This window comes from Pinus tabuliformis, chromosome 9, assembly GCF_031772625.1.
Source record: "Pinus tabuliformis cultivar Carrire ecotype Pingquan chromosome 9, CPIR1, whole genome shotgun sequence".
Classification (NCBI taxonomy): Eukaryota; Viridiplantae; Streptophyta; class Pinopsida; order Pinales; family Pinaceae; genus Pinus; species Pinus tabuliformis.
Genome location: NC_142307.1, coordinates 1,435,585,785 through 1,435,657,873, shown reverse-complemented (window position 1 = coordinate 1,435,657,873; position 72,089 = coordinate 1,435,585,785).

Below are 72,089 nucleotides of genomic sequence, written 5' to 3'. Positions count from 1 at the left end.
CTTGTATATTTAGGGTGCAGAGTCCTAAATATTTAAAAAGATCAATTTGTGGAAGCTTGGATCTTTGGAGTAGATCAAGGCGTGGAATCCTCAATCTACTAAGGCACGGAGATGCATGAAATAGGGGTGCGGAATCCCTATTCTCTAGAATAAAAATACCACTCATGGATGAATTTCCTTAAATAAAACTTCATTCTCACAATTCTAGAATGACTTTCTAAAAATAGAAAGTCATGTCCAGCATCTCAAGCACGACTTTCCAAAAACAATAAATCACTTAACATAAATTGGTGATCAAGTGGAGTCGAAGAAAAACAAATTAACGTATCATTAATCAATCCTAATAGTTCAATCTTGATTGAATCCTTAATATTATTAATATTATTATTAGCTTTTACGAAACTATGATATTATTATTAAAACTGAATTACAAGTCAATTTTATCTCCTCAATCAATTCACACATCTCCTTCATGACTCTCATGGCTCTATGTAACTCTCTCTCTCTCTCTCTCTCTCTCTCTCTCTCTCTTAAATAATTCATTATACTCTATTTTATGCACTCATCAAAGAATGGCATATTCCTTTTCACTCATTAAAAATATGTCATAAAATATTCCTCTTACGCTCTCTTTAATGCATATGTTACACTCTCCTTAACTAAGGCATGCATACCTCTCCTTAATGGCATAAGTTACACTCCTCTAAATGGAATCCAATGCATGCACATTACTCCTCCTTTATGACAAGAATTGGTTGCTCCTCCTATATATGAGTCTCATGTATTCTCACTTGGGGATTATGAGGCCAAGAGTGGAAGAGACTTGAGGAAAATAGTGAGAGGGAGAGATATGGAGAGTAGCCAATTGCTTCCATAATAAATCTGAAATTATTGTTAAAATCCTAAGATCTCTAGCTATTGAGGTTGGCCATGAGTGGTATTGAGAGGAAGTGAAAATTTGCTTCCTTAGTTTTCCTTGAAAATCTCTCTACTGTTGTCTTTTGGTACTGCTTGTGAGCTTTTGTAGCTCGGGGATTCCAGGGGGAGAAGTTCTTCCTGGATATGGTTGGGAGGAAAATCGGGTGGTTCACAATGAGTTGGTAAGGATATTGGAGTTGGAGCATACTCTCATTGGAGCTGGAGCATACTCCCATTTTTTCTAGCATATGCAGTGTCCTATTTTTCTAGTATAGTTTTGTCACTCCTATCAAGGGTTATATATATATGATAGGTTGATCACTTGACTGAGGAATAACGTTTTACATACATAGTTATATTTCATTTTATGTTTATGTATGAGAGATTTATCACTGGATTGGGGAACAATGTTTTATATAGTTATATTTCCTCTTATATGTGGCATCATTGATTATCTGTATTAGATGGTTTTGATAAAGTAAAATGTTATACATATGCTTTTTGGTTTGTATCTTATTTATGAAGCAGGTGTATGACATGGATGGTGATCCAAGATTGAGAAACATATACCCATGGATTCTCATGGTTATGCGGAATAGATGGTTAATTATGATTTATGGATGATACATGATTTGTGTGATTATATATGTATAATATTGTACTAAGCAGGATGTGGTAGGGTACCTGGTCATTTTCCAACAAGGATGTTCAATTATGAATGACTGTGGAAGTCATTTCTTCAAAACCAAAATGATTGTGGAAGCCATGCACCATTCTGGGTAAAATGTGATTAAGTTAATTTCATTATGAAATTCATTTGATTCCTTTAATCTATGAGATTGTAATGTGTGCAGGTCTTTGAACAAGGCCTTACCAGTGAACCATTAGATGGGTAAAAGCTCACAATCAGTACCATAAGGAGAAACACAAAGTTTCAAAGCACAGTAGATGAGAGGGCATGGAAATTAGGGTGTGGAGTCCTAAATCCAAGAAAGATAAAGACGTGTAGTGTTATAGACATATTTGGGCACTGCAACCCCAATCACATATGTCCATAAACAGAGGGCTTCTAAGTTCCTAAAAGTGTTGTTTCATACCCTAAAGGAGCAAGGTTAGCTGATTACTTCATCTCCCAAAAGTTCTCCATGAAAAACCACTCAAAACTGGTCAAAGCAGGACCATACAGACTACCCAGTGCTAAGGGTACGATGCATCTCACCTGCCACATGCAAAAAGTGCAATGCATACTGGAAATCCCTTCTGTAAGGTGCGATGAGCGAGAGCAGACAAATGGCACAAGCAGTTTCCTGGGTGGAAACCCTGAGAATCTTCTAGAAGTTGCTCATTTGAGACTTGCCTCCCTGGATTCGCCCAAGGATGAGTAAGAGATCATGAAATCTCCAAGTGGAACCAGGAACTATCAAAGAGATGACACTAATCAAAATCCTAGAAGCTGACTCACCCCCTGCAAATATCTATATATGGATCCCTCATCCCAGAGATCCAAAGGTTGGAATTTGGTAATTTGCAAAGAAGTGTTGTTGGTTTCTCTTTGAAGACATTGTTGGGTGATCTTGCTTTGTATGAGGTGAAGAGGGTTTTCAAGATGGGAGGATGGCATTGGGTCAGACTAAGTGGTTGTAATCCTCTCTTCTACTACTTTTATCAATAAAGTTATTTGAGTTTTCCTCCATATTCTTGTGTATCTCTGAATATCGTGTTGATATATGCATTTGTATGGTCAATATATATCTGATCCTATATTGTTTACAGTGATAGATCTCTATGCTTTGATGGTATTATGTTGTTGTGATTCTACAGGTGCTCTTTGAAGCGGGACAAGTAAGGAAGCAGTGGCAAGATTCTGTCAAAGGGAAAAGGAAACAAGCAAGGAGCCAAGCGAAACACTGAGGTTGGTACTCTCTGCTTCTTTCTCATCTATCTCTCGTAAAGGAAAATACAAGTAACTTTAGTTTGTTTGTTTCTAAGATAACTACCCGTCTTAGTGGGAAACAATGTAAACTTTGAAACAGGAACTGATACTGTTACCCGTTTTGTAGAGATAGCAAAAAAGTGACCCGATTTTGAAAAGCGGTGATGCAAAACACACATGTTTTTTTAGAACATAGTTTTTGGCACTATAAATTTTTTTATGTACATTGCATTTTAGAATTGTAGTGATTTTGATGTTGATTTTAAAAAGTAGTCATTCTACACTATGCCCTTTTTTTAAAAGGTTTTTTTGTTTTTTGTTTTTTGTTTTTTTTTTTTCACTTTTAATTTTATAATGTATGAAATGTAAATAATTATTTTGTAAATTTAATAACTTTGGAAGTGGTCTTCTTCTTCATATTTTCTTGTTTTTATTTTTATTTTTATTTTTTTGTAGTGAGGTTTTTATTGTTTTACATATTTAAAGAAGAAGGTCGATATTTGCATTTTTGATATTTTACATATTTATACATCATTAATTAAATTTTCAATCCACATGAAATAATTGTCTCTAAAAAGCATATATAAAAATATATATAAAAAAGACAGAAATGAAAAATAAAAAATGTTAAAAAAAATTTATCTCATACACCATAAAAGAATTTGGGAAATATATATATATATATATGAAATTAAGTAAGTAAAAAAAAAAAAAAACAAACAAACAAAAAACATTAGCAAAAACTAGGAAAAAAAAAATTAAACATTAAAAACAAGCTAGTTTAAGAAAAAAATAAAAAAATAAAAATAAATAAATAAAAAAATTAACGAAAAATTTAAAAACTAGTAAAATTAATATTAAAAAAAACAAAAATTAACTCAAATTATTAAAACAAAACCCAAAAAAATATGAAAATTATTTAAAAAAAAAAAAACCCAAAAAAAATTTAACATTTAATTTATTTATTTTTTAAACAATTTTTTTTAATAAAAAAAACATTATTATTAACCTTTTTTAAAAACAATTATTTTTCCTTATTTAAAAATAAATTAATTAATTAATTAAAAAAAATCATTAAAAAATTTTAATTTTTTTTTAAACGAATTAAAATTTTTTCACTTAAAATTCAAAAAATTTTGAAAAATTATTTTAAAAAAAAATTATAAAATAAATAAACAAATAAATTATGGATTTTTTTAAAAACAATTTTTTTTTTTAATAATTATTATACTAATTTGTTTTAAAAACATTTTTATTTTCTTATTTAAAAAAAATATATCATTAAAAAAAATTATACCTATAAAAATTTTTAATTTAAAATTATATTATATTAAAAAAATTATAGTATATTAAAAAAAAATTATACATATAAAAAATTTTAATTTAAAATTTATAATTATTATTAAAAAATAAAAAGTAAAAAATAAAAATAAAAATTGGATTTTGCCCATGGTTGCGCGGCCTTGGGCGAAGGGTCCTGCACGCAGGCCCTCCGCCCACAGCCGAGCCACCACGGGCAGCCAGGGGGAGGGAGTCCGATTCCGGAATCGGACTCCCTCCCTCTGGTCGCCCGTGGTGGCTCGGTAGTGGGCGAAGGGTCCTGCGCGCCCACAACCGTGCCACCATGGGCAAAAACCAATTTTTTTTTAAATAATAATTATAAATTATAAAATTTAAAATTTTTATATGTATAATTTTTTTTAAATAATAATTATAAATTTTAAAATTCTAAATTAAAATTTTTGATACGTGTATATATATATATATATATATATATATATATATATATATATATTTAATTTAATATAATAATTATTTAAAAAAAACAAAAAACAAAAAACAAAACAAAACAAAACAGAAAACAATAAACAATAAACAATAAACAAAACAAAAAACAAAATAACAAAAACAAAATAACAACAAAAAAAAAACAAAACAAAAAACAAAAAACAAAAAAATTGCTTTCAAAAAACTATATATATATATACATATTTTAATAATTTTTGAATTTTAAATTAAATTATAATTTTAAAAATTTTAATTCATTTAAAAAAAAATTAAATTTTTTTTAATGATTTTTTTTTTAAAGAAGAAAAAAAATTGTTTAAAAATAATAATAATAACTTTTTTTTAATAAAAAGAAAATGTGAAAAATAATAATAGTAATAATAATAATAATAAATAAATTTGGTTTTTTTCTTTTTTATATTTTAATATTATTTTTTGGTTTTTTAAAATTATTTTCATTTTTTTTTGAGTTAATTTTTTTTTTTAATATTAATTTTACTAGTTTTCTAATTTTTTTCGTTTTGTTTTGTTTTGTTTTTTTTATTTAATGTTTTTTTTCAATTTCTAATTTTTGGGGTTTTTTTTTTATATTTTAATATTTTTTTTGGTTTCTTAAAATTATTATTATTTTATTTTTTTTGAGTTAATTTTTGTTTTTTTTAATATTAATTTTACTAGTTTTTTAATTTTTTTCGTTTATTTTCTTTTCTTTTCTTCTTTCCTTTTTTTTTTTTAATGTTTTTTTTTCAATTTCTGTATTTTTACCTATATATATATATAGATATATATATATATATATATATATATATATATAGATAGATATATATATATATATATATATATACCTACTTAATTTTTAGTTTATTTTAAATGTTATTTTTTCTTTTCCATATTTTGTTTTTTTTTTTTTCTTTTTGCCATTTTTTTTTATGGTTTAGAAGATACTTTTTTTTTCCATTTTTTTTTAATATTTTTTTTACTATTTATTTGTTTATAATGTTTTTGGTTTTTTTTTTTTTTTTAATTCTTATCATTAATTTTGTTTTTTTTTTTACATTTTTATGATTGAATTTTTTTTAATATTTGAATTTTTTTTTCGTTTTTTATTTTTATTTTATGTTTTGTTTTTAGTATATATTTTAATTTATGTTTTGTTATTTTTTTTTTAACTTTTTTTTTTGTTTTGTGTTTTTTCATTGTTTTAATTTATTTTATTTTATGTTTTCATTATTTCTTTTAAATTTTAATGTTTTTCAGGGTCATGATAAAATATTTTACGCCATTATTTCGAAATGTTCAAATTTTACTTTTAAAAAAAAATGTGTTTTCCCGACGTTTAACACTTTTCGTTTTGAGGGTGTTTTTTGGACAATTTTTGCGCAAAAATTTGGTTTTCACTGCCATTTTTAAAACATGTTGAAAATTTACCCAAGAAAAAAAAAGTTGTTATTCCAGCGTCGAAACTTTTCATTTTTAACACTGTTTTTGATGTTTTTTGAGGTTTTTTGGCCAGAGTTCCCGTTTTGAGTTTATAGTTCCCGTTTCAAAGTTTACATTGTTGGGACTAGCAGTTCTAAATAGACACTAGTTTTCCTGGTAACAAGATGGCGACTCCACTGGGGACGAATTAGTTTGATTGCTTGTCTCTATTTATTTGATTCATAAACCACAGACAGAGCCTGAAGTTAAGCTAGCTAGCCTTCGAACTACATTTGCTATGCAAGTGCAAAGTAGATCAACGCTGCTTCAATCAATCTTCAGGTTTGTTTATGAACTGAACAATTGACTTGCAAACATCCTAAGTTCCCTAGAGGTAGCTCAAGTAACCTCATTAGATCAGCCCCTATACTTTGTATTTACTGACTATCATTAGCTCGGCCTAAATCCCTGAACTAAGCTACAAACTATGACCAAAAACCAAGTTAAAGTCTCGTCCCTGGACCATCGCACCTTCTCTTCTTGGCAATCTGGATGCATCGCACCTCCCGTGTGCAGTAGGTGAGATGCATCCCTGTTTCCCTGTGTTACAGGTGCGATGATCAGATAAGACTGTTTCTGCCTCCAGATTTTGGTTTTTTCTTCATTGTCTTCAGCTTTATTCAGGAGTTTTGTTGTCTGTGATCAGTAGACCACTGTTGAAACCCCCTTCCTTTACATCATCCAGCCTCCATTGTACAAAGATTTGTGAATGTTTTTATGTATTTTTCGCCATTCACAGTTCTCATTTACAAAATGGTAGCTTAATCGGACTGTCGTCTTTTGATTTGAAAGTGTCGCAAGTGTTGTTTTCAGTCAAGGAAAAGAATCCTTCTCTTTTTTATAGTCGATTACACTGTTACTCTTGTATTTGATTTGAATTAATAGTATTTCAAGTGTCGAAAGTAGTTTTCAATTCAAAATTACAAAGTGTCATCTTGTCTCCTTTTCATTTTTTGAACAGAAAATCATTAGTACTGTTGCTTTGAAAGAAGATATAATTCAGATTTGTACATAGCATTTTTTTTGTCATTCACACATTAAGAAAGCGGAAAACAAATACATGCATGTGCATTTGCATTTAGATTGCTTGTTGATTTTGATTTAGGACAATGCATCTAATGTGTGCTCTCTGCTCTATGTTGAAAGGATTTCGTTTCTCTTTCCTTAGTAGCTAGTATTTTCATTGCAAAAAGAAGAGTAAAAGACTGTTTATCATCTTAGATTGCATATTTAGGAATTGTATATCTACATCACGCAGTGAACCTTAAAGGAAAACTTCTTAAGAAAGATCAACTGTAAAATAAATTCAATGAACCTAAAAACACTTTGGAACCTAACACACAACATCTAGAAGTCTAGGCTAGAGACGTATTCCAACATCGTAAAGCCTGGTAACTATCGCTTTCATCGTAGGTTGGGTGATTCCTCCTCTTTGAGATGACAAGTGCCAGTACGGACTTGTGTTCCCACGTACCGTCGAGTATATATTGGGAGACCACAATAGGCTTTATCCTTTATCCTTAGGAAGCCGTGTCTGCCGCCCTATCAATCGCAATGCACTGAACACAGCATTCGAGAAGATTGACTGCTATACCGTAAAAAGTATTCTGCAGTTTTGCGATTAGTTTGGTAATCCCTCTGTCTAGATTTCCAAAGTAGACTCTTTCGTTCCTTGTCAGACTCCTTAAAGGAAAAGGTCCATCTGAGCACTTGTCACTTCAGGCTCATTAAAAATTGAAGGTGACTAGAGTCATCTTTAGCTTTTTCTCGACTCTTAAAAATTGAAAAAGCAAGTTGTGTCAAAGCATCTAAAATTTATTTTAATTGGAATAATGTCACTGTTCCCTCATTGATCTTAGGTTGAGAAAATGGAGTCCACCAACCAAGGATTTCCCCTTGGAGGGAATCCTAGTCCTTTCTCCTCTTGGGGAGATGTTGATGCACCTCATATGGCCACATTGTCCCTTCCAGCACTGACAATTGGCCTGCCGGTATGGCTTTTCTCAACCTCTGTCATTCAAAGCACCGTGATTCCTGAGCAATCAAATCAGCAACTGGATGATATGAGAGTTACCCCCCAACCTTCTACTTCATTTGTTTCTCCCTCTCCTTCTTCCTCTTTGCTTGGTGAAGATAGTAAAACTAAAAACCAAGTAACTGAGAAGAATAAGAAAGGGAAGGAGAAGAAGAAGAAGGAGCCAATGGCAAAAAGGGGCAACCGTGCATCGTCTAGCGAAAATCCACACACTGCACCATCCAAACCTAAATCTCCATGTGTCATCTGCAAAGGAGACCATTATCATCGAGATTGTCCTTGCATCCCACGGATCTTAAGGGACTGGTCTCCCCACTTGCACAATCCAGTGTCGTCAACCTCTGATGATCATGTTGAGAGTACACCGTCAACTAGTGAAAACGAAGTCACCAGGCAGAAAGGAAAATCTAAATTTCCTTGCAGACTGTGTGAAGGCGATCATGCCCTCCACCGTTGTCCCTTCCTGGATGAAGCTAAAAGAGTCTTGGATAATCATCCTGCATCATCTCAACGACTCCCTCTTGGATACAAGAAACTCTTGCCAAGTCCATTGCTAGTTGAAAATCCGACTAACGCACCTTTGTTGTCGGTCGAAGCACCTATCATTGAAGATAAACCCTCTGAGTCCACATCAGACCAAAGTCAACAGGTCGAGACGGCAGTCGACCCCATCTTGTCTTCAGAGGATTTACCTTCAGATGATACAATCACCAAAGAGAATGAGAACGACACCGTTCAAATTCTTTTCATAAACACAAACTCCGATGAACATGGGGGCAATTTACCCTTTCCTTTACTGCAGGAAGGAAATTCGTCAAAGATGTATCCGGCCATTTATTCGGTCCCACCTCTAAGCAACCTAGTTGTCTCCTTTGATTGGAATCTACTAGGCAGACCCCGTTTACCATCTAATGTACCATTCCAAATCATAGTGCAAACTTATAGAATGGTCATGGTTGGTACCGTCATAGATGAAGGGGCTTTTGTGAGTATCCTTTCCTCAACTTCTTGGAAAGCGCTTGGTTCGCCATCGCTTTTGCCTGAGATGCGAAATCTGACAGGCTTCGACAAAGGAACCAGTCGACCATTAGGGATGCTTCCAAATGTGCCTATAACTTTGAGAAGGAAAACTATTTATCTGAACGTAATGGTAGTCCAAGGACCTTTAGATTACAATCTACTCCTTGGACGTGACTACATTTATAGCATGGGAGCTATTGTTTCCTCACTCTTTTGAGTGATGTGTTTTCTGCATGAAGGAAGAGTCATCCAGCTCGTAGACCAGATTTCATTCCGCGGTTCACACATAGCTAATAGTAAAATGCCATCCCTAACAGGTATTTTTGTGCAAGGAATGTCTCATCAATCTCCAGTCCATCTACCTGATGAACGCGAGTGATTCGGTGGTTGTGATTGAAACCTAGGGGGCATGCACCCTGGTCTGCTTCGGCAGAAAAACTTCAAGTATAGGGTAGGTTTCCGCGGAGGATATATGACTGGTCTGACACACCCATCCATTTAGGAAAATGGGATTAGGCTAGAATAAGATACCTCTGTAAGAAGGTATGCCTTTCCCGACAAAAAAAATGTTTTGTCTGCAAATTGAAGGGTAACCTAGGAAACTCTACTTCACTATACCTAGAGGCATGCAAACCTTTTTGTGTGAAAGTGAAAAGTGACCATTTATTTTCCTAGTTTGTAGATTCTTAACCCTTTAAACTCGTAGGATTGGTCGTTCCTAGCTTACATAATAAAAGGAGTTGGAGCATAATTTCGAATGGTGAAAGCTCCCTAAAAAATGAACCTATCGATGAGACATCCTTATTATATGACTGGCATGAGCAGTTTTACACAAAGTTCAAGCTCGTTAAAAATTAAACCTAGCAATGAGCATATGTTCCACCAGAGTTTAAGCTCATTAAAAAATAAACCCACCTCCGGTAAATAACCATTACAAATGCATTATCATCAGCTTTTGAGCCTTGGTCGTGTTCTTGCTATCACCTCCACTCTGTTTTAGCCGATCATACACCTCCATTTCATTGTTTACCGCTTTTGAGGAACAGCTGCGATGAGTGATTCTGTTAGCCATCTTCTTGACACTACCATGATTGGAAAGTTCCAACCCTCACCTAGAACCAGCTGCTACCCGAAATATCACTCGTTCCTCAAAAACAAATCTCCTTTAAGCTCTTTTCATCTGACTCGTAAAAGATGAAAATATTGCCAAGCAATTGGCCTCTCCAGCTCATTAAAGTGATTGGAAGTGCCATCCCTCCTCTAGATTTTAATCTTTTTGGACCTGAGGGATTATTGCACAAAAAGATCGAGCGTTTGTCTTGTCCAGCTCATTAAAAATATCAAAAAGTCATCCATTTCACATTGTTTTATACTTTTTCAGACTTAAGGGATTATACTACGAAAAAGGAATATTAAAGTTTCCTTTCCATCTCTTTTCAGACTTTCTAAAATTGAAAAGGACCGAGTTTTCCTTGTCGTTAAACTTGTTAAAACAATAGCGACAAACTTGTCCATTCAGACAAGAGCGAGTTTCACTGTCGCTAGGCTTGTCAAAACATAGCGAGAGGTTTGCCCGAAGGGAAAATTATAGAACAAGCATATGTTATCCTCCTCAAGCTTGACAAAAATAAAGAGGTACTGGTCAGAAATTACTGGGGAAAATTGGGAAGAAAACTTGAAGAAACTTTATTAGTAGCAAGTTGCACTTGAACATGACACTTTCACTCCATCACCATGATTGAGTCGGGTTGGGTTATTCCGTTCGCCAGTCATATCACCATTGGTCCACCGTACCATCCACTTTTGGGGTTAACGCTACCAATCCATTTCAGTGTCATCGATATGTTCAAGAGTATTCGCTCAGAGAATTCACCTACCCAGCTTGTGTCTCATCCGTTGTAATACCTTCACGCTTCATTCTTTCATGACCACCACCCTGAACCTTGTATCATCAGATCATTTTCACCTCTACAAAATCATTTGCTCCGTTCCGTGTCGTAGATGTGGGATCCATTAATGCCCTCCTACGACGGGTCACTTCTTGTCGACATCAGCTCATTATCCAAGAAGTCGACCTAGGGACAACCCTTTCAGTACTTTGAAGCTTGCATACCTCAATGGCAAGTTTCTCACTTCCGGCGACAGGTTTACATTAATGGCCTTCGACCGAAAGATTTTGCGTGGTGTTCGACATCGACTCATGTATTCACACCACGTGAATTGTACTGCAGTACCTTGAGGGTCATCATCATATTGGTGATTCCTCTCACGCTTGTTAACAGCTTACATCATTGGCCGGTAATCAGGCGATGTCCTTCCATGTTCGACATCAGAACATCTTTTCACATGGATCAACTTGTACTTTCGGGCGAAGATTGAACGAGTTTTGAAGACCCTGGATCTAGTTTCATCCATCCGGGCTGTGATATATTCAGGAAAATAAAGACATCAAATGTACATCATTGCTGCACAGATAATCATCCAAACTAAGGGATGATGGCTCTACTAGAATCATCAGTCTGCACACAAACGGTTGTCTGTCCTATGTACATGAAAATGAATTTATCAAGCTGAGCATGGGGATGCCCTACTCAGCTAGATCATGAAAATATTATGAAGATAATGTATTGTATTGTATCTTATTACAGGACACCTTCCAGTTCGAAAAACCTCAGATCCTCATTATAAATCATTTCACCCAACATCAAAAGATTTACGACCTCATGCTTTAGGGGGAAACTATTATAGACATATTTGGGCACTATAACCCCAATCACATATGTCCATAAACCAAGGGCTTCTAACCTCCCTAAAAGTGTTGTTTCATACCCTAAAGGAACAATGTCAGCTTATTACATCATCTCCCAGAAGTTCTCCATGAAAAACCACTCAGAACTGGTCAAAGAAAGACCATACAGACTGCCCAGTGCTAAGGGTGGGATGCATCTCACCTACCACATGCAAAAAGTGCGATGCATACTGGAAAGCCCTTCTGTAGGGTGCGATGAGTGAGAGTAGACAAATGACACAAGCAATTTGCTAGGTGGAAACCCTGAGAATCTTCTAGAAGCTTCTCATTTGACACTTGCCTCCCTAAATTCGCCCAAGGATGAGTAAGAGATCATGAAATCTCCAAGTGGAACAAAGAACTATCAGAGAGATGACACTAATCAAAATCCCAGAAGCTGACTCAACCCCCTACAAATATCTATATATGGATCTCTCATCCCAGAGATCCAAAGGTTGGAATTTGGTAATTTTCAAAGAAGTGTTGTTGGTTTCTCTTTGAAGACATTGTTGGGTGATCTTGCTTTGTATGAGGTGAATAGGGCTTTCAAGCTGGGAGGATGGCATTGGGTCAGACCAAGTGGTTGTAATCATCTCTTCTACTACTTTTATCAATAAAGCTATTTGAGTTTTCCTCCATATTCTTGTGTATCTCTGAATATCGTGTTGATATATGCATTTGTATGGTCAATATATATTTGATCCTATATTGTTTATAGTGGTAGATCTCTATGCTTTGATGGTATTATGTTGCTATGATTCTACAGGTGCTCTTTGAAGCGGGACAAGCAAGGAAGCAGTGGTGAGATTCTGTCAAAGGGGAAAGGAAACAAGCAAGGAGCCAAGCGAAATACTAAGGTTGGTACTCTCTGCTTCTTTCTCATCTATCTCTCGAAAAGGAAAATACAAGTAACTTTAGTTTGTTTGTTTCTAAGATAGCTACCCGTCTTAGTGGGACTAGCAGTTCTGAATAGACACTAGTTTTCCCGGTAACATGTAGTCTTGTATATTTATGGTATAGAGTCCCAAATATTTAAAAATATCAAGTTGTGGAAGCTTGGATCTTTGGAGTAGATTAGGGCGCGAAGTCCTCAATCTACTAAGGCATGGAGATGCATGAAATAGGGGTGCGGAATACCTATTCTCCAGAATAAAAATACCACTCATGGATGAATTTCCTTAAATAAAATTCCATTCTCACAATTCTGGAATGACAATCTAAAAATAGAAAGTCATGTCCAGCATCTCAAGCACGACTTTCCAAAAACAATAAATCACTTTACATAAATTGGTGATCAAGCAGAGTCAAAGAAAAACGAATTAACTTATCATTAATCAATCCTAATTGTTCAATCTGGATTGAATCCTCAATATTATTAATATTATTATTAGCTTTTACGAGACTATGATATTATTATTAAAAAGGAATTACAAGTCAATTTTATCTCCTTAGTCAATTCACACATCTCCTTCATGACTCTCATGGCTCTCTCTCTCTCTCTCTCTCTCTCTCTCTCTCTCTCTTTTAAATAATTCATTATACTCTATTTTATGCACTCATCAAAGAATGGCATATTCCTTTTCACTCATTAAAAATATATCATAAAATATTCCTCTTACACTCTCTTTAATGCATATGTTACACTCTCCTTAACTAAGGCATGTATACATTTCCTTAATGGCATAATTTACACTCCTATAAATGGAATCCAATGCATTCACATTACTCCTCCTTTATGACAAGAATTGGTTGCTCCTCCTATATATGAGTCTCATGTATTCTCACTTGGGGATTAGGAGGCCAAGAGTGGAAGAGACTTGAGGAAAATAGTGAGAGGGAGAGATATGGAGAGTAGCCAATTGCTTCCATAATAAATCTGAAATTATTGTTAAAATCATAAGATCTCTAGCTATTGAGGTTAGCCATGAGTGGTATTGAGAGGAAGTGAAAATTTGCTTCCTTAGTTTGCCTTGCAAATCTCTCTACTGTTGTCTTTTGGTACTTCTTGTGAGATTTTGTAGCTCGAGGATTCCAGGGGGAGAAGTTATTCCTGGATATGGTTGGGAGGAAAACCGGGTGGTTCATAATTAGTTGGTAAGGATATTGGAGCAGGAGCATACTTTCAATGGAGCTGGAGCATACTCCCATTTTTTGAGTTGTATAAATTCACTGCCAAGTATGTTGACAACATTATATTGTGTTTCTTTTTGTAGTTCATTACATGGTTTTGCATATTTGTTTGTTGACTGAAACTTAGATGCATATCAAATGCTGCACACTAAATGTTGAAGGAATTTTGCAATAACTGTAGTTTATTTTATGTAAGTTTTTTTTTGTACAGTTTCATTGCAAGTTGATTTACATCATGTCTTAATGGCTGAAGCATTCAGGCTATCATGAGTTTTATGAAAACATGTTAATAGCATAAATTTGGTTTTTCCTTCTCTTTTTACAGTTGTAGATAAGTTTTCAGATATATGTTTGACAAAAGAGATAAATGAGATAGTATGAATTTGTTTTTGGTTGTGGTTTTAAATAAGTGCATATCTGGGTGTTTCTGTTTCAATTTATTTTAACTTTAGGGGGTATCTATACCTTTTGACCATGTCACCCCAACTTTGATTTCAAAAAACAGAGTTTCAAAATCTGGTTCTGTAATCTTCTATATTTTACAGATTTGTTGTTGTTGCCTCGTGGTTTGTCTTGCTGCTTCTTTTTGTAGCTGTGATTTACCTGGTAATCTCTTTTTATGAAATCAGTCTATTATATAAACTTGGAATTATTATTTTAAAGTATCAATGGTTAATACATTGATAGTTTAATAAACTTGTGACTACTTGTTTGATAGTTTAATAGTTAGCAGCTTGTTTTGTGACTGCTAACCGTTGTTCAAAATTCCCAATGGCTATAGCTACATCGCTGCGAGCTATTTGTAAAAATTCTTAAATATTTATAGTCATTATGTGCCTAAATTTTTGTATATGAAACAATCAAGATGGATGACAGTTCTACTTATGTATTAGGTTCACTTCTTGGAATTACTGAGAAAGAAAAAGAAATTATGTAATCTTAGATTCATGTTAGTTAATTTTGGTGAAATCGCCTTAAGGGTTATGGTTGTAAGTGTTTGACAAAATGCCTCAATGGCTGTACATTTCATGCTTGAAAACTGTTTGACATAATGCTTCAATGGTTGTAGCTAATTACATCTATGAATTGTCTATAAAAATGACTAAGTAAATTTAGGATTTGCAACCAAGGTGTTTTTGGAAATATCTCAAAGAATAAGCATGATGATTCCATTGAAGTAAAAATCCATGGAAGGAAAATTGGTTAGGTGAAATGTTGTAATTGTTAGCTCACATATGAATTCATAATAATTGGAAACCACTCCTTTAGAAGTTGAATTATCTTGTTTTTCTTCCCTTTGTTTTACCAAATAATTCATAGGCATATTATATAAAACAAAATCAAATTAGTCACTCTTAAACACTCTTAATTGCAATAGAATGAACAATTAGCTTATTGGAAATTGTGGTTTGTAAATATTGATATTATTTATTCCACTAAAGATTCTATCATTTAAATGTGATTTTAAGACTTATGGTTGTAAGTTTTGGATCTTGAGGAACCATGACCATGTAGCCTTACTAAGAAGTTTAATATTACCATGGGTTATTTAGTTAGTAGAAATTAGTATGTATTGTAAAGAATACCAATAAAAATAAAAATAAAAATATAGATATATAACCTTGCATTAACTTTTACGTCTTAAAAACTTAAACTTAAATCGCATTTTGAGTCAGCCTTAGTATAATATTGATGGTTGGTAAGGTGGGACCTTACATATGGTATCAGAGCAGGTTAAAACTCTAGGACCTAGGGCTTGCCTGCTAATATTTATTTACTTACCTAAATTTTTCCTTGGCCAGGTTAAGTAATCATGGAGAGAACATCAAGGAGGAGGAAGGAAGTCTCATCTCCACCTCCCCAAGATAAATAATCTAAGCAAATATCCATCAGGGAAGTAAGGGATATGATGTTATCTTTCCAAAAGAAGAATGAAGTATTCATTAGTAGGGTTGGGGGAAATCCTTCAGTGCCTGGTTCTTCATCTCAATTAGAGAGGCAAGAAATACCATCTGATGGAGATGTACATAGAGAGTTGGAAAAAGTTAAGCTTCCTATCTTTAAGGGTACCACAAAAGGGGAGGTAGCAGAAGCTTGGTTGGAAAACATGCGCCTATGTTTTGAGTTGCGGAATTATTCTAGCAACCAAAAGGCAAAGTTGGCTATATACCAACTTAAGGAGAGTGCACTATTATGGTGGAGGAACTTAGAATCCCAATTGGGATACTCCATGTCTACCTTGACATGGGAACGATTTGAAGAGGAATTTCAAGCAAAGTACCTTTCTGCTAAATACTTGGAGAGGAAATTGAATGAGTTCCATGATCTTAAGCAAGGAAATAAGACAATTCTTGAATATGAAGCACGATTCATGGAGTTTCTTAGATATGCTACCCATCTAAATACTGAAGCCCTCAAGGTAAACAAGTTTTTGTATGGATTGAATCCTATTATAAAGGAAAAGGTGCACATTTTGAGGCCTACTACGTTGCATGAGGTAGTGCAACAAGCAATTATAGCCGAGGAAGAATTATTGGGGAACAAAGGGGGGGATAAAACCCCAAATCTATCATTCCATGGGAAACCTCCTCGAAGGGGAGGCCAATATGTAAGACATAAGTCAGGTGGTTCACATCATCAAGGATTTCAAAAGAATCATACTTTTAAGAACCAAAGAAATAACCCAAGGCAACATCTTCAACAAAGTAATGCTTACACTCAAGAATCACCTAATAAAAGGGTCAAATTTATGAAAACTACTCCCACTAATGGATGTTGGACTTGTGGAGGACCTCATTATGAGCGAGATTGCCCTGAAAAGAAGACTGAAGCACAATCAGAGCAAGAACAAGCCACTGTTAGAGATATGGGCAAAGCCCATAGGATTCATGCAGTTGTGCAAAATCGCCAGGTCGAGCATCAGTCTACAGTGCTTGAAGCATCAGGTAAGCTAAATGGTATGGTTGTTACTATTTTGATTGATCCTGGTGCAACTGAAAGTTTTATTTCTCCTAATGCTTTATTGAAATGTAAATTGGTGGCGATAGAGCAAAATGATTTTGATCAGGTTTAGATGGCCTCAGGGCGATCTCAAAAGGTTGAATGCTTAGTGCAAGAGTGCCCTTTAGACTTGGGAGTGTGTGTCACAAATGTGAATATTTATGTGACGCCACTTGGTCACTATGATGTGATAATTGGGATGGACTGGCTTGAAGCCCACTGGGCTATGCTTAGTTGTCGAAGAAAAACCCTTCATTTTTTGAGTGATGAGGGCCAATCTATGGTTATCCATGGGGAAAGGAGACTTGTTTCTTTAAGACTTATCTCATTCTTGTAGATGAAGAGAAGTCTTAGGAAAAGATGTCAAATGTATGCTGTAATGACTTTAAATGAGGGAGAGCTTTCATCCTTTGAACAATATCCTTTCCTTTCAGAATTCTCTGATGTCTTTCCAGAGGAGTTGCCTGGTTTACCTCTAAAGCAGGAGATTGACTTCTCCATAGAGCTAAAGCCTGGTACCGAACCTATATCCAAAGCTCCCTATCGAATGTCTATTGTTGAACTTCGTGAGTTGCAAGTGCAACTTCAAGAGTTATTAGATAGGGTATGATTAGACCTAGTGTTTCACCTTAGGGAGCTCCAATGATATCTGTAAAGAAGAAGGATGGATCCCTTCGGCTCTATGTTGACTACAAATAATTGAATCGAGTAACTCTTAGAAATCAGTATCCTTTTCCTCGCGTTGATGATCTATTTGATCAAATGAAGGAAGCCACCATATTCTCCAAGATCGATCTTTGATTTGGATATCATCAGCTCAGAGTTAAAGGAGATGATATTTCCAAAACCACTTTTAGAACTTGTTTTGGTCATTATGAGTTCGTGGTTGTTCCTTTTGGGTTATCTAATGCCCCAGGAGTGTTTATGAGTATGATGAATGGTGTATTTAGGAATTACTTGGACAAATTTGTACAAGTGTTACTCGATGACATCCTAATCTATTCAAAGTCCCCAAAAGAGCATGAGCAACACCTGATATTGGTGTTACAATGCTTAAGAGAAAATAAACTTTATGCAAAAATGTCCAAATGTTCCTTTTCCAATCAAAAATCCATTATCTTGGACACATTATCTCCAGTGAAGGCATTGCTATTGAGTTAGCAAAGATTGATGCAATTTCAGAATGGCCAACACCCTCTAATGTGCATGAAGTGCGTAGTTTCCATAGGGGCTTCACTTGGGGAGCAATACCATACCACGTGGGTTCATATTGGGGGATATTTATTGAGGAAAAAATGACATAATATATTGGGGGATATATAGGGGAAGAGGGTTTTTATATTAGTAGATATAAAAAATGGAGTCCAAAGTTAATGAAAAATATAAAGAAGTATAAAAAATTTAATGAAAATATGGATACCTACAATATCTAGTGAAAGTATGGCTCTTTAAATTGGGAAGGTGTATTGGGTTTGTATTGTTAGGGGGTTAAATATTTTGATTTTTAGAGGTATTTTCCAATATGTAGTCAATTTAAGGGTATTGTTTAATATGCCACGAACGCACGTGATATATCAGAGGTTCATGGAGTGAAGCCCCAGTGGTAGTTTCATGGGTATGGTAGGATACTATCAGAGATTTGTGGAGGGGTTTTCAAAAATAGCCAGCCCTATCACTTCATTGCTTAGGAAGGGAGTACGTTTATTTGGACAAATGAGTGTGAGCAAGCATTTTCTAAGCTCAAACAATGTTTGACTATAGCTCTGATACTTAAGGTTCCAGATATGGATATACCATTCATAGTATGTACCGATGTGTCAAAAGATGGATTGGGTGCAGTATTATCACAAGATGATAGGGTGATTGCATATGCCTCTAGGAAGTTAAGGACGCATGAGGAAAAATATGCAACCCGTGATCTAGAACTAGTAGCTATAGTTCATGCCTTACGACTTTGGCAACATTATCTGGTGGGAAAGAAATTTCAATTGAAAACAGATCACAGAGGTTTGCAACATATATTTACTCAAAGTGATCTAAATGTTAGGCAAAGAAGGTGGTTAGAACTCCTAAGTGAATATGATTTTGACATAACTTACATCAAGGGTACATTGAACAAAGTAGCCGATGCACTTAGTCGAAGACCATGAACATTTTCAGTAATGCCATTGAAGATTGATTTACGGGAGTGCATCTTGAGGGCACAAGATGTAGATGAATGGTGCAAGGAAGTTAAAGTTTCTCTTTCTGGGGAGGGGGCTAAGAAAAACAAGGTAGAAGGGTATTCTTGTGATGATGATGGTATGGTGAGATTCATGCAAAAGATTGTAGTTCCAGATCAAGATGGGCTTCATGAGTTCATTTTGAAAGAAGCTCACCGTGCAACATATATGGCTCACCCGGGAGTCCAGAAGATGTATGCTGATTTAAAGAAAATTTTCTTTTGGGTAGGCATGAAGAAGGATGTAGCAAATTTTGTGGCAAAATGTTTGGAATGTCAGCTAGTTAAAGCAGAACATGGTCATCCAGTAGGATTGTTGTAGCCGCATAACATTCTTGAGTCCAAATGGGAAGCAATATCTATGGACTTTATTGTTGAATTACCTGAAACAACCAAAAGGCATAACTCCATTTTGGTGGTGGTAGATAAACTTACTAAGAGTGCCCATTTTATACCCGTTAGAGATACTTACAAAGCATCTGAAATAGCACAAGTATTTATCAAGGAGGTGGTTAGAATTCATGGTTTTCCTAAGAAAATCATATCAGATAGGGCCTCTATATTTACAGGAAGATTTTGGACTAGTTTCCAGGGAGCCCTTCAGACACAATTAAATTTCAGTACAGCTTATCATCCAGAGACTGATGGCCAAACTGAAAGAGTAAATCAAGTGTTAGAGGACATGCTTAGAATGTACGTAATGGATCAACAATCTAAGTGGGAAGATTATCTTCCTCTAGTGGAGTTTGCTTACAATAACAGTTATCACCACTCCCTTGGTATGGCACCTTATGAGTTATTGTATGGAAGACCATGCAGAACACCTTTAAGTTGGGATAGATTAGAGGACAGAATCTTAGTAGGTCCTTAAATTCTTCAAGAAATGGAGAAACAAGTGTGTCACATAAGGCAAAGGATAGACAAAAGAGCTATGATAATATGAATAGAGTGGATTGTAGTTTTAAAGAAGGGGAAATTGCTTTTCTTCGAGTAAAACCTCATAAAAGCTCTATTAGGTTTGGGAAAGGATCTAAGCTCTCTCCTCAATTTGTTGGGCCTTTTGAGATCATCAAAAGGGTTGGACCTGTGGCATATCGTCTTGCTTTACCACCAGCCTTTCATCATATGCATGATGTATTTCATATTTCGGTACTACGTAAGTATGTTCATGATCCTTATCACATTTTAGATTGGCATCAATTATAGGTAACGGATAAAGGAACTCTTAAGGCAGAGCCAATTTTCATTTTGGACCATCGCACTCGATAGCTCAGACGTCGCATGGTGGACCAAGTAAAGGTCCAATGGGACCCATATAGTCCTAGTTCCACCACTTGGGAAGATGCATCTTCTATGCGTCTTGAGTTTCCTTTTTTGTTCAGTTAAACTTCGGGCCAAGTTTACTCCAAGAGGGGGAGTATGTAGTGTCCTATTTTTCTAGTATAGTTTTGTCACTCCTATCAAGGGTTATATATATATGATAGGTTGATCACTTGATTGAGGAATAATGTTTTACATACATAATTATATTTCCTTTTATGTTTATGTATGACAGATTGATCACTGGATTAGGGAACAATGTTTTATATAGTTATATTTCCTCTTATATGTGGCATCATTGATTATCTGTATTAGATGGTTTTGGTTAAGTAAAATGTTATACATATGTTTTTCTATTTGTATCTGATTTATGAAGTAGGTGTATGATAGGGATGGTGATCCAAGATTGAGACACATATACCCATGGATTCTCATGGTCATGTGGAATAGATGGTTAATTATGATTTATGGATGATACATGATTTGTGTGATTATATATGTCTAATATTGTACTAAGAAGGATGTGGTAGGGTACCTGATCATTTTCCAACAAGGATGTTCAATTATGAATGACTGTGGAAATCATTTATTCAAAACCAAAATGATTGTGGAAGCCATGCACCATTCTGGGTAAAATGTGATTAAGTTAATTTCATTATGAAATTCATTTGATTCCTTTGGTCTATGAGATTGTAATGTGTGAAAGTCTTTGAACAAGGCCTTACCAGCAAACCATCAGATGGGTAAAAGCTCACAATCAGTACCATAAGGAGAAACACAAAGTTTCAAAGCATAGTAGATGAGAGGGCATGGAAATTAGGGTGTGGAGTCCTAAATCCAAGAAAGATAAAGACGTGGAGTATTGTATATTTAGGGTGTGGAGTCCTGAATATTTAAAAGGATCAAGTTGTGGAAGCTTGGATCTTTGGAGTAGATCAGGGTGCGGAGTCCTCAATCTACTAAGGCATGGAGATGCATGAAATAGGGGTGTGGAATCCCTATTCTCCAGAATAAAAATACCACTCATGGATGAATTTCCTTAAATAAAATTTCATTCTCACAATTCTAGAATGAATTTCTAAAAATAGAAAGTCATGTCCAGCATCTCAAGCATGACTTTCCAAAAATAGTAAATCACTTTACATAAATTGGTAATCAAGCGGAGTTGAAGAAAAACGAATTAACTTATCATTAATCAATCCTAATAGTTCAATCTTGAGAATCCTTATTATTATTATTATTATTATTATTATTATTATTATTATTATTATTATTATGATTATGATTATTATCTTTTACGAGACTATGATATTATTATGAAAAAGGAATTACAAGTCAATTTTATCTCCTCAATCAATTCATACATCTCCTTCATGACTCTCTCTCTCTCTCTCTCTCTCTCTCTCTCTTTTAAATAATTCATTATACTCTATTTTATGCACTCATCAAAAAATGACATAATCCTTTTCACTCATTAAAAATATGTCATAAAATATTCCTCTTACGCTCTCTTTAATGCATATGTTACAATCTCCTTAACTAAGGTATGCATACCTCTCCTTAATGGCATAAGTTACACTCCTCTAAATGGAATCCAATGCATGCACATTACTCCTCCTTTGTGACAAGAATTTGTTGCTCCTCCTATATATGAGTCTCATGTATTCTCACTTGGGGATTTAGGAGGCCAAGAGTGGGAGATACTTGAGGAAAATAGTGAGAGGGAGAGATATGGAGAGTAGCCAATTGCTTCCATAATAAATATGAAATTATTGTTAAAATCCTAAGACCTCTAGCTATTGAGGTTGGCCATGAGTAGTATTGAGAGGAAGTGAAAATTTGCTTCCTTAGTTTTCCTTGCAAATCTCTCTACTGTTGTCTTTTGGTACTGCTTGTGAGATTTTGCAGCTTGGGGGTTCAAGGGGGAGAAGTTTGTCCTGGATATGGTTGGGAGGAAAACCTGGTGGTTCACAATGAGTTGGAAGGATATTGGAGCTGGAGCATACTCCCATTTTTTGAGTCGTATAAATTCACTGCCAGGTATGTTGACAACATTATATTGTGTTTCTTTTTGTAGTTCATTACATTGTTTTGCTTATTTGTTTGTTGGATGAAACTTAGATGTATATCAAATGTTTCACACTAAATGTTGAAGGAATTTTGCAATAATTGTAGTTTATTTTATGTAAGCTTTTTTTTTGTACAGTTTCATTGCAAGTTGATTTACATCATGTCTTAATGGCTGAAGCATTCAGGTTGCCATGAGTTTTATGAAAACATGTTAATAGCATAAATTTGGTTTTTCCTTCTCTTTTTACAGCTATAGATAAGTTTTCAGAGTATATGTTTGACAAAAGGGATAAATGAGATAGTATGAATTTGTTTTTGGTTGTGGTTTTAAATAAGCGAATTTCTAGGCATTTCTGTTTCAATTTATTTTAACTTCAGGGGGTATCTGTACCTTATGGTCATGTCGCCCCAACTTTGATTTCAAAAAACAGAGTTTCAAAATCTGGTTCTGTAATCTTCTATATTTTACATATTTGCAACTGCGTGGTGGTTTGTCTTGCTTCTTTTTTTGTAGCTATGATTTACCTGATAATCTCTTTTTATGAAATCAGTATGTTATATAAACTTGGAATTATTATTTTAAAGTATCAATGGTTAATACATTGATAGTTTAATAAACTTGTGACTGCTTGTTTGATAGTTTAATAGTTAGCAGCTTGTTTTGTGACTGCTAACTGTTGTTCAAAATTCCCAATGGTTGTAGCTACATCGCTACAAGCTATTTGTAAAAATTCTTAAATATTTATAGTCATTATGTGCCTAAATTTTTGTATATGCAACAATCAAGATGGATGACAGTTCTACTTATGTATTAAGTTCACTTCTTGGAATTACTGACAAAGAAAAATAAATTATGTAATCTTAGATTCATGTTAGTTAATTTTGGTGATATCACCTTAAGGGTTATGGCTGTAACTGTTTGGAAAAATGCCTCAATGGTTGTACATTTCATGCTTGCAAACTGTTTGACATAATGCTTCAATGGTTGTAGCTAATTACATCTATGAATTGTCTATAAAAATGACTAAGTAAATTTAGGATTTGCAACCAAGGTGTTTTTGGAAATATCTCAAAGAATAAGCATGATGATTCCATTGAAGTAAAAATCCATGGAAGGAAAATTGGTTAGGTGAAATTTTGTAATTGTTAGCTCACATATGAATTCATAATAATTGGAAACCACTCCTTTAAAAGTTGAATTATCTTGTTTTTCTTCCCTTTGTTTTACCAAATAATTCATAGGCATGTTGTCTAGAACAAAATCAAATCAGTCACTCTTAAACACTCTTAATTGCAATATAATGAACAATTAGATTATTGGAAATTGTGGTTTGTAAATATTGATATTATTTATCCCACTAAAGACTCTATCATTTAAATGTGGTTTTAAGACTTATGGTTGTAAGTTTTGGATCTTGAGGAACCATGACCATGTAGCCTTAGTGAGAAGTTTAATATTACCTTGGGTTAGTTAGTTAGTAGAAATTAGTATGTAGTGTAAAGAATACCAATTAAAATAAAAATAAAAATATAGATATATAACCTTGCATTAACTTTTATGTCTTAAAAACTTAAACTTAAATCGCATTTTGAATCAGCCTTAGTATAATACTAATGGTTGGTAAGGTGGGACCATACATTCAACCAAGTACATCACCATGCAGGTCACCCATTATTATTGTGCCAAAGAAGGATGGGAGTTAGCGAATGTGTATAGATTATAGGGAATTGGAAAAAATAATGGTCAATAACAAGTACCCCATGCCCCAGATAGAAGATATTTTGGATCAATTGCAACAAGAAAAATATTTCACCAAGGTAGAATTAAAGTCTAGAAATCACCATGTTCGAGTCAAAGAAGAATATACTTGGAAGGCTGCCTTCAAAACCATGCAATATTTGTGTGAGCGGTTAGTCATGCCATTCAACCTATGTAATGCACTGACTATGTTTATGAGATGGATTAATGATGTACCTCGCCCTTTTATAGATTGATTTGTTATTTCTTATTTGGATGATATACTGGTATACATTTCTACTTGGGACGAGCACATCTCATATTTGATGTAAGAGCTGGAGACATTAAAGATTCACCAATTGCTAGAAAATCTCAAGAAGTGTGAGTTTACACAATAGTTTTTGGTGTATCTAGGATATGTGATAGGTGGAGGAGAGCTAAAGATAGATCTTGCTAATATGGAGGCCATCATGAAATGGTCGATGCCTAATTATTTTCTGAGTTCAGGAGTTTTATTGGGGCAACACAATACCTAAGGAAATTCATAACCTCATTTTTAGCATTAACGACACCACTCCATGCCATAACAGTAAGTGGAAAGATTTTCTAGTGGAGAAAGGGTAAACAAAGGGGTTTCGAGGAGCTAAAGAAGAATATCAATCAAGCACCAGTTCTTGCATTAGAAAACTTGCATCATCCCTTTAAAGTGGAGACAAATACGGGTGGGTATGCTATGGGAGTGGTCTTGGTGCAGGGAGGATGACATGTATGCTACCATTATGAAATATTTCTTGGGGAAATTCTTAACTACCCTACTTATGAAAAGGAGATTTATTCCCTGATGCAAGTTGTGAAGAAGTGGAAGCACTATATGATGGAAAAAGAGACAATAATCCACACAGATCACTAGCCACTATAGTACCTGCAGGTCCAAGGTAAGCTACAACATACCATTCATTAATACAAGATGATGGGGCTTCTACAATAGTTTCATTTAGTGATTAAGTACAAGAAGGGCATTACAAACAAGTTGGTTGAGATGTTTGCAAGTCCAACCACACCAAAGATCACAACTCTGAGAACTCTTACACACATGGATCCATTCACTCATGATTCATATAGAGAGGCATATGCATAGGATGAGGACTTCAAGGAGGTGTTTTAGTAGTTGTAGAGTTAGGAGTCATGTCCAGAATGGCGGTAACACCATTGACTACCATATTTAAAATGGGTTACTCTACATGTTGGATTAGCTATGTGTTACTAAGGGTGAGTGATTGCAGTTGATTAGAGAGGCTCACACCTCCGAGGTTGCATGGTACTTTGGTGTAGGGAATATTATCGCCAACTTAAAAAGCCTTTGTGTATTGGCCCATGATGCAAGAACATGTAGCTAGGTTCATAAGAGGATGCATGCTTTTTTGTACCATCAAACCTAGCAGCTGGAAATAGGGTCTACATTATCCCTTACCTATACCCACTTGTCCTCTGAAATGCATTTTAATGTAATTTGAGGGAGGTTTATCAAGAACTAGGAAGGGACATGACTACCTATTCATGGTATTTGACAAGTTCAACAAGATGTGTGTTATGATTCCATGTAAGAATACTATCAATGGGAAAGAAGCAACAAACTTGTTCTTTGGATAGGTCTGGGTGCACTTTGGGATACAAAGGAGATTTGTTTTAGACAAGGACATAAGAATTCCAAATGCATTCTAGACTACATTATGGGAGAAGATGGACACAAAGTTGAAGATATCAACAACATTCCATCCACATATATATGGGCAGATAGAAGTAGTCAATAGGACTTTGGTGCAGCTTCTGAGGGGATACAACCAGAAGCATATCAAGACTTGGGATCAAAATATGGTATATATAAAACATTCTTACAATAGAGTAGTCCATACTTCTACAAGAAAGTACTGATTTGATTTTTTTATTTTTTTTATGTTTTTCGCCTTCACCTTTAGACATTGCATATGGGAAATAAGGAGGAGTGAGGGAATATCTTACAGGAGAAGCCTTAAGATATGAAAATTTTATAGAAAATATCAAGCAAATTGTAACCACCCACCCCACATTTACCCACTTATGCAAGATCTCCACGGTAAACATGAGAAGAGTGTCACTATGATATGATATAATCTCTAAGTTCTAGTTATGGAAGTGGGGCCTACAATTTGACCATAAACTAACATCCCTCAGAGACCACAAACCACTTAAGGGGCTACAAACCATCATAGGTGGTCAATCCCTGAGCTAGAACTCTGTTTCACTAGGGAAAATCCCTAACTAAACACACAACACAACATCAGTGCGGTTATGGGGTCCCAACCACATGCATAAACCTGCTTCCATGTATTTATTAAATAAAATCTCTAGTTCAGTGTCAGTGGTTTCGAGATCTTAGCCATTTTTTCAGGCTAGCCTCCAAACCATTGCCCATAACTACCTCTAACTTTCCATTGTTGAAAATGCAACAAGAGAGTCCTGATTTAATTTTACTTTGAATTAAGTTAGGAGAAAAATTGTAATTCCACATCTCAAGACAGCTTGTAAAAGTTAATTAAGTTAATTTCACTTAGTTGACTTAGTTAATTCGAGTTGACAGTCTAACTTGATTAATGTAGAGTGTCTCTTAAATTTTAGGAGCCCGGGGTGAGTTTAATTTGAGTTGTAATAAGTTAATTCAGTTAAACTGGGTTAATGTTAGTTAAACTAGTTTCAACTATTGGAAGAACTAGTAGGAGGTCTAGCAATGGGGTGCAACTTCATTGTTCAACCAGTTAACTGATAAATCAACCATATTTAACTCATGCATGCAAGAAATTTGAGTTACCCAGTTGAGATTGGATTTCAAGGGCAATAAACTATCAGATGTATAATTTTCCGAGTTGTACAGGCAATGCATGCAGTCAAAGGAGGACCTACAAGGATTGTGCAATTCCAATTGGGAATTTCCCTAACTAATAGGGGGGTTAATTCCTAAATAAATACCGCAAGGAAATAGGAGCTTGGTAGGTAGAAAAATTGCCTAAGTATTGGTGAGAGTCAGCTTGTGATGCAATGAGATAGATTGCACTTATGCAGAGATTGTTCAAGTTGAACAAGAATTGTATTTTCTTCTCTATTTTCCTAATCTAATGCAATATACAGATAGGAATGGGTTTTGAGCAGCAAAATTTCCCCTTAAATATCTGAGCATATGTGATTGAATCGTGTCTCATGTTTTGTGATTTCTCGGTCAATTAATTATTTTCATTAATGAGTAGAGTAGATTTAGGTATTTTGTTTTAGAAAATTACATAAGAAGTTTGAATATACAGGGAATTTCTACATGGTATCAGAGAAGGAATCACAATAGAAGAGAAGAGAATTCAAAGTTTTTTCAGGAGGTTTGAATTACAAGATCAGTGTTGCAGGTTTTCTCCAAGGCTGAGAAGATGACTTCCACTGAAATCAGGGTCGAGTATTCTTTGGAAGGAACCACAAATTTTATGGCATGGAAGATCCATATGGAGGCAGTATTATATGATAACAAGTTACTATATTACATCAATACATATGTACTTAAACCCCTAGCAACTGCTGCCCAGAATCTCGCTTAGTTGAAGAAGGATGTGGCTAAAGCAAGGAGGATCATATTGGAAGGAGTTTGAGATCATATTGTATATATGTGGGGAAGAAACTCCATTTGAGATGTGGAAAACACTTACCCACTTGTTTGAGAACAACAATCATCATAGGATATTGGCACTGAAGGAAAATCTGCGTAGCATCAATATGCAGAAGGTTGAATCAATTCTGCAAAATCTGAGAAAATTCACATAGTGTCATGATGAAATTGGCGAGGTTGGTATTACTATTCTAGAAGAAGATATGGTAGCTCTAGATCTGTTGGGTCTTCCGAAGAGTTAGCACAGTTATCAAGATTATGTGAATGGTAGAGGCAAACTACCAAGTTGGGAGCGGTTATGGTTCAATCTCGTGCAAGAAGAGATCGGGCGAAGCAACAGAGATGGAACTTCATCCAAGATTAAGGATGAGGATAACTGTGCCTTGGCATGAAAGGCAAAGAAAGGGAAAGGGAATAAATCCCAATCCAAATGGGATTCTAGTTAGGCAGAAAAGAAGAAAGAATTGTTAAAGATTAATTTTTTTCATTGTCATGAGTTGGTACACTATGCCACAAAGTATCTGCACAAGAAGGTCAGAAAGAAGCCATCGGGAGGAGAGGCGGGTGAAGCTCTAGATTCACAATTCGAGTTGGATTTCACCCTCATTGCAGGCATGGTGACATCAATGATGGGTAGTGTGTGGTATCTGGATAGTGGAGCCTCATTCCACATGATGGGAAATAAAGAATTTTTTAGTGAATTGGAGGAGAAGGACCTCCATATGCAGATCGAGATGGGAGATGATGGAAGGTATAGCACAACCGATATCGATACAATTACTTTTTAGAGGGATTCAAGTTCTCCTCTCACATTAAAAGAAGTCATGTATGTTTCGGGTCTGAAGAAGAATTTAGTTTTAGTTGCTATGTTGGAACACCATGGCTACAATGTGATATTTAGCAAAGGGAAGGCTTTCCTTAGACATATCGCCACAACAACAGTGAAGCGGATCAGGTTTTGGGTGAAGAAACTCTACAAATTACTTGTAGAATATAGTGCAACATTGAGCACAAAAGCAGAGAACCTGTAGAGCCGAGACATCGGTGAATTATGGCATAGAAGATTGGGCCATTTGCACCATGGAGCTTTGAAGATCATGCAACATATTTTTACAGGACTTCCCAAGGGTGCACTAGAGAAATAAGATACATGCAAAGTTTTTACACTAGGGAAGTACACCAAAGCCACCTTTCATGATAAGGAAAATAAAGTTGATCAGTCCTTAAAAGAGTTCACTCAGATGTGTGTGGACCTTTCTCGACAGCCTCCACGGCCAAGCATAGGTATTATGTTATATTTGTAGATGATTTCTCACGTAAGTGCAGGATTTTCTTCATGCAGAAGAACGACTATACATCCTACAAGTTTTTTGAATTTAAACGACTTATTGAGAAAGACACTAGCAGGAAAGTGAAGGCTCTCATGAGTGATAACGGTGGTGAATATGTGTCGAATGAGTTTAAGAACTTATGTGCAACATGAGGCATTTGACAGGAGTTCATAGCACCTCATAACCCAGAGCATAGGGGTGGATGAGAGGAAGAACAAAAGTATTGTGGGAGCTGCATGGGCAATGTTGCATGATCGGGGCCTACCGTTGCACTTGTAGGATGAAGCATGCAACACAACTGTTTATGTACAGAATGAGAGTTCTCATCAGATTCTCAAGATAAGTACACCAGAAGAAACTTTTTTCAGGGAAGAAACCAGATGTCTCACACTTCAGGATCTTTAGTTCATTAGTTTACTGTCATGTTTCCAAGGATGCAAGGAAAACGCTAGAGTTGACATCAAAGTTGGGCATATTTGTGGGGTATAGTGATACACCTCAAAACTATCAGGTATACCTACCATCTCATAGGATGAAATTTGTTCTTATAGATGTGAATTTTGATGAAGAGAAGGTCATGAGATGTTCCCTTGAGAGGGATATTCATTTTCATGCAGATGAGGAGCTTTTGGCTCCAAAGGAAGGACCTAAAGAAATTGTGTAGAAGCACAAGTAAAGGAGCAGAGAGTGGAAGCACCCACTCATGTAGAGACATCCAGAGATGGAAGGAAGCACACCAGGGATGTTGAAAAATTATTTCATGATGCTAGAGAGAATGTGGGAGCACCCACATCATAGCGCACGTAAAGGAGGTCACCAGAATGGTACACTGGGTAGATGGCTCTGATGAATGAACTAGTTGAGACAAAACCATCCACATTTGAGGAAGTGGTTCAATAACTAGTGTGGGTTGATGCCATGGTAGAGGTGTATGACTCCATTATCAGAAAATGTGTTTGGGAAGTGGTCCCAAGACCAGCAGACAAGTTAGTCATGAGTTCCAGATGGATTTGCAAGGTAAAGAAAGAAACAAATGATAGCATCGAGAAACACAAGGCCAAATTTGTGGCCAGAGGGTTCTCTCAGGTGGAGAGACTTGACTATGAGGATATATTTGCTCCAGTAGAAAGGTACTCATCCATCCGATCAATTCTACCATTGTTAGCACAGATGGGGTGGAAGATCTATTAGATGGATGTGAAGACAACATTCCTCAATGGAGTGATTGAGTAAGAGGCATACATTGAGAAGCTAGAATGATTTGAGACATCCGATAGAGATTCGCATGTGTGCAGACTCAAGCAAACATTGTATGGATTGAAACAAGCACCCTGACCTTCGTACACAAGGATCGATAACTATTTCACTAGGTTGGGATTCATTAAAAGTGAAGCAGATGCAAACCTTTACCATATTTTGGTTGAAGGTAAACTATTGATTATAGTATTATATGTCGATGATTTAATTCTAACAGGTGATGAGAATTTGGTCAAATCTTGCAAAGAGGATCTTGCAAGAGAAATCGAGATGAAGGACCTGGGTCTCATGCATTATTTTCTTGGTATGGAAGTATGGCAAGGAGATGAGGATTGATCATCTCTCAAGGAAAGTATGCCAACGATATACTGAAGAAGTTCCACATGGCGAGAAGCAAACCCATGGAGACTCCTCTAGCAGGGAATTGGAGGAAGGAAGATGCTACTTTAGGTGAAGTATTGGAGGCTACCATCTACAAGCAGCTTGTGGGTTCACTTATGCATTTTTTGAACACACAACCAAACATGTGTTATGAATTTAACCAACTTAGTCAAGCAATGGTTAAGCTAACCAAACTCTATTGGAAGGCAGCCAAACATGTGTTGAGATACCTTAGAGGCACTACTCAATATGGTCATTGGTACAGACAAACAAAGGGAGTGAAGCTTCAAGGCTTCATAGATGCAGATTGGGTGGGTAGCTTCTTAGGCAGGAAGAGCACATCAAGATCCATCATCAATATTGGGTCAGTAGCATCTTATTAGTATAGCAGGAAGTAGAAGCTATTTGGATGAGGAAGATTCTTGTTGGATTATTTGGTTAGATGATGAATCCTACTATAATTTAATATGAAAATCAAATTTCTATCAAACTCTCTGAAAATCCAGTTTTTCATGGTCAGTCCAAGCATATCAACATTCGGTATCACCATCTACGAGATTGTGTGTGGAGGAGAATCATGTTGTTGGAGTACATTCCTATAGAGGAATAGGATGCAGACATATTGACAAAGGCATTGTCAAGAGGAAATTTTGAGTTCCACAGAGATAGGATTGGGGTATCTGATAATCCCTTTCTTGTTTAGAGGGAGTGTTGAAAATGCAACAAGAAAATCCTGATTTAATTTTCCCTTGAATTAAATTAGGATAAAAATTGTAATTCCACATCACAAGACAACTTGTAAGAGTTAACTAAGTTAATTTCACTTAGTTGAATCAGTTAATTCGATTTGAGTTTATAACTTGATTCATGTAGAGTGTCTCTTTAATTTTAGGAGGCTAAGTGAGTTTAATTTGAGTTGTAATAAGTTAATTTAGTTCAACTAAGTTATTGTCAGTTAAACTAATTCCAATTGTTGGAAGAACTAGTAGGAGGTCTAGCAGTGGGGTGCAACTTCAGTGTTCAACCTGTTAACTGATAAATCATTCTTAATTAACTAATCCATGCAAGAAATTTTGGTTACCCAGATGAGATTGGAGTTCAAGGGCAGTGTACTATTAGTTGTATAATTTCCCGAGTTGTACAAGCGGTGCATGCAGTCAAAGGAGGGCCTACAGGGATTCCACAATTCCAATTGGGAATTTCCCTAATTAATAGGGGGCTTAATTTCTAAGGAAACAACGCAAGTAGATAAGAACCTGGTAGGCAGTAGAATTAGCTAAGTATTGGTCATAATCAGCTTGTGAGGTAGTGAGATAGATTGTACTTATGCAGAGATTGGTCACGTTGAACAAGCATTGTATTTTCTTCTCTATTTTTCTGATCTAATGCAATATATAGATAGGAAGGGGTTTTAAGCAGTAATATTTCCCTTAGATAAATATCTGAGCATATGTGATTGAATCTTTTCTCATGTTTTGTGATTTCTAGATCGATTAATTGTTTTCGCTAATTAGTAGAGTAGATTTAAGTATTTTGTTTTAGAAAATTACATAAGAAATTTGAATCTACAAGGAATTTCTACATCCAAAATGAAAACAAAGGTAATAATAATGCTAATCAATCAAAACTCAAGCAATAACTTGACCTAGACATGCCTAATCCATTATATTTATTTCGTCAAAGATATGGAAAACATAGAAGCTATAGGTCATGCATGCATATCTGATCATAATCTAATAATATTCATCTGAGAATCACCAAGAAGGATCGAAGCCCTCTCTAATTAGTTGCAATAACACTTGTTATGCCATGCATTCATCAACCATTCAAATAATTAACAAAACATGTCAACAGTAATAGATATAATACATCATATAACAACATATAACTAGAATGAAAACCATGGAAAATCAACCATAATATCACCAGCATAATCACTACAAATTATCATAGATCACAGTAGGAAAATATCTCATATTAATGTATGAAAATTCCAACCAAGTGAGGGACTTCCATGTACCACCTGACCATAGATTGGACTAAAACAAATCTCTCTTTCATCCAATCACCCTTGCATCATATTCCAAGTGTGAATGTGGGCTTTCATGGGTTAAACCAAAACAAAACCAACTAGAGATTCCAGAGGCCAAACCATCTCAACCCTCAACCACAATCATTCCACCTCTATGGTCTAGAAATCGCTAACTTCAACCAGATCGGTCTCTACCCAAGTTTGGCAGGGCTCCAGAGCATTTGTCCCAACCGTGGCTCCAGGTACTAGTAACTCAACCCATAAGACTCCAGAGTGTTTGTCCCAACCTATAGCTCCAGGAACTAGTAACTCAACCCAAGTTGTTATGGGGCTTCCAAAGTGTTTGTTCCAACCCAAAACCTTAGGGAACCTGAGCACCAATTATAAAAACAAATGGGAAACTCACAACACCATGGCTATGCTGAAAATAGAAAGGAAAGGCTAAAACTACTGTCAATCCAGGAAAATTTCCATGCCAATGACAACACATAACCATAGAATCACATGTATACACCATGCATCCAAAAACCAACAAGGAAATAACACATGCAACATGTTACCTACAAAGTATCCATGTTGTAGTTGTTGATCCAACTATCTCCTTGTGCTTCCTTGCTTTCCCTTGCCTTCTTTCTCCAAATCCAAGTGAATTCTATAATTCTCCAAACATGCTCCAAGAATGCTCTTAGTGTTTACAAGTATGAGAGAATGAGAGTGTTATCAACTCAAAACTTTCAAAAAGATAAACTAGAAAAAATTTGTGCAACTAATTCTCAGATACCTTTTTATCATTAATGCCTCTATTTTCTTCATTTTCCTTCATTTTCCCACTAATTTCCCTTGCATGAAAATTTGTGTCTCTTCACCTTCCTTTTCTTCTATTTTTCTTTATTTTCATAATTAAATGCCAATTATTACCTCTTTGTCTTTTCCAAGGCCTTTGTCAATTTCCATAGTCATTATTAATCCACAAGTGATGCCCACTATAATTTTTTTCCACCATTCAACTTGGAATATGTGTCCCATTTCTTTATCTTATTTATTTACATATAAAATCAACCATGGGTTGTTACAAACCCCTCCCCCTTGGGGGAACACCATCCTTGGTGTTGAATGATGCTTATAACTAGAAAAACATGTTTCCCATGGAGACTTATAACCTATCTTGATACAACATTTACAACACACCAAACTACTGAAAACATGAACACCATACTTCTTATTGGAGCTTTATAACACAACTCAATGTTATATTTACAATGCACTTCTTATTAGAGCTTTATAACATAGATCGATGCCATATTTACTATACATATATGCATAAACATAGCCAAAACACATAAACCAAACACATCTGCTCAGCCAAAAAATAAGAAAAGATACAAGGCTCACATCTGATCAGCCATCTCCCATGTACCTTCATTGGACCCAAAGTGTTTCCACTGCAATTTAACCTGCTCGATTTCTATGTTCCAGAGCATGAGTTCTTTATTATGGAAAATGCATTGAGGTTTTGGATATAATTATCCCTCTGGCTCCACCTGTAATACAAACCAATCAATCACATGATCAGTATCTTGGACATGCTTCTTAAGCAATGAAACACGGAAAACATAATGGGCTTTCACTATTGGTAGAAGTGCGAATCTATAGGCCACTAGTCCAATCCTCTCAAGGATATAAAAATCCCCACAATACCTAGGTTCCAGCTTCACACATGACGCAATCCTCAAGGAGCTCCTCTTAGGCTTGATGTGTAAGTACGCATGCTCCTCAACCTGAAACTCCTTAAATATTATACTTTTATCAGCATAACTCTTCTACCTATCTTATGCTACCTTTAAATTCCTCTTGATAACATGCATATCTTGTTCCATCTCATCCAACACATTCAATCCAATCAATACCCTGTTCATTGGATCACTCCAATTGATAGGAGTATTACAAATCCACCCGTAAACAGCCTCAAATGGACTCATCCTCAAGGATTCTTGATACCCATTATTATAAGCAAACTCCACCAATGGAATATACTCCTCCCACTTCCTCTGCTAATACATGAAATACATCCTCAACATGTCCTCGAGAATCCTATTGACCCTCTCCATCTTTCCATCTGTCCGCGGATGATAATTTGTACTAAAAGCCAACTTTGTCCCCAAACCTACATATAACTCCTTCTAAAACCTGCAAGTGAACTTGGCATCTTTTTCTGATATGATCTTCTTGGGAACACCATGAAACCTCACTATCTCCCCAATGAATATATGAGCTACCTCATTAGTTGAATTAGTAGACTTCACTGTAATGAAGTGAGCTACCTTACTCAACCTGTCAACCAAAACCATGTTGGAATCATGTTGCTTCAATGTACTTGGAAAACATGTAATGAAGTCCATGGAAATTACCTCCAATTTCTACTCTGGAATCAGAATATGCTGCAATAAACTAGTTGGATGCTTACACTCTACTTTTACCCGCTAATTGTCCATACATCTAGCAATAAGCTCAACCACCTCTTTCTTCAAGTTCAACCAATAATATAATTTTTTAACTATTATCAAATTCTTTTGATATCTTAGGTGACCTAAATACGGCTTGACATGAAACTCCATCAAGATAAGCTTCTTGAGCTCACTATTATTTGACGCATAAATTGTGTTCCTGAATTTGACCAAGCCATCTGTCATGAGGTGATACCCCTCATCCATATCGCCTTCACCCTGCTACCACAACCTATGCTTTAGCTACTGGTACCTGTCATCATGCTACTATGCATGCAAGATCTGATCCTACAAATATATCTCATAAGAGCTCACAGCTGAAATATGATTCACCGACACTCTCCTACTGAGAGCATCTGCAACCTTGTTCTCCTTGCCCTTAATGTACCAGATCTCAAAGTCAAACTCACTGAGGGTAGCCAACCATCTAGCTTGCTTGGCATTCAAATTGAGTTGGTCAAACAAGTACCTCAACCCACTATGATCACTCATCATAACAAACCTCCTGCCAAGGAGATGATGTCACAACATCTTCAATGCATGAATGATAGTTTCCAACTCGAGATCATGAGTCACATAGTTCTGCTTGTGCTCATCAGTTTCCTTGAATCATAACATACCATTTTCTCCTCTTGCATCAAGACCCCACCAAGTCCTTCCTTGCAATAATTTGTACATATCATGAACTCTTTATCGAGATCTACAATGTTCTTGAGACTAGAGTATTTGTAAGAAAATGCTTCAACTGCTCAAAACTACTTGCACACTCTTTGGTCCATTCAAACTTATCCCCTTTCCTCTAGAAAGATGTGATAAGATAGTTAATCTTTGAGAAGTTCCTGATGAACCTCCTATAGTAACCTGCTAATCCCGTAAATGATTTGACCACATCCACATTCCTAGGAGATGGCCACTCCATGGTAGCTTTAATCTTTTCTAGCTCCACTGTTATCCCTTCCTTGGAAACAACATGGCCCAAGTAATGAAATTTGTTCTAAAAGAAGATGCACTTATTGAGCTTAGCATACAATTGATGCTCTCTCATCTTTCTCAATGATACTGCGAGGTGCTCTGCATGCTCTTCCTCGTTCTTAGAATATATTAATCTATCATCAATAAACACTATCACAAACTTGTCTAAATAAGGACGAAACACATTGTTCATCAAACACATGAAAGTGGTTGGAGAATTAGTATAACCAAACGAAACCACCACAAACTCACAATGTCCATACTTGGTATGGAATGTGGTCTTGTAAATGTCTTCTTCTTTAATGCACACCTGATGATATCTTGATCCCAAATCAATATTTGAAAACATTCTTTCTCCCTTCAACTAATCAAACAAATAACCAATCTATGGAAATGGATACCTGTTCTTGATAGTCACCTTATTCAACTACTTGTATTCAATGCACAATATGAGAGTATCATCCTTCTTATTTACAAACAACACAGTGCACCCCAAGGCAATACACTTAGCCTAATGTATCCTTTAATAATAATTTCCTTAAGTTGCAACCTCAATTCCACCAACTCTGGAGTACTCATTTTTTAATGTTCCTTAGATGTTAGCGTTTTTTCTAGCATCAACTCAATATAGAAATACACCTCTCTATGAGGAGGAAACTCTAAAATATCCACAAGAAACACATCCTAAAACAACTGCAAAACTGGATACCTCTTCAAAAATTCATCATCCACAACCTCCTTCCCTTTCTCTCTAGAAATATGAATTGCAAACAATACACATCCTTTCCTACAACTACGTTATGCCTGCATAGTTGTAACCATTCTCACTGATGTAGGATTCTTCTTTCTCTGTAAGACTATTCTCTCTCCATCTTTGTCCAAGCACTCAATAGCCTTATCATAATAGTCTACCTTAGTCACAGGGGCTTCACTCAATGAACCTCTGACATATCACGTGCATTCATGGCATATTAAACCATACCCTCAATTTGACTATGTATTGTAAAATACCTCTAAAAATCACATTATTTAACCCCCTACCAATACAAATCCAATACACCTTCCCAATTTAAAAGACACCCACTTTCACTAGATATTGTAGGTATCCATTTTTTCATTAACATTTTTTATACCCCTTTATATTTTTTCATCAACTTTGAGCTCCATTTTTTATACCTGCAAATATAAAAACCCTTTATTCCCTATATATCGCCCAACATATTATGTCATTTTTTCTTCAATATAAATCCCCCAATATGAATGCACGTGGTATGGTATTTCTTCCCTTGTGAAGCCTCCGTGACCCTAGACCTGTGAATGTACAACCAATACATAACCAAAACCATACTATATGAACCCAAAGGAAGCACATTTAGATGGTCTGACGTAGGCATACCATTCATCTCAAATGCACAAGATCTCATCCAATGATGAACTCTCCCCTTGGTCCTTGTCGCCAACTGCACCAACCAAGATTTTGCATGCACTTATTTATTCAAGAGACACTTATCCACTAGGTCAAGATTGATATAACTATAGTTAGATGCATGATCAATGAAAATAGAAACAACTTGATCACAAAATTTACCTTCCATCTCAATAATGGATGTCAAATGATCAGCTTGTCTATTATCCACTATTGTATAAATCCGAGGAATACTCTTCCCAACATCACCAACTATTTGTGCCTCTTGAGCACTGTAAATTTGAGGCCCACCACCCAGGTGCGATGGAAAATCTCTCCTGTGGTGCTCTCCACCACAATTCCAACACTACAAAGGCTTCTTTCCATCGTCATTGTTCTTCTCCTCAGGTTAAAATCAATGTCCTATGTCAACTGCATTGAACTTCTTGTAAGGTGCCACATTATACTTATCACCTGCATCCTGAGGTCTTCCTCGCTTCTTAACCCACTTTACTTTAGTCTTACCATTACCTTTCCAAACCCACTTAGGCTCATACTTGCACTTAGACTACTCATAAAAATGCTTCACCTTCCTGATGACTTCCTCCAATGACTGAGGCTCATCATACTCAATTTGATCCTTAAATTTTAAAGGAAATCCACTAATGAACCTTTGATCCTGCATCTTATCATACTAAAGATATGGCACATACCTCAACAGCTCCAAAAACTTAGTCATTTACTCTTCATCTGTCATAGACCCCATCTTCAACTCGTAGAAATCCTTAGCCTTTTCATCATAATATCTCTCTGACAAGTACTTCTTCTTGAAGAGTCTTTTAAACTCATGCAAACTCAACTCCTTCGTCTTGATGCAAGTATGAGACGTTTCACATCTTCTCACTATATGACTACTCTTCCTTTGAGACTGAAGACTACTATATTAGATTTCATATTCTTAGAATAATCATGCAACTCAAAGAACTTCTTCATCCCAAGAAGCCATGCTTCTGCATCTTCTGGTTTATTCACATCCACATTGAAAATAGGAGGCTTGGCTTTATTGAACTCCTTTGGAAAGTATTGCTTCTAACTCCTCCCATAAGGATGTTGGGGGTAATGATGATGATGATCTCTCTCTAAACTAGAACTAGAATGGAATCCCTAAGAATTACCTCTCCTATCAGGTGTATCCAACCATCTACCACCTCTAATTGTATCATCCTTGTCCAACCTGTGTCGTGATCAAGACCTACTACCATATACCCCATTAGTCCTTTCCTCCTACCCATGAATGATCCTTAGTCATCCCTACTTCTACAAATCTAAAAGACTCTGAAGGATCACTGGATTAACCTCTGCCTCCTTTTCCTGAGCTTTAGCAAGTCTTTCATATGACTCAATCAACATGTTATTATCTACCTTGCAGCTTATGATCCATGCTTTAAAACTTCTTAGTGTATCTTCTATATCAGGAGAGTACTCATCTCCTTCTTGCTCAATTGATCTATAAGGAGAGTGAAGTGAATTATAATCCATTATTCTACTTGTCATCTCTGATCTTCTATCTCCTACAAACATTTCATGTTAGATAAACCAAATATATACATAATCGGAATCATACCTCAGTGTAAAGTTCAAGGAAGGTTATCTCATCTGCACAAATCAATCCATATTAGCACAATACATAATAATATCAAGAACTTAACCACAATATAAATCATCATCATGCATATAACCACAATGCATATATCAACAAGTTAATTATCAGGCATGACTAACCGATACATGTCCATATAACCACACTAATCAACTAGCATCTATCACACATGTAACCACAACACTAATAGAATGACACGCATGCATATAACAGTGATGCATATAGAAACCATTAACCATCATACCTACATGCCAACATATAATATCTATATGATGATTTTCTTTTACCATGAGGTCTAGTGTTGCAACCTCGCTTTGATACCACTCTATAACCACCCACCCCACATTTACCCACTTTTGCAAGACCTCCAAGGTAAACATGAGACAAGTGTCACTATGATATGTCAACCTGACCTCCAATTTCTAGTTATGTAATTGGGTCATGCAATCCAACCACAAAATGACATCCCTTAGGGACCACAGACCACTCATGAGGATGCAAACCATCCTAGGTGGCCAATTCCTAAGATGGAACTTTGTTTCACTAGGGAAACTCCACAAACACATTCACGACATATCATCAGTGTGGTTATGGGGTCTCAAGTGCATGCATAGGCTTTCTTCCATGCAGTATGGAGCTAAAATCCCCAGCGCAGTTCCAACAGTTCTGAGATATGAGCCACCTTTTTAGGTTAGCCTCCATACCACTACCAAGAACTGCCTATAAGTTACCAGAATGTAAACAAAGGTAATAAAAATGCTAATAAATCAAAACTCAAGCAATAACTTGACTTAGACATGCCTAATCCATTATATACTTTTCATCAAACATATGGAAAACATATAAGCTATAGGTCATGAATTCATATCTGATCATAAACTCATAATATTCATCTTAGAATTGCCAAGAAGGGTCCAAGACCTCTCTAGCTAGATGCAATAACACTTTTTAGTCCATGCATTCATCAACCATTCAATTACTTATCAAAACATGTCAAGATCCATAGATAGAATACATCATATAACGAACATATAACCATAATGAAAATCATGGGAAATTAGCCATAATATCACCAACATAATCACTACAAATTCTCATAGATCACAATAGGAAAATATCTCATCATTTAACATATTAAAATTCCAACCAAGTCAAGGATTTCCACATACCACCCACCCATAGATTGGGTTGAATCAAATATCTCTTTCATCCAATCACCCCCGTGCCATATTCCAAGCATTAATGTGAGATATCATGGGTTAAATGAAAACAAAACCAACCAGGGCTTCCAGAGGCCAAACCACCTTAACCCTCAACCACAGCGATTCCACCTCTACGGTCTAGAAATCACTAACATCAATGAGATCAGTCTCTACCCAAGCTGCCTAGGGCTCTAGGATCTAGTAACTCAACCCACATCTAACTCAAGGCTCCAGAGTGTTTTTCCCAACCATGGATATAGGGAAAAGTATATCAACCCACAAGGCTCCAGAGTGTTTGTTCCAACCTATGGCTCCAGGAACTAGTAAATTAACCTAAGTTCTTCCAAGGCTTCCAATGTGTTTGTTCCAACCCAAAACCATAGGGAACCTGAGCACCAATCAGAAAAATAAGTGGGAAACCCACAACACCATGGCTATCCAGGAAATAGAAAGGCAAGGCTAAAACCATTATCAATCCAGGAAAATATTCATGCCAATGATAGCACATAACCATAGAATCACATGTATACACCATGCATCCAAAAATTAGTAAGGAAATCACACATGCAACCTGATACCTGCAAAGTATCCCTAATGTAGTTGTTGATCCAATCGTTTCATTGTGCTTCCTTTCTTTCCCTTGCCTTCTTTCTCCAAATCCAAGTGAATGCTAGAATGCTCCAAGAATTCTTCAAGTGGGAAAATTTTTGAGAGAATGAGAGTGTGCTCAACTTAAAACTATAAAGAAAATAAATTGGAAAAAGGTTGTGCAAAAACTGTGAACTGATTCTCTGATGCCTTTTTATCATTGATGCCTTTATTTTCTTCATTTTCCTTCATTTTTCCTCTAATTTCCCTTGCATGCAAATTTGGTCTCTTCACCTTCCTTTTCTCCTATTTTCCTTTATTTTCGTAGTTAAATGTCAATTATTGTCTCTTTTCCTTTTATCCATAGCCATTATTAATCCATAAGTGATGTCCACTATAATGTTTTTCCCACCATTCAGCTTGGAATAGGTGTATCATGACCTTGGTATTATTTTATTTACATAGACAATCAACCAGGGGTTGTTATACATATCCATATACAAGTACAAGAGACACTGCAGAAGTCACATGAGAAATATAAGGCCATTCATGATCAACATAGAACAAAGAAATCATTTAAGGTGGGAGATAGAGTATGGTTACAGTCGAACAAAGAAAGGCTATAGGGGCCTAGTACGAAAATCAATTCTCTGAGGTATCATCTCTTTGAGACACTGGAAAATGTGGGTGATAATTCCTATCAACTCAGTTTACCACCATACATGCTCATTTACTCAGTTATGAGTGTAGAGAATCTGAAACTCTATGAGTATTTCATGTTAGATCAAGAAGAGGGACATGTCCTACCTTTTGTGGAGAATTTGGCACCAGATTCTACGGCATAGTTCACAGAAGATATAGTTTTATAGAATGGGCCCAGAACAACAAAGCAAGGGCATCATCACCTGTGGCAAATTGGGATGAAAGGACAACTTCCAAACAAAGCTAAATGGTACACCAAAGAGAAGGTGGAGGAAAAATTTCCTCACCTCATTTAGTAGAAGCTTTTGGGGACCAAAAGCCTCCCAAAATGGGGAGGTGTGATCCGTATTGGATCATTATATTGTTTTTCATCCATCTTGATGCTTTTAGAGTGGAAAAAGTGAAGGAACTAGCTCACAAGACCATTTTTACCAACGAGAAGACCCAGTTTGGAAAAAGGGGGTCTGAAACCTTCCAAGAGCATTTTAAGGCATCAAACGACATTTTTTAGGGTTACAAGTTTTCCACTTTAACGCCACACTTTTTTTTCTTATTCTACATATAAAGACATTTCCAGCAATGTAAGAGTCAAGTCAATTGAAGTCTATATGCGTTATGCCACTCAGAATTTGACCTTCATGTTTTCACTGCCATAATTCAAGAGGAAGCACGTCATCCTTCATTATTCATGGAAAAGGGGCTAGCCACATGATCATGATGAAGAAGACTCTAGAAGATTCTATATTTTAACTCTAGTTAAGAGTTGAGGTAGTCAAACCTAACCACTAGTAGGCTATCGAGTTGTGTTATAACCAAACCACTAGGAGGAAAAGGGTTTCCATTCTTTCGAATGCATTTGTTTCATAGCTGAGAACAAATAGTGGAGAGGGATTGGAGATAGATCACATAGAGAGGATTTTGCATTGTAGTAGCCTACAGGCCTTAGGCCATACTTCTTTGTACTTGCAGACATTTTCTATTCAGAGAAAGAGAGCACAACAACCTCACCTCCCAACTGGGTTTTTCTCCCAAAAGGGTGTCAAATGTGGCAAAGCAACCTCATCTTGTGTCAAATGTGTGTGTGAGATTTTATTTTTGTGTTCTCTATTTTCTGCATAATTTTTAATTCGCATGCATGCACTATTAACAATATTCTTAACATCCACAAGTCTAAAAAGAAATGAAATTGTAATAGTGTAGAATTTCAAAATTTAAATACAGTTTTATCAGATCTATTGTGAATAAATGTCTAGTGGAATATCATATATATCTATATATATATATATATATATAAGAGGGCTTGATCATGCCTCGCACAATCTTGGTGATAAGTACTGGTGATAAACATCCCATTGTGGGTTAATTGTTACTTCTTCCATCCAATAAACGAGTATGCTACAAATTATTTAAAACCTATATTTATTGATAATGAATATAATTTTATCATTTTCTAGAAATGACAAACAAAACAAAAAAAAAATAATTTATTCTTTTATTTATATACTCAGAATTATTAAGGTAATTTTGATATCTTAATATGTGAAGATAGACCATGTTATAAATGTCTTGAAATTGAGATACAATATAAGCATATGCATAAAATCCTAAGAGAATATTTAAAAAAAAAATAGATCTATGGTAAAAAAAATTATAAGAATATTATATTACATTTTGTCATTTAAAATGGAATAAAAGAGGGTTATCTAGAGCGTAGTTTAACTAGGCGATAATTTTTCCCTTAAAATATAATTTTTTCTGGCATGATTTTGGAAAAATCCGGTTGAAATTTTTGGAAATCCAGGTTATTATTGTCAAACTATAGAATTTTAGGTGCCCTAGGGGTTTTTGAGGGTGTTGAATCTAATTCTACCTTCAAAATCTTGATTGGAGCACTTTAAATCAATATTTTACATAATAAAAACATTTGATTCCCTTTAAATAGTTACCGTTTAGGCGAAATTGTCACCTTGTTAGACAATATCATTATCTAGTATTATGACATTTAAGAAAGAATAATATAGCATTGTTTCACATTTTGACATTCAAATATAATATTTTAATAGGTTTTGGGTCCACGAATAAAATATATTTTCTAAAAGTTGACTTTGTTATATGGTTAGCTATGGTGACATTAATATATGTGTGTGCGTGTGTGTGTGTGTGCATGTTATTTCACTTTTGACCTTTTTTTCCAAAGGAATGGGTAGTATTTTGTATTATAACTAAAAGCTAGAGATTGGGCCAAAATCCTTATATTTTGCATCATTTTCCAAATCATTACTACATTATTTGGCCCATAAAGTAGAGTTTATATTCCTATTACAAAAGTTACCCAGTATTCTGAAATAGAGCCTATTATAGACTCTATAAAAGGCTCCTGACAACAGTAGATATCTACAATACATTAAAAAATTTAGATAAAGAGGAACCCTAGGTTATCTGCTTTGATGTGTCACCATCCTCAAGTTGGGATTTGAATCCTTCATGCAATTTTATGCTTTTTCTACTTTGGATCCCCATTGGTTCCAACTATGTCCACATATGACTTTGATCCAACGCTAAACTTTCTCTCGAGTTCTGCCATACTGAGAGACAATACAGATAATTTTGAGCGCATATCTAACTAAAATCTCTCAAAATTTCTTTGCATTAGTTCATATTTGGTGGTCATCACTAGTTGAGAAACCATTCTCTCTTTTTCCTCTATTACTCCCCCGTGAATCATAGTTTGCATCACTCCTTCAACCAACTCCATCAACTTTTGTAGAAGGCAATTCAGCTTGGCCAACTCTCCTTCACGAGATGTTCCCCTAGATCCTCCATGTGTAGACCTCACATATCCTCACAACTGAAGCCATGAAACACTAGTCAACTCTAATCCTTGTTATGTTTCATCAATGATAGCACTGAGCTAGGATAAAATTGAACAATACCCTTCCACTTAAATCTAAATAGTCCACGAATTTTCCACCTTGGTGCATTTAATTACCATGCCTTTGTATCCATAATTAGATTACAGAGGATTCCTTGGAATGTTGGCCGATTGATATAGAGAAAGATCATAAATAATTTCGATTTATTCATGTTTAACTACAAATTCGATGTTATACCTCCCATCACCTAAAATAACACCATTCCTTCTTAGAGGAAGAAACACAATTGCCACTTGCCCCTTGTTGAGGCAATGCTCAACTTCCATATGGAGAAATAACAAAAATGGAGGACCTCCATCCTATATTTCTCTGGCAAAGAATTTAATGCCAACCAACATTCCATTCCCAATCTTAGATTGCTAGCTAAATTTTGTGTATAAGGTTGATTTATATAGTCGGTTTTCACCATGAGAGTCAAATCCATTATTCTTTTACTTAAGTCTATTTCAATTAGGCTTGATACTATAGTATTCCCTTTTATTTTCATGGGATATGGGAGATTGATGTTACTCTTTGATTCACTTCTATAACCCCACGATCCAAGGTGTTTCCTCTACTTTTCATTGAATCAAATTTAATATTCAATTGTCTTAAGATGTCAAAGAAATAAATTTGTTCAAACTATCAAGATAGTAAGACTATCATTTATAAATTCAGAGGGACATCTAAATTCGGCGAATCCCTTTCTTTACTCATTTGTTGAATTACTATCATTGAGTCTCTAAACACTAAAATCTTAGTGATTTTCTTCTCAATTTCTGATTACAGTCCTTGCCAAAGAGTGAAATATTCCACGTTGTTGTTGGATGCTCCTCCCAGTCGCTAAGCATATTATGTCTCCATTTGTTCATTAGGGAGAATATTTCCCATCTCGCTCCTACCACCCCTAGATTACCCTTCAATGCTCCATCAAAGAAGAGTGAGAATTGGTTTCTATTCCTTCTCCATCACTGAAAATATGCCATTTCATGTCCAATACAAAAGTTTATGGTGCAGTTGGATGTAGTTTGAAGCTACTAGCATGATCTAGTTTCTTTCCCACTCTTATCCATTCCTTTTCCCTTGGATTGATATTGTCTAGATCAAATCCTTTATATCCACGGACAATGATGGCTTCAAATAATAAACTTTTTTCTTTAAGGGCCACCCTTATAAGATCTAGTTCTTCTCCTTTGAATATTGTATAATTCCTAACAATCTGTTTCAACCAACAAATGTATCTATGGAGAGCCTCCCAATAATGAAGTGGTAAGGAAGACATATTTCAAGGTCAATGATATCTATTCCCCCAGGGTTAAAACATTTCAACCCAAGTTTCTAGAATTGTATCAATGTTTTTTATATTTGCATAAGTTGCTTACCAAATTTCCAAGGAGAAGGAACACTGCCTGAATAGGTGTGGAATTATCTCTTTAGCTTCTCAATAGAGAACTCATATTTATGGACAATGGATATTTTGTTTCTTGAGGTTTTCAGTTGTCAAATATTTCTTATGGACTAGAGCCCAACAAAAAATGTTCACTTTACGAATTCCATCCTTTTTCCATAACCTTTTCCATAGTCGGTTTATCTTGGGATGAGGGACTATTTTGACTAGGATTTCATATCTTTCTCTAGATGTATACCTTTGATGAGGATTCATTCTCTAGGATCTATCATCTCAAGATGAAACCAATATGGGAGCCACTTCTTTTAAATTGTGTATTAGGGTTTCCCATTGTGACTAGAGATTACAGGGTAAATTCAAACACAACCATCCTTTCCAAGCCCATGTTCATCCCATTTATCTATATCCTTGAACCTTATATAAACTTCACCCTACATCCATACTGTTACTTCCCAAATTTCCTCTTGTTCTCTAAAGGGTTCTTCCAAATTGAAGTTTTCATTCCATATATTGGTGAGTGCACCATTGCCAAGGAGCCAACTTAGATGCGCTGGTATTAATGATGCAACATTTTTACATAATTTGTAGATTTTTAAGCCTATTCCTGACCACTCCACAAATCAGCTCTCAACAGACGAGATCTATGAAAATATTTTCGCAATAAATATGTTTTCCACCATTCTTTGGAGTCTAATAAAAGTCTCCAAACAATATTTTCCCCTAGTTCTAGATTCATTAAGTAGGGATCCGTTATTGCCAATCCACCATAGTATTTCAAAATCCAAACTATGTTCCAGTGCATCATGTGAAATTTTGTGTCATTATGTTTACCTCCTTTCCATATAATTTTTCAAATTAAAGCGCTCATTTGATTAACCACTCCCTTAGGAGCTAATAGTTTAGAGCACAAATAAATCGAAAGTGTTTAGAGCACTAATTTAATAAGGATAGCTCGACCCGTTGAGTTAAGTAATTCCGCCCCTCGAGCTTGAATTTTATTTTTGAAATTTTGTAATACTTCACTCTAGTCATCCATACTCGTGGCTCCCAATGAGATGGGAACTCCCAAGTACTTGAAGGACCTCCATCCAATATTGATTGGAAATTCAAGAGCTTTTGAAATCTCTCGTAGCATCAATTTGGGACAATTCCAACCATATATTTGGATCTTTCTTTTATTTAATAGGCCCCCAAAGAAGTCTAGATAATCATCAAGCACTCATTTAAATTTAGTTGCAATAATTTTTTAGGCTCCTCCAAGAAGTAGTGTATCATTATAAAATTGTGAATGATTTACTTCTTTGATGTTCCTTGCTATGTTGAGGCATAACAACCTTCCCTCTGCTCCTACTTCCAAAATTATTCTTAAGCTCTATGCCACCAAAATATATAGTAGTGGAGAGAGAGTGCATCCTTGTCGGATCCATGTTAATGCCGAGAAGAAAGCAGAGGGTCTTCCATTAACCAAAGGAGAAATTCATGGGGCTCCAATGCATGCTTTTATCCATCTTATGAAATCATTACAAAATCCAAATTCTTCCATAATAGAGAAAAGGAAGGAGTGTCTTACCCAATCAAAAGTGTTGGCCATATTCGGTTTCATGATAATTCCTAGCTCCCGGCATTCTTTGCTTGAATGTATAGCCTCCCATACCAATATTAAATTTTCTAGAATATGAAGATGTTGCATAAATCCCCCTTGATTTTATGATATTATTGATGGCAAGATGTTCTTCAGTTTATTTTTTATTATCTTGGTAATAATTTTGAAAGTTTCATGGCCAAAATAGATAGGCCTAAGAAAAGAGATATTAACAGGCTTTAACTCTTTGGGAATCAGGGCGAAGAAGGAGGAATTTGCACTTCCACCTAGCTTGTGCTCATTCCTATCGAATTGAGGATTCTTAATAGATACTTCTTTATCAGTTTCTATAAGTATCAATAAAAACTTATTGTGAAATCATTCGAACTAGGTGCCTTACCCGGATCTAACAACCATATTTCAACAATAAATTCTTCCTCCTTAATTGGTTTTTTGAGTTGTCGATTCTCCGTGTCAGATACTATGTATGGGATACATGAGAGGAAATTTATTTCTTTCTCCAATTCATTTTCTTATCTTTTGTATATAAGGCTTGAAATTGTAAAAAAGCTTCATGCTTGATCTTAGAGAAGGAGGAAATTTTTGGCTTGCCTTCAGGGATGATTTCCTTGACTTGGTTTCTAACTTCCCTTTCCTTGGCTTGATTACGAAAGAATGATGTATTCTGATCTCCATCCTTTAGCCATAGACTTCGATACTTGAGCCTCCAGAATTCCTCTTCCTATCTTCTTAATGTATAGATTTTTTTGGTTATTTCCTTTTCCTTTTCTATGTGCCACTCCTCCATAAGTTTAGATTCCATCCCTAGTTTATGTTGTTTATTTACTCAATAAGCTCTACTTTTCGTTGTATATGAGGTTTATAATTGTCCCTTACCCATAATTTAAACTCATGTTTGACTTTTCACAGCTTGGATTCCCATACGAAGGTTGGGGAGCCTGACACCAGGTTTTTCCACACCTACATTATCAAATCCATTACACCCTCTTCCTGTAACCATCGTAGATTGAAGCAAAATGGGATTGGACCCAAATCTTCCTACGGCTCTATTTCCAAAGTAATAGGTTGGTGATTTAAATACCTTAAGCTATGATAGCAGAACCATACTCTATTCCTTTTATTAGATAATTTTTTTGTAACAAGAACTGATCCAATCTCATTGTTATATGCTCTTCACCACTCCTTTGATTAGTAAGTATATTTACCTCATTTAGGGACCATATCCACTAGATCGTAGTCACTTACCAGGTGCTCGATTCTTTCTTGAACATGACCCATGACCAAATTACCCACTCGTTTCCAATTATAGCAAAGAATAGTATTCAAATCACCCTATTGACTCTCCCTTAACTTAATTAAGGAATCTCATAAATATGGTTTTCTCCATAGATAGTTGGAGCATACACATCCACTATAGGGATATTTTATTTAGTGTCATTCCTCTCGAGCATTATTGCTATCCAATATCTCGATTTGATGCTTCCTTTCATTGTGAAGGGTGAATCCAACCAAAAGGTGCCTGCACCTCTAGATTCCCCTGTTGAATTACATGTTACTCCCGAGCATTCTCTCCAAAATCCTCTTGAGGGAATCAAAACCTCATTTTCTTCTAGCTCATTTTCCTACAAAAGAAGGATCTACGGTTTTTCTTGCCTTAATATATCCATTATAGCTTGGGATTTTGTAGGGCTTTCCAATCCCCTTACATTCCATGGGAGAAAAATAATTTATTTTTGAGGGGTTTTGGCTTACCATCTCTTGCGTTAGATCTTTCTCATTCTCGATTTACTGCAGATATTAAAAAATCAGGTGACTTGAGGTTGAGTTCCTAACTTTATGTTTTGTTCTTCCCCTGCCTCTCTTTCCTCTTTTTGGATGGTCTTCCTTGCCCCTTTTGAGTACTATATATTTCATGGCTAGTCGAATCAGCCCCCTGTTTAATTTATTTCTTGCATTTCTTGTTATCACCTTGCCCGAGCTAACCTCTATATAATTTTGTGTTGAAGGTGTACTCTCTGTCTCTTGCTCCTTTTTTCCCAGTATTGTTAGGGTTGGTTCATTATTTTGACTTGGTGGGTGTTCCTGATCTGCTAATTTTGCATTTTCTTTGGGTTTTGAGTCTCGAACCTCCCCTTCTTCCCCTTCTAAAATTTCCTTCTAATCTTCTAGATTTTTAGCTCCCTTTCCCATAGCGTTTGACTCTGGATCCTCCAGGGGTTGAAGGATTTCAAAGGGATTTTCCAAGGTCGTGGCTTTATTCTTATTTTGACTATGAGGGTTTCTACTTGATGTCACCTTTCCCCTGTCTCCCTCCTCCATCTAAGTCTTCCATTTCTCTTGCTAAGGTGGGGTTGTTCCATCTCCTTTATCAGATTGAACTTTCTTGTAATCCCTCACAAAGTGTCCATATTCATAATAGATTCTACACTTAAAGGGCAATTGTTCATATTCCAATATCTAACAATGGCTCCATTCCCTTCAGATTAGATTGATATCTGAAGCCATTTCTTTAAATCAACCTCAACACATATATTTCCACGGGAAAATCAGTTGCCATTAGGTTTTGCATGATCCAAATATCTTCCCTCTCCATTTCCTATCGCCTCCAAGAAATCATCGTTCCAACATGAAAGTGGAAATCTTGGAAGTTTTACCCATACTGACACTATAATGGGAATATCATCATCTGGATCGAAATCTAGTGACTAAGAGTTCAAATACATTCCTTCGGCCCCAAAGAAATATGACTCGTTCCTAAAGATCACATCTTTGTCTTCTTTAAATTCAAAGTGAAAAGCAAAGAACCCATTTCTGCAGGTATAGAGTGTAATGTTTCCCTTCATCAAGGTCTTCAGGATTTATCTATCCATAGGTCCATAAACTTGGGAGATGGCCACCTTCCTGTAAACTTACCCACTAGGGCTCTATCCATGAAGGTTAGAGTTGTTCAATGGAACCTATCTAGGAGGGTGACCGAGGGTTGTTGTCACCCTTTTTGACAAATCAAGAATGTGCTTCCTTCAATTTCGAATTTTCCTGAGAGAGGCTACAATAGCCTAGAAATCAATTGTGTCATCTTGATGAGGGGGGTGATCCCCCTCCTAGCCAAACACCATGAGAGCTCAGTAAGTTATTTGTTGATGGGCATACGTAGGCTAGGGTTTTACAAATACAACAGAGAGATGAAACCACATTTTTGACATTTCAAAAATATATTTTAAGAGGTTTTAGGTCTACAAATAAAATTTATCTTCCAAAAGTTCACTTTTTCAACAATGGTGAGATTGCAAGTAAACCCTATCACACCATTGCCACCATCATTCTTGGCACTATGTCATTTTCTCAACCATGACTAGCACCATAGGGGGAGCAACTCTCCCTCCTATACCCGTCATAGTCAGGGATAGTCGTTCCACACAACCAACCATTCACTAGAACTTGGGATCCTCAAACCCTAAGGTAGACACAAAAGAAGTTGAATCCATCCAATAAAAAAATGCAGAGGGCCAAGCAAAAGTTGGGCAAATAACCATAGAGATTTGATTACCAAAAGCAACAATAGATCCAAAGAACAATGTAAAATATTAAACTCAAAATAAGAACTCTAGCCAAAAAATCCCAAAAAAATGAAAAAAAGGTTGAGAACGAAAAGTGTTGATGCTGGAATAACATTTTTTTTCAGGGTAAATTTTCAACATTTTTTAAAAATCGCAATAGAAGCCAATAAAAGCCAATTTTTTTTTTGCAAAAAAATACCCTAAAAACAAAGAGTGTTTATGCTGTAATAACATCTTTTTTTCAAGGTAAATTTTCAACATTTTTTAGCAATGACATTAAGGATAAAATATCATGACTCCAAAAAGCCTTAAAATTCTAACGATTTTTAGGCATAACATTAAAGATAAAATATCATGTCTCTGAAAAGCCTTAAAATTCCAACAATTTCCAGCCATGGTGTTAAAGATAAAATACTTATAACTGTTTTCAACCATAGCATTAAAGATAAAATATCATGACTCGAAAAAACCTTAAAATTTTGACAAATTTTCAACCATGGAATTAAAACCAAAGATCATGACTACAAAAAACCTTAAGTTTTCAACATATTTCAACCATGGCATTATGGAAAAAAATTATGACTAAAAAAACTTTAAAAATGAACACCTGAATGAAAGAGTCATTATACCAAGAATAAATTCTTTTTTAAATGCTAAAAGTATAATGATTTTAAAATTTTAGCCTAAGACAACTTGACACATTGCAACAAAAATTTAAAAATCAATCATCAAATTGACACATAGTGTAGGAAAACTCGACCCATTATAATGAAAACTTAAAAATCAACCATGAAATTGACACATTGTGGTGGTGGACTCGATCCATTATAATGAAAACTTTAAAATCAACTATCAAATTGACACATAATAGAATCGGGTTGATAGTCAGAGATCGAGACGGACCCTGCAGAGAAAAATAAAATAAAACAAAATAATAAATAAATATATAAAAATGAAAAATACAAAAGAAAACAAAAATTAAAACATTGAAAAAATAAAAACTAAAACTAAAACAAAAAACAAAAAGTTTTAAAAAATAATAACAAGTAACTAAAAATACAAAAAGATCAAAAATCATGACAAAAAAAAAAGCCCAAAAGTTATAAAAAAAAAAAAACAAACAAACAAACAAACATGAACCAAAAAAAAAACGAGTAAATAAAAATATATATTAAAATATAAAAAAATTAAAAATTATGACCAAAAAAAAGAAAACAAAAATCAAAACATTGATAAAAAATTAAAAATAAAATAGAAATGAAAAAGGTTAAAAACGAATAATAACAAATAAATAAAAAACACATACTAAAACATAAAAAATAAATAAAAAACATGAACCGAAAGAAAATTAAAAATCAAACCATGGAAAAAAATAAAAACTAAAACAACACAAAAAATTAAAAAAAAAATAACAAGTAAAACATGGATCTGCGATATATGTGAGAATAGGAACATCAAGGATGAAAACCACTTCCTCTTAGAGTGCCCTGCGTACAACCACATTAGATCTCAGTTTCATAATCTTTGTTACAATACTGACCTTCCTAGCCTTTTACAATGTCAAAATTATAGTGAGCTCGGGAGGCTTCTCTCCAAGCTTTTTGAGCATAGGAATAAAATCTTAAATCAAAATAAATAATTTGTTTCTTTAGGTCCGATAGACCAATGTTTGGTCTCAGTGGACGTTAACCATCATCATAAAAAAAAACATGACTTAACAAATATATAAAAAGACAAAAAAATTGAAAAAAAAATAAATCAAACATAATAATAATAATAATAAAATTTGACTTATAAAATATAAAAATTAAAAAAAAAAAAATACATATATATATATATATATATATATAAACAAAAATATGTATCTTAAAAAAACAAAATTTAAAGAAAAAAATTAAAATTTTAATACAAAAAATAAAAGAACAAATAATACCTAGTTGGATAATTAAAAAATAAATAAAAAATAAAATAAAAAAACATTAAAATAATACTAAATTAAAATATCAAATATAAAAGACAATAAAATTAAAAATCATTCAAAAAAATAATTGAAATAAACATTAAAATAAAATTTAATAAAAAAATTAAAAATCGCAGCTCGGGGTAAATTCAATTCCAAAAATCAGATTTTCCCCGCCAATAGCTGATGGGCCGCGGGCATGGGTGGGGTTGAACTGCACGCACGCAACTCGACCCCACCCATGCCCGCGGCCCATGGGCCCTAGGAGGGGGCGAGTTGCACTCATGTAGCTTCCCCTTTATTTTATTTTTATTTTTTTATGTATTTTTTAATTATTTTTTAATGTTATTTTTAAATTGTTTTTAATGTGTTTTTTTTTATATTTTTTATTCTCAATTATTTATATATAAAGGATTTTGTGTTTTTTTTTAAATTGTATGTTGTTGTTGTTTTTTTTCTTCTTTTTTTTAACTAAAAATTTTATCTCCGTCATTCTTTTGGAAAAATAAAATAAAATAAAAAAATAAACTTTCAAATATTATCCATCTTTAGATATAAAATTCATAAAAATTTCATAAATATTGTTATTTTTCCAACTTTTTTTATTCAATTTTTTCATAGTAAATAATTAATTTAACATGTCATATTTAGCAAAAAGGTCTTGAAATATGTATTTTTTTAATGATATCTACATGAAAAAAAGCGTTTTTTTGTGTAGTGCTTAAAATTATTATTTTTTAGTGACAATTATTTTATGTGTATTGAAGTATTAATTAACGATACATAAACATATAAAAAATCCTAACCTCAAAATATTAATGTTATTATTTTTTTTAAACTTTGCAAAAAAAAATTAAAATTTTCATTATAAGAAAACATTGCAAAGAAAAACAAAAAACACATGTTTGGAAAACCTTAAAAAAAAAAACATTTTAGGATAAAGAAAAAGAGAAATAAAACAACTTGAAAAATGGTTAAATAACCAGCATTTAAAAAAAAAATGTGCATACTTAGGACATAAGAAAATTTAAAGTGTTAAAAATATGGCTTAAAAAGTGTTGATGTTTTTCAAAATCCGCATGAAAATCACCGACATTTAAAAAATATATATGTGTAATACATTAGAAAATTTAAAGTGTTAAAAATAAACCCTCTAAAAAAAGAAGTTGATGTTGCATCAACACTTTTCAAAACCAACATGAAAATCACTAACATTTCAAAAACAAATGTTCATACTTGATATATAAGAAAATTTGTAGTGGCAAAAATATGCTCCAAAAAAAATGTGCATTATGAATCAGCTCTTTTCAAAACTGGACGATTTTTTGCTACCTCAAAAAAAAGGTACTCGATATAGTTCTCATTTGATAGTTTACATTGTTAAAGTTTGAAGTCCATTCAAACTATATTGAATATATGAGAGATCATACCCTCATAGGAAAATTTATAGGTATTTGGCCATCAGAGAAATCTCTCTCACTGGATTCAACAAAAATGTCAAAATGCCATATCAAACTTTCTTTGAGCTAAAAGTTTTTTCACCATTATCTTTTCCAACACAAAATATCATATGAGAACATTAGAAAATGGCCCATATTTTTTAACTTTGTGGGGCTCTATTTATAGTTTTGGACAGAAATATCCATCCCTACAAAGGAAAATTTTATGGTAGCTCTAGCATGGATTCGAATGTACTCCCTACCCAGAGAATTATGGGACAAAGAAATACTAGCTAGCTTTGGAAACACATTGGGACATTTCGTCAAAGTTTTGAAGGCCACAAAGCAAGCTATGTATATATATTATGCTTGTATTTATGCCTATGTGAACATCTCATAACCCTTACCTAAATCCATGGACATATACTACAAACATGAGCTATGGAAGAAAACCATGGATTATGAGCATATTCCTTTCAAATCTTGTCATTGCCACAAATACAGGAATCTCTATAGGAATTGTCCTCTTCTCCCCTTAGCAGCCCCAATAGACTAATATCAAAGCTTAGATTAAGATATCTTATCCATACTAGTAGGTTGACACTAAGTAAGGAAAAAATTAGGGGCCAATATTCACAAGTGGACTAACTTTCCATGCTTTTTATAATAAAAAAATAATTAATTTCCATTTTTTCTAGAAAAGTTTTGCCAAATTTTATGGCCTAAAACAATTTTACCTTTAAAATCACCAAAATTTTATATAGTGACTATATAAAATTATTAAAAATTTGAACATCTTTACAGAAATATCGCCAAATATTTTACAAATTGCATATCATGGACTAGTGAGATTCGCCAAGGTTTTTGAATTTTAAGATAAATTTCCATCCTTAAAATTATCCTTGACATAAAGGCCCAAGGCCCCATTTTCCACTTCCACACTCTAGAAAAACCCCAACTAAAAGCAATAGTTTTAACCCTCTCACCAATATTAACTCCACAACCCTCCCTCATGACTCATTACCTCCTGAACTCGAGATGTTCGACACTGGAATTTCTAAAACATTAAATGATTCTCCCCATCCCACCTCCACAAATCCTTCGAAACCCGTAATTCAGGAACTACCATCTTTTGATTCAAGGATATCCCATCATAGTGAAGAAATAGATGACATGGACCTAAATGCTCTAGACCTCCCAAGCCTAGCTAAATCCTAGAAAGGCAAAGAGCCTAGCTCCATCTGTGGGAATTAAATTAAAATCCTAATTAATTTTTTCCTAAAATTTCAGCAACAAGCACAAAAAGCCTGAATAGGAAAATCAAATTTCATTCCAATTGGTGTTAATGTCCAACCCTTAAAAGAGATAGCAAAGCCCCACAATGATGAGAAGAAAAAAAGGGAAGGAAGTACAACCAACAAATCCTAGAGGAATTGGGAGAAATCTTGGTCAACTTGAGTAGAATTAAGTTGATCTCAAAGGTTTACCCCTCTAACACCACTTCTTCTACATGAAAAGTATATCTTGGAATATCATAGGCCTTAATTGTAACACTACAAGGAAAATACCTTCTAGCAAAGGTTATAACGAAGGTTTTTAGTGTTATAAAATGTAAGAATAAAACATTTGTTTGTGATAGTGGATGTTTTAGTATAAATTATAATGGAACTTCATCACAATTGAAAAAATATGGGTGATTGGAGGTTTTAGCAGATGTTTTTTTTTGCAATGCGCTTCATGGAACAAGCAGTACCGAAGCATTACTTATATAAAGGCATTGGGTTGCATACATAACTAAAAGCACTATGATGAGCCTCATAAATGGGTAATTATATGGGCTCATTTTACCTCCTAACCTAGTCAAATCAACCATTCTCTTAGCTTATTGTATGATTTTCTGATTATATTTATGCTTATAGGGTGAGTTGAGTTAGTTATTATGCCATGTGGTCTAACATGTATGTAATGCAGATTATTGATGGATTTCGAGGTCAAAGTCAAGGATCTAGTGGTCAAACTCTAGCAATAACTCGAAGTGGACAGATTAGAGGACTTATAGGAGGGAATCCCCCTCATTTATTGCTCCTCACTTTGAATTCCCCTTCATTCAGCTCAAAGTACAAGGAGCCGAATCATGCACTAGAAGGCAATCGAGCAAGTGGAAGATGATTGATAGTTATCTCAAGTTTTGGGAGCCAAGCCTCCCTAATTTTAAGGAAGTCGTTGGTAGCTTCATATGTATAAGTAGAGAGGCCTAGGGCTTCATTAGGGTCGACTTTTTTCTTGTGAAAACTCTGCTCAAATTTCGAACTTACTATTGTATGACAGTTTTATGTAATCTTGCTATTCTTTGATAATGAAGATGGAATCCTTTTTTAGCTAGCACTGAGTTACCTCAGAGGGCTAAAGCCCTTGGGTTAGGGCCCAATCCAAGCAACCAAGCTTCTCTTTACTTTTATTTGTATTCTTTTCTTCAGTTTGTAAATTAGTTTGTTGTTAGATGCATTTCTCTTATGGTTAAGAATAGGTTGTTTTTGATGATTTAGTAGCTTGCTTCCATTTGTGCTTTCTGTAGCAGGTTAAATAGTGATCAGAGAAGATTCAAAAAGCTAGCAATATTGCCTTGGCCTCTCTTCCTCCCTCTGGGACCATGATTTGAGGCAAAGACTCTCTTGCTGCCCCAAAAACACAGATTTTCCTCCTTCCTAGGACTTCTAGTCTTTACAGCTCTCTAGTAGGTTGATAGTCCAGTTTTTCTTTGCTTTAGATCTTCTTTATCATGTTCACTTCTTGATTTTCAATATTCCTTTTGCATGCTTCCTTTCTTACAACATTTCCCAGCATTTCTTTCTATGCATCATAGTTTAGGCCATTTTAATGCAAAACTCTGTTTTTCCTAGGATACACTCATTTCATTGGTTGCTTGAATTTCTTGGTTGACTATTAGTTTCTATGCAGCAGATCTCTTCCAGTAGTAGGCCAGCTTACCATCAATCACACCCTCCATCTAATCGATGCCCTATAGGTCTCCTAAACCTCACCTCAATTCTGCCCTAGTTTTCTTCATTTTTCATAAAACGTCTTCCTCTCTCCTTGAGCAAACCCAATCATCTTTCTCTCTCCTGGTGATTCATGGTAGACCTTAGGCACCCTAACACCTCATTACCACCTTCATCTACCTTTTCCACCCACTCTCACACCCTCAAAACATCAAAAATTTCTCTCGGCGTCCTCCTGTAGGCCTCCTGTAGTTTCCCTATTTTCCTCCTGTAGTTTTCCTGTGTCCTCCTGTAGTTTTTCCTGTAGGCTTCCTTTTGAAGGCCGAGTGTGGGAAAAGCCTCCAAAAGGCCACCTAAGACCTCCTAGGACCCATCCACACCATCCTACATCCTCCCAAGATCCAAAACTGCCCTCTAACGCCACGTGTTCGCTGCTACATTCACACACAATAAATTAAATGCATGTTAAATTCACATAAAAACACAAAAATCTAAAAATATTTTTTTGTTTATTTACTTCCAGAAATAGCATGGTTAGATGTCGTTTGCTTCCTTGAGTAGGTAATGGCATTCCTTTCATGGTTTTCATAATGTTTTTTTGCAAAAGTAGAATTAGCTTGTTAATTAGGGCTTACTAGGTTTTGCTTTACATTCCAGTCCTTCTCCTTTCTGCAGTTCGAATAGCATCTGTAGAGTAATATTTCTTTCCTTTCATCACACATATAGCTTCTTCTGAATTGTATAGAAGTTGGCTTGAGCTCTAGTGATCTCACGTCAGCTGACCAAGTGAAAACCTGCAGTGAGAACTTGTACTTGTGCATATAGCATCGACACTTCCAAGTTTGTTACAAACTACCGAGTTCATAACAATAAAGTTGGAAGCCCAAGAGTTGTAGCATCCTTGCTACAATACTGGCGCTCACCACTTTTTGGCGCTGTTTCTGGGGAAGCATCAAAGTATTCTGTGATTACTGCTTTCTTCTATTTCCTACTGCAACATTCTGTTAATAGTTTATTTCGGCAAAAGTAGACTAATCATTCTTTTCTTTCAGTTCTGCATTTCCTTGCTTTCCTTTTCAATTCTGCAAATTTCCATTCAGCAAGTACATTTTAGCTAGTTGCAATTTGTTTTGTTCAATCATAATTTCAGTTTCTGTAGGTACTTTCAGTGTGGGGAAAAAGAGACAAAAAACCAACCAAAAATATTTCCTTTCATGCCTCGTAGGAGTAGAGATAACTTAGGAAAATTTTTGCCCAACACCCCCACTGCTTCTCACAGCCAACCTTCTCTCTTCTTCAGTGGCTGCAATTAAGAAGAACCCTTAGGTGAACAACCAAACATATTTGAAGAACCTATAGGGGAAGAAGAAGAAGAAGAAAACATTCCTCCAGAGCCAATGGCTGAAAACAGAAATGCTAGGGTAAATGGAGAGAGAATAGAGGGTACCTTCCCCATTCGGGAGACCAATGGGGACACCAAAATGAAGAATATAAGCCCTTCAACCCTACCTCACTTCCATGGTCTAACTACAAAAAATCCTAACACCTTCTTGTTCAAGTTTGATGTCATCTGTCGAACTTATGACTATGCAGAAGACGAGCAAAAGTTGAAACTATTCCCTTCTACTCTCAAGGATGCAACACTGCGCTGGTTCATGGGATTACCTGGCAATAACATCACAACTTGGGCTCAAATGCAGCAAGCCTTTAACGAAAAATATTGAGACTATTGTAGGTCAAAAGATACTAAAGAAGAAATCTTCCGAATGACCATAGGAAGTGATGAGTCCCTAGAAGACTATGAAGAGAGGTTCCAGCTTAGTTACAAAAAGGCCAGGTGTACACTTGACCCTGAGTCTCTGAAGTTGGTCTTGCTCAAGGGAATTCGGGAAGACTTTTTAGACACCCTTCATCTACTGGCTGGGGGAGACATCTATCAAATATCCTATGAGGACATAAATATTGTTTTTAGAAACCATTCTAGAGTAGCCATAAAGAAAGGTAGGGGGGAGTCAACCCATAGCCAGTACCTCTTCTTCCAAGTCATCTATTAAAGTTGAAATTGGAAACATGCTGGAAGACTTCAAGAGTGATATGTTCCAGACTCTTTCCATGCAAATGGATACCTTACATATCAAAAGAAAACAAGAGGAAGCAGAGAGGGCTTTGGCCATTTTTTGCCCTAGATGCACGAGAAGGCATCCTAGGAATGAATGCCCATTGAACTCTATAGAGGTTTGTTCAGTCTGTGAAGAATATCATTCAACAGATAAGTTCCCTTCCTTGTCCAGACTCAAAGCTGTATACCAAGGGGATAAAGGAGTCACTGAATAGATCTATTACATAACCAAAGGAGGTCACATGAACCTAGACCATACCAGCAAGGGATGCAAGGGACATCTTAGGCATACCACAACCCCAACCAAGTCACCTCCATACCTTCTTGGGGTCCCCCTGCTCATCCTTCTTGGTCCATTCCTCCTCCTTGGTCCTTCACATCTCAATATCATGCCCAACCAGCCACCCATTCATTTCAATCCTATGCTCAGCTGCAACCTCAGTGGAATGCATCTCATCAGGGGTGGAGGCCCTAATACAAATCTCTTCTTGCTCTTCTACCTCCACCACCTGCCCAACCACAACCATTACCTTCTGCTCCACCAAGGCAACCCCAAATGCCTACCTAGCCAAATCCGAACCCAAACAACAGACAGGCTCAGCAAGTGTATAGTGGGGAACCATCATGCCCAACTTATGTTGTGGAGATTCAAGAAATTAACTTGCGATCTGGGAAAGTTCTCCCAAATAGCCAACCTCCACCTAGGGAGGTTGAGGAAGATAAAGAGGAAATCGAACCTAAATCAAATCCACCCTTTCCTAAGAGACTATCCGTGATAATCCAGCCTACCCCCGAAGAGACTGAACTCCTGGGAGAATTGAAACATTTATGTATGAAGATACCACTTCTCCAAGCCATAAAAGATGTGCCTATATACAATAGGTTGATTAAAGAGAAGTGCTTAAGGCATCCAGGAAGGCGCAAGAGAGATGCTCCAACCATCAATGTCATAGGACAACTGTCCGACCTGATGTTGGGGCAGATAATCTATCCAAAATATCTAGACCCTAGAAACCCTGTAGTTGATTTCCACATCAATGGCACAATGGTCCCACATACCTTGATTGATCTGGGAGATGCCATTAATTTGATGACAAAGGACACAATGCTCAAACTTAACCTCGAGGGCTCCTTGAGGAAGACCACGACAGTGCTACAGCTAGCAAACCGCTCCATAGTGACCCCTGAGGGGATTGAGGAAGATGTGATGGTCTCCATTGATTCTTGGGAGTACCCTACTGATTTCTTAGTTCTCCAGCCAAAGGCAAAGCTCACTGCGTATCCTCTCATTATGGGAAGACCCTAGTTGGCTACAGCCAATGCCCACATTAGTTGCCGAGCTGGGAACATGACCATAAAGAACGGGCACATGTCCAAGCAGTTAACCCTATATCCTCCTGCCCAACCCTTGCTAGAACATGATATACCTCTCTGGTTGGAGGAGGAGGATGAGGATGAAGTTTATTCTACACCACTTTGTACATTAGAAATATCCATGGGGAGAAACCGCAAGATGAGGATGATATGATTGAAAATTTGATTCAGAATCGACCTCCCAGTGTATCACCATTAGAAGACATAATAAGAGAGACCCAACCCCTCAACTGATCTCTGTGTGGCCGACCCCACCTCTCTCCATGTTAAAAATATAGAGTTCGGCCCAGAAAGAACATTGAAAATCAATCCATCCCTATCTACTTCCCAGGAGAAAGAGCTATGCAGCATATTGAGAAAACATCTAGATGCCTTCGCCTGGAGTTATAAGGAGATGAAGGGAGTGCACCCTTCAGTGTGTTCTCATCATATATACATCAAGGAAGATTGCAAGTCAGTCAGGTAGCCTCAAAGGAGGATGAACCCAGCACTTAAAGATATTGTTAAGGAAGAATTACAGAAATTGCTTGATGCAGGATTCATCTATCCCATCTCTGACAGTGAATGGGTCTCTCCTTTGGTGCTAGTGCCAAAGAAAAATGGTAAGTGGATAATATGTGTCAACTATCGAGAATTGAACAAAGCCACTAAAAATGACCATTTTCCTTTACCTTTCATAGATCAAGTGTTAGACAGTCTGGTAGGGAAAAAGTTTTTCTCCTTCCTAGATGGGTTTAGTGGGTACAATCAAATTCAAATTATCCCGAAAGACCAAGATAAGACCACTTTCACTTGTCCTTGGGGTACCTTTGCATACTGGGTCCTTCCTTTTAGTTTGTGCAACACTCAAGCTACTTTTCAAAGAGCAGTATTGAGTATATTTTCTGAACTGGTTCATGATGCAATAGAAATATACATGGATGATTTTACTCCTTATAGATTTGACTTTCAAGAAGGTTTATCTAACCTAGGAAAAGTTCTAGATAAGTGTATTGAGATGAACTTGTCCCTCAGTCTAGAAAAATGTGATTTTTTTATGACTGAAGGGACCGTGCTAGGTCATGCAATATCTCAACAAGGATTGCAGGTGGACCCTAGCAAAATTACCATCATCCAAAGGGTCCCACCTCCTCAAAAGGTGAGAGATGTCAGAAGCTTCCTAGGCTTAGCTGGATATTACAAGAGATTCATTAAAGACTTCAGCAAGTTAGCCTCTCCTTTGTTTGGCCTCCTAGGCAAAGATGTTGAGTTCATATGGTCGGAAAACTATCAAGAATCCCTAGATACCTTGAAGAGCAAGCTAGTGACTGCCCCAATTCTCAGAGGCCCAAACTGGGCCCTACCCTTTCACATTCACACAGATGCCTCGAACAAAGCAATAGGAGCAGCCTTAGGACAAATTGATGGAAAGTTACCTTATGCCATATACTTTATAAGCAAAAACTTGTCAAAGGTAGAGTTAAACTATACAGTGACCGAGAAGGAACTCCTAGCTGTCGTGCATTCCTTAAACAAATTCAGACATTATATCACAGGCTATCAAACCTTTGTGCACACTGATCATGCTGCAATTAGATATTTAATGAACAAACCAGATGTAAATGCTCGCATTATTAGATGGTTGCTTTTACTGCAGTAGTTTGATCTGACCATTATTGATAAGCCTGGTAAAGAGAATGTTGTTGCTGACTTTTTGTCTAGAGTAAATTTGCCTGCAGGTGAAGAAGGAATGGTGGATGACCAAATTCCAGATGAACACCTATTTGCTATATCAGTACTCTCTCCATGGTTTGTTGATATAGCAAACTACTTGGTTTCAGCACAGTTCCCACCACACCTATCCTCAAAAGAGAAGAGCAAGATAGTAAGGAAAAGCGCCCCTTTCACCTGGATTGGAGGCAATCTCTTCAAACTTGGCCCAGATCAGATCTTGAGAAGATGTGTCAGGGAGGAGGAAGTCTTTGACATCCTCCTGACCTGTCATGATGGGCCTTGTGGAGGTCATTTTCCAGCAAAAAGAATTTCCTTCAAGATATTACAAGCAGGCTACTACTGGCCCACTCTTCATTAGGATGTGAGGAGATACACAAGCCAGTGTGATCGGTGTCAGAGGATGGGGAAACCCACTCCAAAGGATGAAATGCCCATGCAACCTCAAGTGACCTTTGAGCCATTTGAGAAGTGGGGCATGGACTTTGTGGGGCCTATCAACCCCCTTCAAAGCAGAAGCAGTACATCATTGTGTGCACCGACTACCTGACAAAGTGGGCGGAGACAAAAGCAATCAAAGCAGTGACAGAGGAAAAAGTAGCTGAGTTTTTGAGGGAAAAAATATTCTACAAGTTCAGGTATCCGAGAGAGTTGGTCACAGACCAAGGCAATCAATTCACTTCCAACCTGATTGAAGACCTGCTCACACATCATAAGATCAAGCACATGACTTCCACCCCTTACCATCCACAAGCCAATGGGCAAGTGGAGGTCACTAACAGAGCATTGGAATGGATCCTAACCAAGGTAGTGAGAAGCAGCAGAAAAGACTGGGCGGACAGATTAGTTGAGGCCACTTGGGCCTACAACACAACATGGAATACCACCACCAGGTTTACACCCTATGAACTGGTCTATGGGAAGAAAGCTTTGCTATCAATAGAGTTTGAATTCAATACCCTAAGGAAATACAGATTGCAAGCCCTTCTCCATACAGAGGTAGTTCAGCTTCAAAGAAAGATATGGCATGACAAAAATATCAGGGAGAAGCAATTCCAAGAGGGAGATTAGGCACTACTCTATGATTCAAGCTATAAGGATTTCAAAGGCAAACTGCGGACAAGATGGCTGGGACCCTACACTGTGGAGAAATGCAATGACAATGGTTCAGTTCTAATCAGAACCATTGATGATGAAGCCATCCCCATGCTTGTCAATGGACATTGGTTGAAATTCTACAAGAAACCCCTCTCCAAGTGAGAGTTTATTGAAGATTTGAGTAAAACAGTGATGATAGTGGAGCATGTCTTAGCTTCCACTTCACCCACTCCCTAAAGAAAAAAGAGAAAAAATAAGGACTCAAGTGAAAACCTCCATGAGGCGCTTGAGTCCCATCATTAGGTTGAAAACCTCTTCTGAGGCGACCAATTGATGTCAAAAAAAAAAAGGCAAAGAATAAGATCCCTGGGTGAAAACCTCCCTTGGAGGTGCCCAGGGTAGGCAATTAAGGTGAAAACCTCTCTGAGGCACCATAATTGTTTTCCAAAAAAAAAAGAGAAAGAAAAAAATGAATTTTTAGTGCATTGCAGGTTTGAAGGAGGACTACAGGGAGCAAGAGAAGGTGCCAAGGGGACCCTGACATTCATACCAGCATCCATCTCATCTTCTCCACACCTTCCTCCATCATGTTTGGCATCTCTTTCACCCCACTGTACCTCTTCTTCCAAAACTGTGTTTTCTACAGGAGGCTCCTGTAGGAATTACAGAGAGCCAAAAGTGTCTACTAGAGGAAGTTTAAGGGACAAGAAAAGCTTCATGAGGAACCTATAATCCCTCTTACCATCTTCAAACCTCCTTGCCATCATTTCCAAGCCTGCATCACACTCCAAGCATCATTATTATTTTTTCCCTTTCCGAGAAAAAAACAAAAAAAAAACAGTTTTTCAGTTTAAAAAAAAAAAAAAAAAATAAAGAGAGGGAAGGGCACCATCAACTTTACCAGAAGCTTACCTACTATCCCTCCATCATTCATCTCCACCTCTAGCATCATTCTTGAGATCCAATAATAGGGAAATAGCTGAAGTTTCAAGGGGAGAAGCAGCTACAGAAGCTCTTGTAGGAATTCCTGTACCAGCGAATCCCATAGAAATCTAGCACCAATAGCAAGGGACAGTGCATTTGAAGGTTGAAAAGACACATGCAGCTCAGGTCCAGCAAAAGAAAAACCTGCAAAAACACACAACAACACATCATCAAGCAGAGACAGCATGCATGAAGGAAAATGAAGGCATGCAGCAGAGAAAGCCACAGCACCTCACAGTCGATGGCAGCAAATACGCTTGGATTACAAGTAAGTAGCTAAGTCTCTCTTTTATTTGCATTTGTGTAATTATGAATCATACAAAGGAAATGAGATGGTTGAAATCGAAAGAGGGAAAGGTGGCTAGTTAACTTGGCCACCTTCATTTAGTTGACTCCACTTAACCAAGATACCACGCACACGTGCGCACAGTCAACTCAAGCAAAAGATGTGAAGGATAGGTAGAGTGGGAGGAAGAGTTAACTTTGATGTAGTAATGAGGTTATGATTACGAGGGGGGTCATGATGACCAAGTAGGTGGGGACCAACGGTCATAATCTGGGCAATGTACACCTTGCCAGCTCAGCACTCATAACCGAAAACAGCCATAAAAGGTAATGAGCACTCCTCCCCGTGCATTCTCACCACCTTTTCTTCAGTTTCTCCTCGAAACTCAGCCACACCACAATATTTTTATGCCCCCACAGCCTCGTATCCACCATCCTCCATCGATTTCCTCCATATTTTTTCTCTCAGCATTTTCTACAGGAGCACCTATAGGAAATCTACAAGAGGGACAGCGGGCTTCTACAGGAGGGGCAGTGAGTCATTTTGAAGGGAGGAAACATGATTTTTGGCACAAATTTTAGTCTAAAGAGGTAGGGTTCATGAATTCCCTCTATTGAATATCAAAATGTGAAAGAGTTGGTCTCAAATTGAAGATTAAATGAGTCTTTAAGAGGGTAGAAAAACATTAAAAAAAAAATACACAGTCCCCTCTATTTTTCTATTTCACTCAAAATTCTGTCTCCACCTCTATATCTAGTTTTTCAAAAGAAGTAAAGGTAGTATGACATGGAGGTTTATGAGAAAAGAGCCCACTAATTCCACTAGACTCCATGCACATCCTCAAGTGGTGGAAATATTTATAAGGGCAAACTGGATGAATTTCTTTGAGAAGTTTAGAGGGTTTAATGATGAAATTTCCCATGAATTTGCTCTCTGTCTGGTCCCTCACACAAGAACTCATGCTACTGTAACCATTAGAGGCCTCTCCATTGAAATAACCCCTGAATTCATCAGTGGAGTCACTACCCTTCCTCTTGCGCTGCCTTGGAGTAAAGATGAGAAACCAATTGGCCAGGCTTCCAAGAGGAAATTTTTCCAAGATAATGAAACCCATGTTGAAGACAAAAATGGAATTAGGAGGGCTAGTGTACCATACCCCTGGGATGAGGTTAGCTACCAAGTGATCAAATACATTTCTTGTGAGAGGAGGCACATCATTTTTTATGGATATCATTTCAGAATCCTCCAAGAATTGAGATATGACATGGATATCCCAGCACATCAAAAGCTCAGTATCCCTTACTTTCTCCTTCAATCCCTCATTGACTCCAGCACCAAGGTACAAGAAGGAAATTCACATCAGCTATCTCACCATGGCCTAATCAAGATCCTAGTAGAGGAAGCCCTCCGTACCCTTACAGTCCCTATAGCATGGGAAGTTTTCAGAAATATGACAGTTGAGGATGACATCAAGGCATTAACCTATGATGTCATTATTGTTTTCAGTGAGGAGGGAGAACAGCAAGGAGGAGAAGATGAAGCCAGTAGTGACATAGAAAAGCAAGAGAGGAAGGAGGAAAGAAAAGAAATAGAGGAGGAGAGAGTTGAAGAGACAGAACAAGAGGTAGAAAAAGAGACAGAAGAGGGAGAAAAGGAGGCAAAGAGGGCAGAGCAAAGAGAAGAGTCCCCTGAAACTTTGGAAAGAGAAGCAGCAGTCACCCTCACTGCCCTTAGTACACCAGTTAAGCAGAAGCAGAAGAGGAAAAGAAAAACCTCCATGTATTTCAGGGCAAGGAAGAGTACCAGAATTAAAACATGAAAACCTCAGCGCTCATCAAAGACTCCCATTAACATTGAAGATTCACCATCTACCAAGGTGAAAGAATCTCCTTCCAAGACACCCATAACCTATGAAAGGAGGACTACAAGATCTTCTACATGGAAGGGGAAGGAAATTCTACAAGACCCTAAAACAGTCCTACAGGAGACACTGTCCAAACTATAGGAGACACAAAAACTTGAGGAAAAGATAGGAGGACAGCTAGAGGTGAAAGAGGAAGCACAAGAGCTACAAGAACTTGACCCCTAGCCTAATCTTGACTCCTATTACAGACTACTTGAGGGAGGCAAGATAATCCCATAGAAATTTGCAATTCCACTGTTTTTCAAATTGGAAAAAGAGAGAGTAAGAACACATAGGTGGATGCAGATAGCCAAGTCCAAAGGAGTTGAGGATATTGGCCACATGGAAGACAAACTCAAGGAAATGGGCAGGGAATTGAGTGCTCTCAGAGATAGAGAAGCCATTACAAGAAGCCACCTTGAGAATGAAAATGAATTACTAAGGAAGCAGCTGCAGGAGAAAGAGACTCATTTTTCATACGTGGCCAGCTTATCCATATAAGTATTACAATGTAGAACCCCAGCCAAATATTATGGCCTCTATCTGAAAGATCAATAGCTTCAATTCCAAATAAAAACTTTGGCACAAAGAGGCACAATGCCTTTCCAAGACTATAGGAAATTCATGGATTTGTGTGACCAAAGCACCTCCGAGGACAAAGCAAAGATGGTAGAGTTCTATCTACACAACATGGCCCTCACAGACCTAAATGTGTGGGACCCCAATGCCAAGCTAGGGGATCTGCAATTAATGGCCATGGCGTCATGGATGAACCATGAAGAATTGAGGGCAGCAGAAATGAAAAGATTGTTAATAAAAGAGCAGAATGAACCATTGATGATAAGAGTTGAGCCATCAGATCCTATGGCACTCATTAGCACACACAACCTGCTTGCCAATGACCCTCAGATTGCCCCTAAATATCTAACCAATCAGGAACAAGCCATTTCACACTTTGAAGATATGCTTAGGCTACTTGGGAATGACTGTGTGCATGCATGCATGAGAAGACGGAACACCCTACCCTATAGCTTGCAAATCAAAGAATACCATTCCCCCATGAGGCTGAGGGAGGCATTGAAAAGAGTGTCAATGTACAAGCACTCCATGCAAATGCTGAAGGTCAACTGGATTGGCCTCAAATTGAGTCATCCACTCATATTAGGCATGCTGGAAGGCAGAAGAGAAGAAGAAGAGAAGGAGCAATGGAAGGACATAGACAGAAAGTCGGGATTTTATGGAGATCATGAGCAGAACATATCAGAAGCCTGGAATGCTAGGGAGGCCACCAGGGCCATGAAAGACCAAGAGATTAACTAGGTTTCTCAAAGGATGAGCAACACCTTCAGTAGGGGGTGATGATGAGCCTCATAAATGGGTAATTATATGGGCTCATTTTACCTCCTAACCTAGTCAAATCAACCATTATCTTATCTTATTGTATGACTTTCTAATTATATTTATACTTATAGGGTGAGTTTAGTTAGTTATTATGCCATGTGGTCTAACATGTATTCAATGCAGATTATTGATGGATTTTGAGGTCAAATTCAAGGATCTAGTGATCAAATTGCAGCAATAACTCGAAGTAAATAGAGGATAGGACTTATAGGAGGGAATCCCCCTCATATATTGCTCCTCACTTCGAATTCCCATTCATTCAGCTCGGAGTACAAGCAGCTGAATCATGCACTAGAAGGCAGTCGAGCAAGTTGAAGATGATTGATAGTTATCTCGAGTTTTGGGAGCCAAGCCTCCCTAATTTTAAGGAAGTTGTTGGTAGCTTCAGATGTATAAGTAGAGAGGCCTAGGGCCTCACTAGGGTCGAATTTTTGCTTGTGAAAACTCTGCTCAAATTTCGAGCTTACTATTGTATGATAGTTTTATGTAATCTTGCTATTTTTTGATAATGAAGATGGAATCCTTTTTGAGCTATCACTGAGTTACCTCAGAGGGCTGAAGCCCTTGGGTTAGGGCCCAATCTAAGCAGGCAAGCTTTTCTTTACTTGTATTTGTATGCTTTACTTCAGTTTGTAAATTAGTTTGATGTTAGATGTATTTCTCTTATGGTTAAGAATAGGTTGCTTTTGATGATTTAATAGCTTGCTTCCATTTGTGCTTTCTGTAGCAAGTTAAGCAGTGATCAGAGAAGATTCAAAATGCTAGGAATAGTTCCTTGGCCTCTTTTCCTCCCTCTAGGACCATAATTTGAGGCAAAGACTCTCTTGCTGCCCCAAAAACACGGATTTTCCTCCTTCCCAAGACTTCTAGTGTTTACAGCTCTCTAGTAGGTTGATAGTCTAGTTTTGCTTTGCTTTAGATATTCTTTATCATGTTCACTTCTTGATTTTCAATAGTTCTTTTGCATGCTTTCCTTTCTTACAGCATTTCCTTCTATGCATCATAGTTTAGGCCATTTTAATGCAAAACTTTGTTTTTCCTAGGATACACTCATTTCATTGGTTGCTTGATTTTCTTGGTTGACTGTCAATTTCTATGCAGCAGATCTCTTCCAGCAATAGGCCAGCTTACTAGCAATCACACCCTCCATCTGATCCATGCCCTATAGGTCTCCTAAACCTCACCTCAATTCTGCCCTAGTTTCCTTCATTTTTCATAGAACTTCTTCCTCTCTCCTTGAGCAAACCCAATCATCTTTCTCTCTCCTGGTGATTCATGGTAGACCTTAGGCACCCTAAAACCTCAGTCCCACCTTCATCCACCTTTTCCACCCACTCTAACACCCTCAACATAGCGAAAATTGCTCTCGGCCTCCTCCTGTAGGCCTCTTGTAGTTTCCCTGTTTTCCTCCTTTAGTTTTCTTGTGTCCTCCTATATATTTCTTGTAGGCTTTCTTTTGAAGGCCGAGTGTGGGAAAAGCCTCCAAAAGGCCACCTAAGATCTCCTAGGACCCATCCACACCATCCTACATCCTCCCAAGCTCCAAAACCACCCTCTAACGCCACCTATTCGCTGCCACATTCACACACAATAAATTAAATGCATGTGAAATTCACATAAAAACACATAAAAATCCAAAAATGTGTATTTTCTTATTTACTTCCAGAAATAACATGGTTAGATGTTGTTTACTTCCTTGAGTAGGTAATGGCATTCCTTTCATGGTTTTCATAATGTTTTTTCGCAAAAGTAGAATTAGCTTGTTAATTAGAGCTTACTAGGTTTTGCTTTACACTCCAGACATTCTCCTTTCTGCAGTTAGAATAGCATCTGTAGAGTAATCTTTCTTTCCTTTCATCACACATAGGGCTTCTTCTGAATTCTATAGAAGTTGGATTGATATTCTAGTGATCTCACGCCGCGTGACCAAGTGACAACCTGCAGTGAGAACTAGTACTTGTGCATATAGCAACGACACTTCCAAGTTTGTTACGAACTACCGAGTTGATAAAAGTAAAGTTGGAAGCCCAGGAGTTGCAGCATCCTTGCTGCAATACTGGTGCTCACCACATTGAGGCATTAAATGAAAAGAGCATCAAAGCCTGAAATGTATACCACCCCATGTAACAACCCACAGTTTAAATATACAACTAATTAGATCAATTATGTGATTTATAATCAACACACATCCATTCAACTAATTAGCATAGAATTTCAAAAAATATGAGCAGAGACAACTTACCTATAGCAATGATATTCCTTACTTGCGATTTCGGGGTTGAACATTATTTGAATCTCGTTATACACAACAAATCTTTGGGGATGACTCTCCACCCAACCGTAGACTCGGCTGCACATAATCTTTCTATAGTGGGCATCCCCAAGCCCTCAATCAACGTACTACTGCCAGGGAATCCTTTGGCTCACAACATTTTTCTCCCATGAGAATGGATGAAGTAATAGATGAATCTCATCCTCATCATCATCCACTAAATAGACCAAAAAATGGAAAGAGGTTTGTATGCACATATTCCATGTGTCAACATGCAACTTTATTTCTTTATATTAAATTTTACTTAATTTAGTATTTTTCTTAATTTAGCTCTTTCTTCTTTTATTCATTTTTTTTTTGTTAACTTTACTTATTAGTACTATTTTTATAGTTTACTTTTATATATAGTTATTTATAACTCCAATTTATTATTTAATATTTTATTTATTTATTATGATTATATTCTCTTCATTATTTATTATTTATTTACTATTATTATCTTTTCTTTATTATTTATTATTTATTTACTATTATTATCTTTTCTTTATTGTTTATTATTTATTTACTTATATTTTAATATTATATTATTTATTTATTTTTTATTTTTATTTTTATTATTAGGGGCATTACATACACCCCCGTATTTAAGGAACTTCATCCCAAAGTTAAGTTGAATCATTTAACATTTTATTTTATTTAGCTATTTATTACTTCATGTTTTCCCTACACCCTCTGTAGAACTAGTATAACCAGCAGGCATCGAAATTTTCCACAACACCCGAGAAATCCCAAGGAATCTCTATCCTTTTTCCCAACTTTCAGAACTAGACATAAAGACTCATTGGTCTGTACCATAGCCCAAGGCTGGCACCAAGCCTCGCGCTAGGCTCAGACCTCATCTACCCCAT